Here is a 62,619-nt window from a genome sequence, read left to right on the forward strand (position 1 = left end):
AAGACAAGGGGTGGATATGTCTGTTCTTGCAATACAGTGCTACAGTTTACATACAGAATAAAGCCTGGCAATGAATAATATATAAACTGTTATGCAGAGGTGTTGAACTGACTTGTTCCACCCCAGTGCTGACATCATTTCAGTGAGGGGAAAAGCAATATAGACTGGAAATACAAACAGATACAATAAAGCTCCCTTTAGCTCCCTTCAGCGTGAGAAGCACTATATAAATATGTGATGTTAATGTAGCGTTCTTTTACACTTCAGCTTCAGAGGTGAAAACTGAAACCTAAAAGCTCGAAGGCAAGCTGTAATTTATACACTAAAATTGGCATGATATGCTCAGCACAGCTTATATTTGTGCTGGATATCTTCAAACCGATTGACTTCCATAAACTGAACACCAGCCAAAACATTTTCAGTCATAAAACCAGCAAGAGGGCAAATGCATCCACTTTCCTTTTTACACTGCTTTCCACCACTGCCTTATTGATTTCACAGATTGAGATCTTTCAAACATCCAGTTTCCCTAGTTAGGCTATGCTACCTTTAACCTTTCATTTGCACGTTGCAGTATATAACCACCTGAGGATCTGATCCAAAACCAACTGCAAGCAGTCGACATTTATCCATTGACTTCAGTGGGCTTTAGTACAAATCCTAAAAAAAGAGCACCATATCCTCCACTGGTGTAAATGACATAGTTCCATTGACTATAATTTACAGTAGCTGAAGATGTGCCCTGGAAAGCAGAAGGAACACTTTTCAGATGCTGGTCAATTTCAGTCATTTTACGTTTAGATGAAAATGTTAAATCACAGATATGACATGTTCAAGTACTTGATTCTTTTGTCCTGTCTAGATTGTATAACAGTACCTGATACATGGCACAGCAGTAGGAAGCAGTCAGGAGCATTATCTCATGTAATTTGCAAGGTGAGGGTACGACTGGGTTAATAGGGTCTTTATACATTGATGCCTAGTTGAAAAAAAACCAATTTCTGGGTTTGGTCAAAAGCGAAAGGAAGAAAGTTAGGTTAAGCAAATTTTCAGTCACTTTAATAATGAAAGTTGTTCTCTATTCACATGTAGGAAAATAAGTTGACCATTGCTTTTATAGGCTAGTCTGGCTTCTGCTCAATTCTGCATGAAAAGGTGCCTACAGCACATATAATTTTCGTGTTGTTTCCTAAAAAATAATCAAACAGAATCTGCAGCATCAGAGTGGTATGTGGGAGAACCAAGTAGTAGTGAACTAAGGCAAAACGAGCATGTTAGTTCACAGGTAAACAACACAAAATTGTGCAATTACTAAATGAGTCACAATATGCAAACTGCCATTCTAATAACAGTGAACCTCTGCTTCATAATGAAATTGTAGAAAACAAGTGGCTGCATTTGCACCGTACGTCATACCATTTGTGCAGGGTGGAAACTGCATAATTGCTTTATATTTAGTGAGTGACGTATTTCAGATGGGCAGCAGGGAGCACAACTGAATCAGAGGTGTGGGGAGCCAAAAGTCCAAACATTATGAATTACATTGGATAGGTGTTAACAACATGGCTGTGGAATAGAATTTCTCTGTCAGAATTATTAGGTCTGTTTTGCCCTTCATGCCTATCTCGGTACAATGACTCTGGCATCTCCATTTGGCTGCTCAAGTTCCAATCTATTTTCTTCGCCTTCAGCAAAATTTTGTTTCTCCTTGGCAGCCCAAATCCTTATAATAGAGAAGCTCTGCCCAAGACATTTGCTATCTGGGTTCTGAGGAGTTCATGCTGCCAGCAATGGATTTGTCCTTCCTGGATCCCTCACAGTCCCATTTGGCTTCTGGTTCACAAGACTGGAAGCATGAGATGGTCTCAGAACACACATCAGGATCTTTTCCTGACTCTCCTTGGTTCTTTCCCAAAGATAAAATAAAGGGGGAGGAGTGAATGGGTTGCTACAATACACTAGATTCCTACTCAGAGTATAATAGCTCTAAACTTTTCTGTTAGTCTATAAGGTGCCACAGGACCCTTCGTTGCTGCTAGAGTATAATAGGGACACTGACCCCACCCGTTGGCCAGAGCTTTCAGGAGGTACCCAGGCCCATGAGAGAGATGCTGACTGTGGTTTCCCGCAGAGGTAAGGTACAATTCCCCGTGCAAGCAGAGCAGCCTCTAATAAAAAGGACTGTTAAAAGCCACCCAGCATTTGGTAGATGAGATTGATGAGATAAATAAAAAGCAGAGCAGAGGTACAGTAGGTGGCTTATCACACTATTTGTGTAACACAAAGGAGGTGGGCAAGAGGCCTTGGGGCCTCCAAAACAATTAAACCGCTCTCTGTGTTCGTAAACAAGCTGGCCTGGCTGCGGTGTGAGCTGTATGCAAGCCTGCAGGCATGGCCAGCTCCTCTCTGCAAGCTGGTATAGCTCTTCTTCTGAGGCATTACATGCAAGAGCCACAAAATGTGCAAGTAAAAGACAGAGCTATATGAAACCACAGGGGGAAAAATAAGCTGTGCGTGCAAGGAGGGAGCCGAGCCTAGCATTGCGCCTGTCCATGGCTAAAGACTGGAAGAGTGCATCATTTCTTTCAACTCATCTTGCATTCAGCCAGCTGCATATAAATTTTCCTCTAGCTCATCAAGCTCTCACTGTTTGGCCTCCTCTGACTGATATTGGCTCATCATACTTAATCTAGGGTGAAATTTCCTCGTCTGAGCTAAATTACTCGCAGCCATCAAGGGAAGCGATATTTATTTTTCGTGGGGCTAATGACCTGTCCCCCAGACCCACCCACTGATGGTTATTTACTAGGGCCCAGATGCTTGAGCTCAAAATGAGTGCTAATGTCAGCAGGTGCCATCCCTCATTCAGCTCTCTGATTGAATTGGAGAGATCCCATTGACATTGACTCTGTGACTTTTAAGGCCATTACCCTCAGCAAGAGATGAACCTCTTATCATTGCTCTGATGCTGACAGCTGATTAGCAACAAATTACAAGCTGGAAGAACCTAAGACTTTGTTGGGCATAGGTGGAGGGCAGATAAAAAAAGAAGCCGGAGAAGGTTGGGTAACAAGGAATACAAGAGGAGCAGGAAGGGAGAGAAATGATGAGAAAAGGATGCATCTCTTTGTGGCCTGTATGTGCTTTAATCAAATGCATAGAAAATGCCTGATCCAAAGTCCCTTGAGGTCAACAGAAAACTCTTGTTGACTTCAGTGGGCTTCAGATCAGACCCAGATTTATCAGTCTTTAGCATGGACTGATCAGTAGAAAAGAGCAGAATCCTTCCCTTTTGCTAAGTCAGTATGAAAGGAACACTGGACACAGATCATCAGCTAATGTAAATTGTCAAAGGGCTACAACATAGGGGTAGTGCATCAGCTGGTTCTAAGTATTCAGCAACAAAGATTTCCGTTTAAACTAGTGGAGTCCCATGGGACCTTGAAAATTGATAGCTTTATTTGAGCATAAGCTTTCCTGGGTACCTGAATAAAGCCCAAACAATTCTGTTTAAAGTTTAACAGATTTATGTGGGCAGTATTTGAGTACCCACAAAAGCTTATGCTCAAATAAATCTATTAGTCTTTAAGGCGCCACAGGACTCCTCATTGTTTTGGCGGATACCGACTAACACGGCTACCTCTCTGAGACTTGTCACCTTGAAGCTGGTGGTTTTTTCGTAGGCTCAGCTGGGTGGAACAAAGACTGAGGAAGAAAGTGGAAGCAGTTTGAGAAGAAAAGGCCAGTGTGATGAAGCAGGAGCCACTGTAGTTAGTCCTGGCTCTGACTCTGGCTCTGGCTCCGACTCATGCTGCATAGCTTTGAACATGTTTTTTGCACCTCTCTGCCACAGTTTCCACAGCAGCTAGTGTGATGAGTAAGTGTGGTACTGTTATGACCAGGGGTCTGCAACCAAAATACAGTAGCAAGGAGAGCCATCTTTTCCAATTTGGTAAAAAAAATCAAGAAGTAAAGAGCCGCAATGCATGTGAACACAAGACAGTCCTTAATAAATAACATCAAAACAAACTTTTTGTAACCCCCATTTTAAGAAGAGCGCGCGCACAATGATTTGTAATCTGATACATATTTACTGCAGGATGTTCAGGAACTTTTTACATACTCTATTTCCTTACACTTTAGGTGCGGGTTTTTTACCACCGTCCTCCTGACTTTCACTCCAGAACCTTCTTTCTCTCTGGAGGATGGGGTGGGGGAAAGTTAACCAACATTTGCTATTTAGATAAGAGTTGCTCATTTTTTGGGCTTTTAGACATTCAGCATTTATCAAAAATAATCAGGAGGTTTGTTTTGGTTTTTTACTTTGCAGTTATAGAACCGGGAGCCACAAAGAATTCCCTAAAGAGCCACAGGTTGCAGACCTTTGGTTATAACTGTTATCTGAGCTGCAGGCATATAGAAGCCACTACTACTGTTGTCCTAAGTAGTGTCATGCATCAATGTCTGAAGCACAACACTTAGTTTTTAAGCACAAGTGGAACCATGGTGTCTCAGATATTCCACTGTGTCATAACTGTGGGCAAATATTGGCTTTGTAATGAAGCCCTCTGTCTTTTCCATGTACTTAGCTAATGTAAGCAATGAAGTAATACATAATAATGTACACTTCTGGTCAGAGGTCATCTTTTTTTGCTGTCAGTTGTACAGTGCTGACAACTCTTCAAGACTCATTATTTTCATGCCTATTTTAAGAAAACCTTTTAAAAGTTTTCGAAACAAAGCTACACTTTTGCTACAACCATTTGCTTTCTAAGGCATGGCTTGACATTAGAAGGAAAACCTATTGATCTCAGCCATTTTTGAATGATAGCGCAAAGGTCATACTTATACGTCAGCTCAGGAGACCTCCACTTACATGTGTGTGCATGCTCGCAGGAGCGCAAACACACACTCTCATATCAAGCATCACAGAAGTGTGTCGGCTATTCTACACCACACAGCTACACGGCATACCAGTTGACACCAGAAAGTGTGTGTTTAATTAAAACTGTTGGAGATAATTATGATCCATTTACCCATCGTTGTAATAATTTTACATAGCTTTATTATGAGTTATACTGTATAAGTCAAAGGAAACATTATTGACTCCAATTATATTGTAGAAATGAAGCCAGCAGACTGCACAGTGTAGCGGCTTGCTGCTTAGCATTTCTTTATGAGTGGCTCAAGCCATTGAGCTCCTCACATATTTGAATGCATATTCAAAAGAAGAGTCACTGTGTGAAAATAAACTGGGAAACTACTTGAGAGGCTGAAGAACATGTTGGACTAGTGTCTTGTCTTTTATGAGTGGCAACATGGGTTAAAATCTTACTTAGCTCACATGCATATAAATGGGATGTGTCACCTTGGACCCTGCTGAACTTTTGTTCACATCACAAACTCACTGTGCAATCTAGAGGACCTGATTCTGAACTCAGTTACCCTGTCACATAATCTGGTAACCCTATAAAGATTATTGTAGTTATGCTGGTGTACCTGAGAACCACAGTCTCTGCTCAAGATGGCCCCTGGGGTAAGCACAGGTGGCGCAGGTAAGGGTTGGATGTGTTGGCAAAGCTGTATGGGGAAATTTCATGCAACACCTAACTAACCCTGCACTTCTGTGATTATCAGAGCAAAATTAGGGATGACCCCCATTTCCTGACCCCAACCATTCATCATCATGATGATTCCCTTACTGAGCTCATGAGTTCAAATCAGCAGGGCACTAGAATGGAATGACTTGATAAACCTTTGGGGACATTGCAATAAATAATGTAACAAGCCTCTGAACTGCTCTTCTGCTTAAATACTGAATGCTACAGGTTTGGTATTCAATACAGTCCAGTGTTGAAAACCATTTGAAAATCACTCGCACTGATGTAATTCATGAGTAACTCTGCTTCTATAAGCAGAGTTTTACTGGTATAAAATAGGTGTCATTGTGATCAGACTCAGGGTCCACTGATATACACCATTGTACACCAACCAACCAAATTTCTTAAATCAATTTTTTTTTCCTTTCAGCACAGATTCTGCCTTCACTTACAAGGTGTAATGGCCATTGACTTCAAAAAACCTACACCCATTTAACTGCTTGTAAACCAGGGCCCTGCTAGCATGACTGTGTCCCCCAACCCAAATGGGATAAATATGAAGGAAAGAAAAAATTTCCCAACCAAACCTGATGTTGGAGATAGAGAAGCAAAGTTCTCTTACATACTGAAAGATAATATGAAAATGTTGGGGAAAGGAGGGAGGTCCCAATAGTATTTAGGGTCATAGTAATTACTGGAACGTAGCTGTTGCCAGACTGGATTAGACAACTGTCATACAGACCAATGCCCTGTTCCCAAAAGCAGGCAGTGACCAACCAGCTGCCTCAGAGGGAAGTGCAAGAAACCCTGCACTAGGAAGTTACGGGATAAACCGAAGAGATCTTCATCAACCTCTGTGTGTGTGTGTGTGTGTGTGTGCGCGCGCGCGCGCACGCACACACGCACACAAATCAGCAGTTACAATTATGGCTCTGGCGAGCCTTATTATTCAGATCAAGTTAGGGCCACTCATCCCCCACCTGTGCAGAATTGTTCCCCGCAGTCCATTTCCTGGTGTTTTGGCCAATGTATAAGTTAGAAGTAATGGACCTTTCCCTGGATGACTGTTCTAGTCTACTCCTGATCACAAGATTTTCCTTATACTGACAGCGAATTTCAAAAGCATTAAAGGGTCATAGAAGCACAAGATCCCTCTTCCATCCAATCCAAATTTTCCCTTTCTTAATTTGTTGCCATTGCTACTAATCATGCCAATATTTATTACAGGAAGTCGTTCTTCACTCTGCTTCATGTTTATGCTCTTTAAATATATACAGGTTTATCACACCCTCCCTTAGTTTTCCCTGGATCTTGTATTTCCAACAGTAAATGTTGTATCGGTGAAATTAAAAAAATTCACAGAAACTTGTAAATGTTGACAAAATTTTGTTTTGCAAAAAACTAAAATGGAAGAGTGTTCCAATGGGTCAAAATATTCCATGTCAAGCTTTTTGGAGCATTTATCTTACACTTTAAAATATCCAAATATTTCAGACAATTATCCTGTATTTCCCTTTCTTGAAAATAAAGCAAGAAAAGAGAGAAAAAAAAAAAAAGCTTCCAATATGTCTGGTCTGCAAAACAAGCTGGCCTTTGAGATGCCTCAGATACGCTGACAGCTCAGTGAAACAGCCTCTGATCTCAGGCTGCTAAGCAGCAGCAGGAAAGAAGGAATGATTGAGTGCTTGATTGACTCCAGGAGCTGCACATTTGCTGGGGTGGGCTTGTAAGAATAAGCATCTAAACAGGCTAATGTTCCTCTCATCGTCCTGATTGGTCAATTTGGATGACATATTTTGGGCATCTCTGCTTACTCCGTGACTGCAACTTGTTCACCATCCACAAATCCCCATCTGCATCTACAGATGGTCCACTTTTTTTTTCTTTTCTTCGCTGTGTATAACAGCTCTTTGGGGGTGCCAAGAAGACAGAGAGAGATGTAGTTTTACAGTATCCAACTACACAAACCAGGTAGGTATGAAGATCTATATAAAGTAGGTACAATTACATTTTGCACTTATAATACCACCTTTACTTTACGCTAGCAAAATGTACTTACCCTGTTCAATCTCACACATGCATCAACAGTGACCTGTGGCGTTTAAACCCTCATGTATGGTAGGCCTAGGGGAAAAAAAAGAGACTGCTGAAGTTTTAACTGTCTCATCTCTCTTTTTAGTTCTATTTGTTATGTATAAAACTCTGTAATCAACAAAATATTTTTTGTTCTGTGCTATCCCACTTACCCACAACACTGTATTGACAGCTTCTTGATGAATCACAGGGTTTTTACTTGAGCAGATTACATTCTTTAGGGTCCTGGAGATCTAGAAGCATCACAGCAGAAGCAAGCTGGGGTTTTATTTGAGCTGCAGCATAACACACAGACACACACACACACGCATGCACGCGCGCAATTTGCCTAACTTCTACCTTCGAGCTTGGGTTTTATTTGAGCTGCAGCATAACCCTGTTTTTACACACATGCACACACGATTTGTCTAACTTCTACCTTCTCTGCATTCAAATCTCTATTCACATCTTCTGTGATGTCTGCAGCCAGTGAGACAAACAGGTGTGTGGGGGGTGGGGGTGAGAGAGAGAGAGGCAGAGTGAGGGCCTGACTCAGCACTAGTTTACTACAGTTTTATGCTGGTGCTGATCTGTTGAAATTAATATTTGCACCTCTGTAAAAGCACTGGTGAATCTGGCCCCCTAGCAGTGAAGAGTGGATGAACTGGGAAGCCCAAAGGGAGTTTCCAGAGAAGACTGCAAACTGCAGTCCTGACCAGGGCTAGTCACTGAAAATCTCATAGCACTTGTCATTAGAGTAGGGGGATTAATTCAGTTTATCTGGTCACATGCCACCTTAGTAAGGAACAATTTTACTGTCCTAACCAATTGGATAGCAATGCTGTGTCCTGATAAACAATTTCCAGTTTTCCCCTATAGGTGGTTAAATGTCAGTAGAAGATGAAACCATCTCCGTGTCTAATTTGCATAGCAATTTATTTACATTTTAATGCACTTTTCGATACAAAGTTGCTATTACATATAAATATGAGATGCTGCTATTGTCTTACAACTTTCTTTCCTTTCTCCCCATTGTCGCTTAAATTTTCAGAAGTGACCTGTGACATTGTTGGCCCAACTTGAGATAACCTGATGAGATGCAGTTTGCAAAAACAGCTCACTGTCCAATCTCTGAAAAAGCAAGCCTTTTCAAGGCTCTTCTAGTTGGACCCCAAAAAATGAGGCACTCAAAAATCACAATTGCTTCTCCTTAAAGTAGGATGTATGTCGTGATTCACTGAGTTTTGCAACCTGCCTTTATCCTCGATTTAAGTTTGAGCTGGCAATTTGTATTCCCTGAAATGTGGAGAAGAAATCCCTATACATGAAGAACAATGAAGGATGAACATTTTAGTTCTAAGTTTTATGACAATGGAATAGACAGTTCGGTCATCTTAGTAATTTTGCTTCAAACTACCTGCATAATTATTTTCAGAACTCTCAAGCTCTTTTACTCTCTCAATGACAAAATATAACTTCTCATATTTGTTGAAAGATTATCACCTTTTTCCCCCCAAAAGAATGACGTGCTGGAGGGAAATATTGTTACAAGGCTTGCCCTTAAACAGGCAATATTTACCAAAGGTTATCACATGGTATGATGTGCAGTCTCTGATACAACAGGGTGAAAGCCATTGATAAATGCTGGTTTTTTAATAGCCACTGCTGTACTAGCTGAATGGCTGGAAGACTTCTGTTGCACATTAACTATGTCCAAGATTTTTAAAAATAGGGATCGTCTCATTGAAATCCCTTGATATTAATGCAGCATGTGTTCGAGCTGGGTGTCTAGAGTAGGCTGCTAGCTTCTAAGTGAGTCAATCTGATTTTTAGAAGTTCTGAGTAATCAGCAACTTCCAACAGTTTTTAAGAATGAGGTCATGATGTAAGTGCCTCAATATGGTTTTAGTAGGATGACTTTGGGTGCTCAGATTTAACAGTGCAGGGTGATGTTTTGTATTTCTGACACACATCCTGGTTCACTGAATTTCCTTCATCTTTCGAAGATTTAGACTTTGCTTGTTTTCTTTTCCAGCAAAACTGCACAGTATCATTGTCAGTGATGGCCATGGGAGTTGTGCGTGTTAAAAATATACGGATGTCCTTACGCTTCTGAATCCCTTTGAGCATTATACTACTTACAGCAGTGCTTTTATCCTTTAAAGCTAGGTTACACCACATCTAGCAGGGTACTCAACACTCACTAGTTAGTGGTGTTTTATATTTTATTTTGTTTAATTTTGAAAGGGAATCAGAACTCATCTTTACTTTTTGTTTTAGTATTAAAAACAATTCTTGTTTCTATTTTCATCCAGTCCCACTAAGAACATTAAACATAAAAATATAAACAATTGCTAGGTTAATGGTCCAAATCCTCAGTTAGCATAAACATGGAAAGCTATATACACAACTGGCACAGCTGGTGGTACACTGATTTATGGTTGCTCAGGATCTGGCCCACTATGTTTTAAATACATCTAGTTCTAAAGTGACAAATTGGCAACAAAATCTGCTATTTTAAAATTATGTGATTATAAGAATGATGTAAAAATTGTAGCTTAAATGGTAAATTCATAGTACTGATCCATTTGCTATAAACAATGCTGATTCGCCAAAGACATTTTCCCTTATAATCAGATTCATACTTTATATATGAAAAGGGAACGTGGTATGTTTGCAATGCCCTACATGGAGCTACATCAGTAATGTGACAGGGGTAACTGGCACCTATTAGGACACAGAATCCTGCTGTCCCAAATTGGCTGTCTTCGTTTGATAGCGCTGATGCTCAAAAACACAACCCCAACAGCTTCTGCACTATCACAGGGCCCTGTTCCTATTGTAACATTGCATTATTCAAAAAAATGTAATGAAATCCCAGGAAACATCAGAGGCAGCAGGTACATGAAGATAATTTTGTTTTTATAACCAATTTCAGGCAGATAAATACTAGAATCCTTTCCAATTTTCCCCCCTGAAACTGAAGTGTCACTGAGATTTACAGCACCCTCAAGTTCTCTTTTCAGAGGAACATTCATTTACATAAACAGATAATCCCAGATAAAAATTTCCATTAGACAAAGGTGAAATGGATCAATTTTCTCTGCCAAGACAAATCTTAAATCTTGAACAGATAGGGTCATTATTACACCAGGCCCATTTCAGAAATAATGTATTTAAAAAAAATCAGCCGATAGCAGCCATTTCCAGCTTTCCAATTATCCTTAAGAAAAGCTTCTTCTGTGGACAATAAAGCACATTACTGCACAATATGATACAGTCCATAAAGATCACAATGTTTTATGAAAGGTTAAAGAAAGCTCAGCACATTTAGGGGAATGTCATAACCCACAAAGACTTTCAAGACTTAACTGAATCCATGGGCACACTGTGCAAATACTGTGCTTTGGAACGCAGCGTTCCCTTTCCAGTATCAAAACAGCACACTAGGAGGAATATGCCACATGGCTCTGGCATGAAATCAGGTACTCACGTGAGATAAAAGAGGAGGGAATGAAGGCATCAGCAGACTCTCTTCCTTCTTCAGGGAAGGAGCTGGCTCACCCATACCTGCTTTATGTGCTGGGGGAAAGGGATGGTCTCTTATGAATACCCACCAATCCATGTCTTTCCACTTGCGCTCATTGTCAAAACCAGATTGCTACCCCAAGAATTTACATACACAGCTGTGCTAACATGTACGTGGAGTCAGGGGAAATTCAGGGAAAATTCTTGTCTATTTCCCTTTGTGGTACCCCCGTTGATAAGCCACTAGTTCACATGGCAGGGTGAGAAGTAGGCTCCCCAACACAGGATTGTGCTGCATTTTTCTAGCACAGACTGCTTAGTCCCATGATGTGAAGACAAAACCAGGTTACAGAGTTCTATTTGGACAATTCAGAAGGGCAGGCTGGCAGGAACCAAACTACAGAAATCCACTCTTCACTCATCCAAGACACATCATTCTAAAGTACAGCACAAGGTTCCCAGGGTCTGTAGGAACAGAGTTTATGATGGGTGACAGCAATAGCAGGAATGAGCTGAAAATCACTGTCTAACAGATGCAGACATCAAAGCAAAAACAAGCAGCAACATACTTGACTCATGTTTTCTTTGAAGAGGAAACATTTCTTTGCCAGTTAACTACTACTTACAGACATCACCCTGGGAACAACAGCTCTGAGTGCATGGATAATGCTGGATTGAGTGAAACACACCAATTTTAAGAAGCATCGCTCAGACAGCAATAGATAACAGATTGTATTTATTTTTACACTGATCATTGCTAGGTCCCAACCCTGCAAAGTGAGTGCTCTCAGCACCCAATGAGTAAGCAAGAACTGAGCATATACACAAGATTGAGGCCCACAGAGATCAGTATCAGAGATCAGTTCAAACAAGGACTCGACTTATTTCAATCATTCCTTTGCTGTTGCACTGTAGACTACAGCAAAATGCAAGGCACTTCAGGGAGCGGTGAAAAGGGCACCACAAGGTCTATGCAACACCAAAGACTGACAAACCATGAGGGTTCAGGTGAATTATTTGGTCACTTTGTCTCCCCAGTCCTCCAGCACCACTCTTGTTTGTCTTTTTCAACTGGCACATCTTGTCTTTTAGACAGTACTCTTCAAGGTATAATCAGCAGCAGCAGCACGGCAAAGAGGAACAGCTGCATCTGAAGACTCAGAGAAAAGTAAGTGGCTAAAATAAGTGCTGAATAAATGTCTATAAATTCACATAGGGAACAAAGCCCAGTGCACACACATCTTCCCCTTTCCAGAGGCTCACCTTTTATCCCACCCCACCTGAAACAGATCTCTGTGTATGTGGAGTTTCACTGAGTACAAGGGACAAGGAAGGTAAAGGGGTGGGGATGCTACTCTTCCCTGTGCCATTCGCTTCCACAGCCTGGGGATTTCAACATAGTAACCCAGATCAGAAATAGTATGATTCAGAGATGTATTAACTCTCTTTTGGAGCCATTTTTGCAGCTACAGGACAAAAGCTGTTACCCGGGCAGAGGCAGTCAAAAGAAAAGCAACCACTCCTGCAGCATGCCCAAGGTATTTCTGCCCCTGGGATCATCCACATTTGAGTTTAAGGAGGGCATGGCATCCAAAATACGTAACCACTCCAACCACGGGATAAGGTTCAAGAAATCCTCATTGACTAACTGCCCTAAGCTCAGTGTGCGCGCGCGCACACACACACTGTGGGTTCTTTCATGTAACAGTCCATTAGGAAGTTGACTAAGCAGCACAGGTTTATTTCCTTTAAGACTATCAACAGTCATCAAATGGTAACAATTTACAGTCACTACTGACCTGGTCTGACTTTGACACCACAGCCTAAAGATGACAGGCTTTCTGTTTGTATACAGCTATGGCCTGTTCTCTCTCCTACAAGTATAAATGTAGAGTAGTTCCATTGACTTTGGGTTGGATTTGTCCAGATTTTCATCATCATAACTGAAAACAAAATATGACTTAGTATGTGGTTAGCAGAGAGGTCAGATTGATTTTGTTTCTAGTTCAGTTTATCCTGAATGATGAGATAGCCTGGCACTTTATCATTTTGAAAAAGAGTAACATTTCTGAAATTAGAGCTAGTCAAAAGAAAAAAAATTCTTAGAAATTGGCCTTTAAAAACAAAACACTTTGTGAAAAAAGTGTCTTTTTCTATCTTTTTCAATTTTCAAAACACTGTGAATTTTTCATCAAAATTAATAGCAAAATTTTTACCAAAACTCTGGTGTTCGGTAGATGAAAAACTAATAAAATATTGGGAAGAAATGAAAATTAGTCCATTTTGATCTCTGCAACTTAAAAATTTCCGTTTGTTTCAATTTTATTTATTGTCAAGTAGATTGATTAGAATCACTCTTGGAAATCTCTGTGAGCAAATCCACACACTGAGGGAGCATTATACTGGAAAACCAGCCAACAAGAGTGGGTGAGGAAGTGGAAGATACACCAGACCTCTCTTGTGTGTCTTATACATTCCTGTTAGTTGCTTTCCCTGCAGTAAGTTCTTCCTTCTTTCTGGCTGGTCAGCACTCACTCTCATTCATTCATGTTGGCTTAGTAACAAGGCAAGGCAGGGGGCAAGTCTACCAACACACAGCCACAGTCAAGATCAGTAGGACAGAGAATGTATTTATCTTCACAGCACCTTTATGCTGAAAAGTGCTGTTATCCTAAATTTACAAACAAGGAATTGAGGCGCAGAGAGACTACAGCCCAGATCTTCTATAGCCAGGGTGTCCGACACCTTCGCTCCTCACCACATGTGAGCTGCGTCTACACGTGCACGCTACTTCGAAGTAGCGGCAGTAACTTCGAAATAGCGCCTGTCGCGGCTACACGTGTTGGGCGCTATTTCGAAGTTGAAATCGACGTTAGGTGGCGAGACGTCGAAGTCGCTAACCCCATGAGGGGATGGGAATAGCGCCCTACTTCGACGTTCAACATCGAAGTAGGGACGTGTAGACGATCCGCGTCCCGCAACATCGAAATAGCAAGGTCCTCCATGGCGGCCATCAGCTGGGGGGTTGAGAATACTCTCTCTCCAGCCCTTACGGGGCTCTGTGGTCACCGTGTGCAGCAGCCCTTAGCCCAGGGCTTCTGGCTGCTGCTGCTGCAGCTGGGGGTCCGTGCTGCATATACAGGGTCTGCAACTAGTTGTTGGCTCTGTTTATCTTGCACTGTTTAATGAAAGTGTGTCTGGGAGGGGCCCTTTAAGGGAGCGACTTGCTGTTGAGTCCGCCCCGTGACCCTGTCTGCAGCTGTGCCTGGCTCCCTTATTTCGATGTGTGCTACTTTGGCGTGTAGACGTTCCCTCGCAGCGCCTATTTCGATGTTGGGCTGAGCAACGTCGAAGTTGAACATCGACGTTGCCGGCCCCGGAGGACGTGTAGACGTTATTCATCGAAATAGGCTATTTCGATGTTGCTACTTCGAAATTAGCTATTTCGATGTAGCGTGCACGTGTAGACGTAGCCATGGTGAATAGGACACTGTGTTGTGGCAAATGCCTGCACACCTAAATCATAAGAAATAATTCTTTGAATTCATCACACATGCTCAAGAAAATTAGCACAAGCGCAACACGGCGGGTGCTGCAATTCATGAGTGCAACGCTATTGTGACTGACGTGAGTTGCAACGTGATCAGTCATTAATAGCTAAGAAATACGATATTTCAGCTTTGGAAAAGTGCATATGTTGTGTATATTAGGGACACAAATACACGCACACAGAAACAACACGCACACACACACCTTTTCCATTCAAGCACACCTCTCTCTTCTTTACTTGGAACTAACAGGGTGAAAGCTTTGTAGTGGAAACATAGCAATATGGAGTGACTCCAGTGTCTGGACGCTCTTACGCCACCTGGAGCCATCCAGCCACAGGCAGACAGTCCCAGCTCCCAACTCTTAGATGTGCTCCTGCCAAAGTGAAACACTCGGGCATGCTCCTGCACAAAGCTGTGTGAATTTACAGACTGCCCCACACTCTTGCCTTTCCCCACTCCGGAAGCAGCCTGTTTCATCCCTGAGCTCACCCATGTGAGACAGCCTGCCAGCCGGTGAGGAACCCCTGCAGGTACTGACGCTGCCTGCACTGACAGGGAGCACTGCAGTGCATGGCAAGGATGTGGGTTTGGTATCATGCCCTCTAACGCTAGGGCAGAGCTGCCATCTACACACTACTCCCAGGGAACAGCTGGAGCTGTGCCACTCCCATACGGGGAGCAGAGGGTTGTTACAGGCTAAGTAGGGTTCAAAGCCTTTCTGTAGTTAGCTTTCTTTTACTGCAACGTCATGTTGCCATACTAGTGTCTGTGATTATTTTGTCATCTCACAGTTTCGTGCAAATTCAAAGGCCAGAAGGTATTTATTTTTCTAATATTATTTCATAACATTTTGTATAATGTCCTGAATATGGAAAGATGACAATCACAAGTGTGGCGAGCTTTCAATTCCTATTGGACACTGCTGCACTAAAGTATTTGGACTCCGAACTTCCCTTGATTTCCATGGAAATCGTGACCCTAAATACCTTGGAGGATCTGCGCCTGGCTTGCCCACAGTCACACAGGGGCAGGGATTTGAACCCAAGTCTCCAAAAGGCTATGCTAGTGCTCTAACAATGGGAATATTCTTCTGCTACGAATGCACCCCCTCTAAACTCAGTCTTTGAATCATATTGGCTTACTTTATTGACATACATCCACCCCAAATCAAGTTTGACTAGTAGAACCACATCGGCAATGCAGCTACAGAAGAGTGAGCTGGATTCTATTCTGCAACTTCAATACAAATTTCAGATGAGTTTGGGTTATAGGGTCTTTGTCAAAGAATGTAAAAGCCACATCAAAAAGCCCTGCTTGATTTTCAAGTCCCCAGACTGAATGTGCAGAGCTGGCAGGTATAAACTTCATTTTTTGATGTGTAAACTAAGCACATTTGATCTGAAACCGAGGGAAGGAAAATATGGGGTGTCACTCTTTTTATTTTTAAACATGCACTTTTCAGTATTGAGAGGCACTTCAGTTAGCTGTAATTCAAAACTTTTTGTGTGTAAATAGATTCTATTTCAGAAGCTGAAATATCAGTCATAACATCTAACGATGTGGAGATTGTTGCCTTATAAAATTCACAGCTGGGTAGCTACATGGCTCAAGGCAAAGCCTACTTTAAAACCCAGTATTTTAGGAGGGGGTGTTTATTAAAGAATTCTATTAAAAATATATGATGCAACATTGGTCATTCCATGTGATGTGATGCCAGTCCTTTTCTTAGGCAGTCCACTTGGGATGATAGCTGTAAACCCGGCAAGCCTTTTTGACAAGCTCACATCCTAATAATTTACTAGTCCATCAAAAAAGAAATACATTCCAAAATCACAAAGAAAATCACTAGCACCCCTCCCACAGTGACGCTCTAAACCTGTGTTCATATGCAGTGGCCACCATTGGTCTCTCTTCCACTGTCACAGACTGATATTCAAAAAGGTGATACCTACTTGATCTCCTCATGTCAGAAGTGATATGAAATAATAATGCAGCCATGACTTTTTCTAGAGCAGGGGGCACAGGAAACACAATGCTAAATAATTATTTTAGGCATTCGATAGGTATTTTGCATCATTTACAGGATGCAGTGCACAGAGCTTAGGGAATGTAAAAGGTAGACTGTGTGGCCAAACAAATCAAAATCACCACCTTTTCTTTTATCCCATGCCCACCATCTGGTATCTCTGCATGTCCCTTTGGCATCCCTTATTAAACATAAATATACAACGGTAATGAATCAAACCACCGTGGGACGTTTTGTGCCCCTCTTACACTGATGAGCAATTATATTCATATGAATAACTACTCATCAACATCAGGGTGTTCACAATCTGGCCCTGGTGTGGTGACTTTGATTTGAACTATAATGATAGGGCAACTGCTTTAGAAAATGACCACATTCTGTTTTATAAGAGATACACAGTAGAAGTCATCTTTCCTGTCATGGCCCAGCATGGGCAGGGATTGTCCATTCTCATCCAAAGAATTCAAGATAACATGCTGCTATTCAAAGTTCTAGCCAGGCTGTAGTCCACTCCCTTCCCTTCACCCTGATCCCCTTTCTTTTTAGAGAACTAGAAATGTCAAGAAAAAATATCAATTTTCTTTTGTATTTAAATGCAAGTTCCTAGCTCTTCTTTGTGAAATGATCTTTGAGATTGTGTACTTGTTATTGGAAGAAGCTGAGGTACCATTTGCTGGGATCGTCTGGGGTTAGTTCACTAAATCAATGCCTTATGCATTCCAGGGGCCTTAGGCTGTGGTGCACCTCATTCCCTGCTATCCTTTGACCCATAACACACAATACTTCAGTTTTTCAAGGCCTGTAATTCTACATTTTGATCTAATTTTTATTTTTGGGTTTGGTGTGGAGGTATCCAGGTAGGGCTGATGGCCTGTAATATACAGGAGCTCAGGCTAATAATCTGATGGTCCCTTCTAACCTTTAATTCTACGACTCTACAAAAGTTGTCACTAAAGAATATTTCAATAGAGCACAGATTATTCGGTCCCCCTGTCAGTCACCCAAGACTGGCCTTTGGGATTCATAAAACTCATGACCACAAGTCTCTCTATTTTGTAGGAAACCTTAGAGCAGCTCACACTTATGAACAGCAGTGCCATCGGGGTTACTATGTTTCCCACCCTGATCCACAAAAACTCCCTTCCCAGTGAACAGCCTTGCACTGAATGACTCATTTGCTGAACATCCAGCACTGCCTGTGAAGAATAAAAGAGGACATGTCAACAGTGAGAAAGGTAATGTGTTCTAGTAAACTAAGGATGGGTTAATAGTAATGAGACTGCTGTGTTCTGATACCAGTTCAGACAATGACCTGCTCTGCAGCCTTCGACAAATCATGAATAGCCAGATTTGCAGAAGTGCTGAGCACTCACAAATCCCACAGGAGTGGCAGGTGCTCAGCAGACCTGAAAATAAGACGACTGAGTGCTAAACTCCACATTTGAATTGTCTTCGCTACCTTGAATTCAAGGGAAAATAGTGTGTTTGAACAGGTGGCTGCATTTTACAAAATACCTGCCAAAATGGCTTTGGAAAGGTTTATATAAAAATGACTTTCCAAATTTGTTAGGTTGATACACAATGTAATTAGACTGGATTTGTTTTTCAGATGCTGGACCTGGAGCATGGTGTGGCATTAAAAGACAACAAAGTTGTTGAGATTTTGGTGGGATGTTGTATATCCAACTTGTGCTTGTGAACAGCAGCTGTGGAATCGGAAATATTCTCAAAGTGCAGCACCAGAAGCAGTGATGTCCATTCTTGACAGCCCACAAATATCCTTCAACTCTTGAACTGCAGGGGACCACCTGTGAGAATTAGAGATTGTTCAATCTCTGGACCAGTTCATTCGTTGGTCTTTTTATTGAGATTGCCACCAGCAGTGTCAACTCTTCTGGTAATTTTCGTAATGAAGACCCTTCTGTGGTGGGAAGTGGACTGAGACTCTGTTCATACCAGGATACTCAACAGCCTTGTGATGATGATGGCTTGTAATCACTAGTGACCGCAGCCCTTCTTCAGCACCTTCATTACTGCAGCTGTGTCCTGAGATATGCATGGAGTTCTTGCAGTTTACAGGTTTGCGTTTTAAGCGTCACATTCTTTTGCACCGAATGGCCACTACCTCCCATTACTTTGCAAGAGACTTAAGTCACAGACTTCCCTAAAGCACGGATGGTCACTGTTGCCCAACAATCTTCGTCTATGGATATGAGAATTCCCTTAGTCAAGGTGCCCACTATCTGCCACGAGTTTCAGTGGTAATGAAGCCAGGACAACCTGTGGGAGATGGATGACCTGTGAACTCTAAGTTAGGAAACTGAACTGTAAACTGTGAAGAGGCATAGAAATGTTAAAAAGAGGTGAGAGAGAGACTGAAGGCACATTGGAATAGATGGAGAGAAGGCCAGATACATTTTCACATGCCAATGCAGGCACTGCTGCCTACTAGCAGTTTATCAGCATTAATCACCCAAAATGGCAATCGGTGTCGATGGGGTCATAGCTTTGTCCCCTTGTACCTCCACAACTTAGAGCTGTGCTGGTCAAGCACATAATGGAGAGCACACATACTAAACTGGATAACATGGTGACAAAGAAGCCACAAATGACCTTTCCGGAGTAACTCTAGCTATGTCCAACAAAGTGTCTTCTGTGATACCCACACCAGCACAGCCCCTCTGCTTACAAAAGCCTGATCTAGCCTACCTACTGAATATCCCAGGAACATACTTTTTTCTCAAAAGAACACGAGTAATACTTCACAAACAAAGACCTCAGTGTAATGTTCAGCAAAATAAATCTGATCCCTCTGTAATCCCAGTATGCCACCAAAGCATGGGTAAAATGAGTCATTAACACAGGACAAATGTTCTCAAAATGTCACCCTTCCATAATTATTTAAAATTGAAGTGCAATTCTGGGCAGAAAAGCTACTCTATGAGAGACCATGCACATGGCTGTTCCCTATTTATCTTCCAAGTTCTATATATTTACTTTGCTTATGTACAAAAACAATTTTTTAAACTACTGTCAGCACGGCAAAGTCAATACAGCAGCAACAAAGCAAGCTGTTCTGCCTCATGCCTCATCAACATTTCTCACATTCTGTACCAAAACACAGCACACTAGCAAATTCAGCTTCCCTTCAAAATTTCAGCTCTGTTCAGGAGAAAGCATCTGTGCCTCTTCTGCTCCCCATGCAGCCGACCCAGAAAAGGAGTTTGGCTTGCCAGGGATGCCCACATACCCAAATCTAACTGCTCTCTCTGGCTTATAGCTGCAGAGCTGACAGTGAGGGACTGAGCTGTGCTCTTTCCATCTTTCCACAGTATCTATTCACCCACTCCAAATCCAGAGCAGAACGGTTCTAAGGAGCTTACTTTTCACTCTACAATGCACCAGTTAATTTGTACCACTAGACTATGAGAATCAAAGATGTTAGAAATGGAAAAGACACACCTGAATTTTTGTATGCTTGCTTTTGGAATGTCAGTAAGAAGCAAGTCAATGAACAAGAATAGTAATTTCTTCCTCTGGGATTCCCAGTGCATTCTGTTTGCACTATGCCATTTATCTAAGAGTCTGCAATTTCTTCAAGACAGTGCCTGCTTGTATTTTGAATCACTCAAACCCATTATAGGAACTTAAGGAATAAATTAATGTTAAATTAATAAGTAAAATCCCTTCTATATATGCCAAACCACAGCAGAACACAAGCTTTGAGAACACAAGATAAAATGTACTATTTCACCCAAACAAATTTAAAATGCAGAGATGCCACAATGGAAAATTTCTGATTTCAATAATTCCTTTGATCTTGAACTTTTAATACAGATTAACATAAGCCTCCATCATTACTACCTCACACAACAATCTCAGAATAAATTAGAAATGTCACAAATTAATAAACAATTCCACAGTAATTCACAAATTCATAATACATGCTTATTCATCACCAGTGTAAACATTTTCCTAAGGCCTCAGCATAAGGATGACTTAAATTGAGGGCCATATATAAAGTTAGGTTGTAGATCAGGATTTCCCCATAGATTAAGGGTGGAATTAAAATTTTGGCTCTGCATTTTATATAAAGGACAGCTACATCTGGATCTGAATCTTCAGTCTGGGGGTGTTAGAGCCAGAGACATTTGGATCAGGCCCATCTCTAGAATCTCTGGCATGAACTGCTAATTTATGAATGAGCACTCCATGCTACAGAATCCTTTCTAGATAAAATCATTAAATAATTGTAGGATAGCTATTATTCAACACCAGTTGCATTGTGAGGATCTCAGATGTAGGAATTACCGAACTGCAAAGTGCAAAACAGTCCATTAAATAGGTACACAACATAGGGATCTGAAGCTCTAAATTTCTGTCTGTATTATTAACCTGCCTCCAACACCTGAGAACTGTTAGACATGCTGCAGTAAAGTAGCACACTTGTTTCAGTGCACTCTTGCAAGCAACTACTGCAGGACTTTCCCTGTTTGATATTCTCTCCAGTATATCACTGCTTGCTCCAGGAGGAGTCCTGCAAGTATATTCCATATCTAAAGATGCACAGCAAATGGAATTAAAGAAAGAACCGTTGGATGGTCCTGGTCGTCTCTCTTTAAGTGCAGGATGCACTCCTCTGATAAAGGACATATCAGATATTAAACAGGTCAAGCTTGAGCAAGTCAGCATTAAATGAATACAAATGTCAGCTAATCAGGACTTAAATCAGAATCTTGCGGATCAGAAGTAGGGGCCTATAGTGCACATGACAAATCGGGTGCTAGTTTCAGGAGCCGAAAGGAGTTAGGCACTCAACTTCTCTTCAGGGTCAATGAGAATTAGGCACCCAGAGATAGAGTTTCAAAACTATTTGGACACCTAAAGATGCTAAGGTACCTAGTGACATTTTTCAGAAGCACTGAAAGAGGTTAGGTACCTAACCTGTTTAGAGGCTATGGAAACCTCACTGGACACTAATCTGCATTTTTAAACACCTAAATATCTTTGAAAATCTTGCCCTCATTTCCATGAGCCGCCACTGAAAATCCCAGCCTGACTTGTCATGTATAGGACTGTTTTTGACAAGCTTATTTCCCACAGTTATGATGTCTTAGTAACACAGATCCTCCCTACAACACTTTTTTATTAAACTTTGGACTGAATGAAGAAAGACTTGGGCGGGGCTGCAAGAATGATCAGGTTTGCAGATTAGGAAACTGAAAAAATTGAAGGTATCTCACACCAAAATTATGCGATCAACCAAAGCCAAGTATTGAGTCATTCCCTGAGCCCTACAGTTTTGACCTCACTGTAAATAACTAAAGCCACTAACCTGAAGAGATTATTTATGGTCAACATATTTTATCTCGGAATGCTTCCTACGGTGTTCCAATGTCCTGTTATATTTTCTTAAACAAAAGGCTTTTAAATAGGAACATCACACCCCCAGAATTCAAGGCACACAGAAAACACCTAGACAAAACAGGCCTAAACCTTTTTCCATTTAATTCACAGTGATTTTTGGCATTCAGCGGGAGCAGGCGCAAGCTCACTGTTGGGTTCCAAAATGTGAGTTAGTATTAGGCAGATTTTCAAACTATCCTTTTCTCAAAAAGTATCTGGTTAACATGAATAATGCAACTCCTTTATTTTTACATACAGCATGTAATCTGGTTCACCCTTGTCAATAAATTCCAGTCCTGTTAGCATTAGATGGATCCTGCTATGTGCATTATCTGTCAGACTAGTAAAGATGAAAAAGATGCTGCTAGGTGGGAGGAAAATAGTAAACTGTGGAGAAAAGATGGCTTTTTATTGTGTGTGCAGTGCTTTTTTGCTGACTGTAATCTCTCACACCATAGGACAGAGCCAAAATTCCATCTTTACTCTTGCTATTAGCAGCTGTCCTCTTATCACCACAGAGAATTTATCGCACCACTGACAGATGCTGAGATTCAGAAGCTTGAGCTGGAAGCCAAAAACTGAGATTCAGTGTGTCAAAGAAAGATATGTCAGAGGAAGCAAGTGGCACCCACCAAGTAAAGATCTTAAAAGTCCTAAGTCTTCCTAAAAATTAGGTGATTGTGTTAAGCAGAGACATTAAGAGAGACAGGAAATGCTCTTGCGAAGTGTTTCCCCATTAACAAAATTTGCAGGTGATAAGTGACACCAATGTTTCCAAGTATTCCCATTGCTTTTTTTTTTTTACCCTTAAGCCTCTCCCCTCTTGCAAAGCTCTAAATCCTCATTTCATATAGCAACTACATTGCATTCTGGCATATCCAAATATGAAAAAGAACATTAAGCAAATTCAGATAATAAGTGTTTTGGCTAATCAAGAGAAGATGTCAAAGGATGTAACACTGTTTCAGACAACTTTGTTTCAGATAGTCAAGTTTCCACTGCATGTATTTTTGCACAATCACATACACTTGCATGTCTTCTTTCCATCCACATTATACATACAGAATACATATAAAGTATACACTTGTATATCACCTACATTCTGTATACAAGCATAAATTCAGTACACACATACATGAGCCCTGTACATAAATGTCTTAATTCCCTACAAACAGCTGCACGTATTTACATACAGACAAAAAGAAACAGGAATTTTGACACGTGACAGAAAAACGTCTCTTTCCTATAAGAATTCAGATTCAGAAAACTAAACACCCATATTTTCAGCCAAACTGCTATTTTTATATTCACAAACAAGGATGGCCCAATTATAGATTTCATTTCTATGCACTGAAAGATTCTTGTGTGAACTCTGAAGCAAAGCAGAAGTCTCCACTAAGGTTAAGAAGATTCCATGAATAGGTAAAAACAATCCAATGGTCCTTGCCTATTTACACACTATTTACTAAGACCCTGATGCTGCACCCACTGAAATTAACAGGTGTTTTGCCCCTGAGTTCAAGGGTAACAAAATAAAGCACCAAATCAAGACTACTGTGTACCTAGGAGAATTTGTGCAGAACCTTTTCTTTTTAAACATGCTGGATAAATCCTGACATCAATTACACCAACGTAAATTGCAGGGAATGGTGCTACTGAGATCAGATTCAGCCTCACTGATAATACCTTGTGCCATTAATTGCAAACCCACTGGTCTGGTCCCAACAGAGCTTGTGAATACTCAGTTGTTAAAGACAAATGTTAAGCCTGATTCTACAGTGACAGAGTGACATCTGCAGGAAGCTTTTGAAAGGAGCAGTTATATGGCTCTTTGTGTACATACACATTTTGTACACTTGAATCTTCTACTAAATAAATACAGTATTAAATAAACATCTTGGACTTAATTTATTATCTCTTATAACGAGATTTCTGTTTTACAACTTATTTGGCCATGAAATCAAAATGCTGCTAAAAACTCATTCCAATGTGTTAAAATGCAACATAAAGAAATAAAATGAAAAATACTATGCCTTAAACAATTATAAAACGTGGAGGAAGAATAGTAACAATTTCAGTTACTTTCATTCAAGATTTCAAGAGTGAATGGTTTGTTTATTCTATTATTTTCCCTAAACAATTTAACAAGAGGTTTCCTGTGTTCAATGTTTTATCATTTTTTCTACCGGAAATGGGTTATTTCATTAACCAAATACCACACTATGTTCTGCACTGTTCTGTAGATCTGTTCCTTAGGACTGAAGTATTAGCCACAATAGCACAAATTACATAAAATATTACAAGAAAAACCCAAAATATGAATTCTTAGATTATGTTTTCAATCTAAAAACTAAACAATATGGGAAATTATGATCTCAACAGACAATAAATTAGTTCAAATAATTAAAGATTTTATCACAATCTTGTTACAAACTTCCATACTTCTGTAATAGTTTGTGCAAGTGATTTTGGTATCACAATGGACCTAGAGTTCCTTGAATTCCTTACCTAGAATCAATTTTATTTGCCAATGGAATTATGGGACTGCACATGGGAGTTTAAACAAACAAGTCCACAAAATTCATACAAATTAACTTACCAAGGAATGTCAAGGCATTTCAAAGTTATCGTGCCCAGATGATACAGCAATTTTGTCATTGATGAACACAAGACAATGACACATTAAACCCAAAACAAAATATGCGGAAAATGATTTTGAAGGTATTCTAATTTCTCTGGAATTTTATTAGTATTATAGGCTTTTATACCTCTTTACCCAAAGACTCAAATAATGGTAATATCTTTAGCTTACAAACAAATTCAAAGATTCTTTCTTTTCTTGTCTAAGAAGCTTCTAACACTCTTGACCACCAAACATATGTGCATTTTTGCCTGCCTTCTTTGAAACAGAGGCCTTCCTTTGGCAACTTGCAGCTCTAAATTATGTGATGAGTTTCTTCAGTCTCAGCACTCTCAACTGTTAGTGATTCAGTGTAATTTATAAACATCTAAGACTAAACTTGTTAATGAAATGCAAATACACATCACAAATTTTAGTTATTCAGTGGTACATATTTTCTGAGACGCATTTAACTTAAGATAAGTAAGATGTAAAAGAGCCCCTATAATGAGCTAGAAAATTGCCATCCTGGTTCAAACCACATGTTAATGTGTTGAATTCGGTTATGCTTTATCTAATTCTTGATTTCTTGACTTCCCCCTGCCCGCCCCTCTGCTCTCTGATTTGCTCACTTTGATAATAATTTTCTGATTTGTCAACCTTGATTACTATTTTTGGTTCTCTGCGCCTTAAATATTGAGTCTGTTCTGGTATGGCTATGATCTGAAGAAGTGGATCTGTCCCACGAAAGCTCATCACCTAATAAATTATTTTGTTAGTCTTTAAAGTGCTACTGGACTGCTTTTTTGTTTTGATAGTGTTTAGACTAGCACGGCTATCTCTCTGTTACTATTCAATATGATAGGTGTGTTTTATTTTTCTCTCCAGATTTTGCAGCAGGCTTCCTAATCAGCAATTTAAAAGATTGAGTTAATAGGGTGCTTATCAGCTACATGCCTATTTGCTACACAGCAGAGGGCACACTGCTGGACTGCTTACAGCTCTCTTGACTACATGGTTTAACTGTACTGAGAAAGATGTGGAAAAACATTTTATATAATCTTTTGCTTGCCCAGTTCCTCTTCTTGGCAAAGCTGATATAGACCAAAACAGAGTAACCCATGCTTCAGAGGAAGATTTGAAAGACCTAATGAGGCTGCGAGTTATGATCCTTTTCATCATCCTCTGATGCAATGAGCCATGTGTTTTATGCCTTTTTAATAATTTGTGCCTGGTAAATTCCAGTCTTTTTGCCAAACATCTTGTACTGTACCAATTTGTGTACAAAATGTTGGGCTGGTTGTAAGTTGAACCCCAAGTGGTTTAGCTCTGGAGAGCAATTTACTTCCATAAGTAGTATCATCAGCTGTCTACTCCCTGGCACTAAGTTTTCCACCCTAAAAATGACTGGTTAGCATGATAAAGCTCTTGGCTCTATACTCAGAACTGCCTGTTTAAATCCAGTTCAAGACTGAAGTCTGTGTGCATGCATCTTCCAAAAATCTTCAAAACTGAACTTGCAATTCCTGTTGGCAAAATGATATCCATGCTGCAGAGCCTTAAATGTGAGAAAACCAGGTGATCAAACTGAAGATCAAGACAAAACAGGAGACACCCCTCAGGTGAGAATCAAAGAAGCAGAAAAACATGGTTTTGGAAGGCAAAGCACATTTACAGATTTAAACACAAGGTCTTCACAACTTTACTATCTAGGTTGAACGAACTAGCAAATAGTGGAATAATAATAGTGGAATAAAATACAGGATTATTTATAAAGTGACCGCTTTTTTCTCAATTCACTTCATTAGGTTATTGGCCTTGACTTTTTCTGAAACATCTCTGCTCTTAGCTAACTGATCAACGGCTGCTGAAGTAGGGATCTATTAGTGGTGAGAGAAGAAAACTGACAGGGAAAGAAGCAAAGAAAAGCAAAGCAGCAAAACATTTAAGCACATGCTTAGTTTTAAGTGCCACTAAGACTCAGTTCACTTTATTGGAACTTAAGTTCATGCTTAAATGCCTTGCATAAAAAGAGAGGATTATTCAGGTGTTTAAACGTATGCTCAAGGTCTTTGCTGAATTGGGGAATCTATGACCAGTTCTTATTGGTGAGTTGCTTATTACGGCCTAAGATACACTAAAGAAAATATGGATCCAAAACAGTTGGTAGCAAAAGAATCACAATCTGGTGAAACAACTGCTGTTTTTGGTGGCATGATGAAGCGGTAGCCATGTCATTGGAAGCAGGAGAAACACTCATGTAAAAGATTTTGTTCGTGATTTGTTACTTGAAATATATGGGAGAGTTGTTGTGTAACTGGAGCTGATTAACTAGTGGAACCAAATGATATAACATGGAAAAGTACAACATTTGGGGGTTATACGGTGCAGCTGACTATCATACTTAGTAATTTATAAGGCTAAAGCTTTGGTTCCTTGCTGTCATTGTACTTCAAGTTTCCAGAATCCTGATTTTTTTTTTAATTTCACAGTGCAAATGTTTGTGCCATGGGAAAAATCTTTAACATTTCCAAAGACATTTTGGTGAAGTATTGTTCATATATTTACTTGGAAAGACCAAAATGAGACAAGAAAACAATAGCACAAATTACCAATTACCAAATTTCCAATATTTTAATTTTAAAGTTGCAGTTATGGGACCAGATCCTCAGAGGCATTAAGTCAGCATAATTGTTTTGAAATTAGTGGAGCTATGCTAATGTACAGCAGCTCATAATCTGACACATGATATTTTAAAAAATGAGACAAAGTGACCCTTTAGAAGACTGATATTTATTGCAAAATATTTGCCATGGTCATTGTCCACTTAATTCACTGTATACTGGACCATAGGAATATGAACCCTACAAAACATTTTCAATATTCACTCTAAGCAACCAATACAAAAAGCACCAGTATGAAGGGCTTCATTCTGAAATGTGCTGACACCTTCTATTAAGTACTTTACAACATCAACTCTCATTGACTTCAGTGGGAGCTGAAGACAACTTCCCGCTGCTTTCGGCTCATTATTTGGACAGACAGGTAGATTGGTGCCCAGTGCAACTTGATCTGTACTGAAATCTCACTATTCATGTTCATAAAACCACTACAGAGCTTACATGCTTTAGTGTATGCAAGAGCATAAGTCATTTTCTCTCAGTTTAATAAAATATTTTTTCATCCAATTATCACCATAGGCTAAATGCCTACAGTAAATGTTCTATATGAACACAAGGGAATGAGTATTGTCATTTTTAAAATAAGCATCTTTTCAATGGCTACTTAAGAAACTTAACCCCATTTTGACAAAATCCCTTATTTGACAAAATAAAATCAACTCCTTTCATGTATCTGAAAAGTGAAAATACAACTATTTTCATGCACTGCAAGAAAGTTGCATGTAAGCAGAGGATTCACAGGGAACTATGCACCACACAAATCCAATTTTGAAGACTTCAGTAATGCACAGACCTGGTACTGGTGAATTTCACACTCCAAGAATGGTTCTAATCTAGCAAATTTCTTTTTGAAACATACTGGAAATTTTTTACTTTCTTTACCTTATAAAAATTCACTAAATGCCATCATTAGTATTGGTCAATAGAGCATATTCTTACTAATAAAATGTGTGCAGGTGAATTAAAAGTCTAATACCCTGAAATAATTAGACATCTGTATCTTTATGTGAGTAGTTCCACTGACTTCAATGGAACTACTGATGCAAGTGAAGTTACATACATTTGAAGGACTGAGGCCCATATTATTTGAAAACTGGCATAATCTCTCCACATGCTTACACATAGATCTTTTCCTCTGCCTTTGTTGGCTTCTTCCAAATCCACTACATGCATGACCAACACTCTCTGCTGACTGTCTGCCCCCCTTTTCCTAATATTACAACCAGCTCTCAATGGCCACCCAATGACACTAATTCCTGCCGGAGAAATGGAAAGGGAAAAACTTACTGAAGAAGTGAAATGGACAGCAGAGCTTGAACTGTAATTCCCCAACTGATGCACCTTTTGTACCTTCCAAAGCTGCAAATTTCTCCCCTATAGGAGCACAAATAGCTTCTTTTCACTGAACTAAGAGAGTCAACACAAATGTGCAAGGAGAGCTGAATGCAACCGCACAGAGAATGGCACTGAGAGGTGAAGGAGACAAAGGAAAAGGCAACAAGTCACTGGCAGGCTGGAACATTATCTTCTATTAGATCCCAATTCTAGTCATAAGAACATAAGAACATAAGAATGGCCATACTGGGTCAGACCAAAGGTCCATCCAGCCCAGCATCCCATCTGCCGACGGTGGCCAATGCCAGGTGCCCCAGAGAAGGAGAACAGAAGACAATGATCAAGTGATTTATCTCCTGCTATCCATCTCCTGCCCTTGTTCTGATGGCTAGGGCACCATACTTTATCCCTGGCTAATAGCCATTTATGGACCTAACCTGCAAAAATTTATCAAGCTCTTTTTTAAACCCTAATAGAGTCCTGGCCTTCACAGCCTCCTCGGGCAAGGAGTTCCACAGGTTGACTGTGCGCTGTGTGAAGAAAAATTTCCTTTTATTAGTTTTGAACCTACTACCCACCAATTTCATTTGGTGTCCCCTAGTTCTTGTATTATGGGAAAAGGTAAATAATTTTTCTATATTCACTTTCTCCACACCATTCATGATTTTATATACCTCTATCATATCGCCCCTCAATCGCCTCTTTTCCAAACTGAAAAGTCCCAGTCTCTCTAGCCAACTAAAATCAAGGGCAAAACTATTCACAGCAACAGAGTACAAAACGTCCTAAATGCCTAAGAATCTATACATACTGATCATGCAAGAGAACTCAGTACTGACTTATGTGCTGCTGGTACTTGTTAACCACACAAGTACAGAATACATTATTTGGCAGACTACTGACAAAGTCATAGCAAGTGATGCAACATGCCTGGTAAGAGGAAATACTTGGTTTAGTTTTAATGGAATCAGGTAATCTTGTTTTTTATACATATATTGGGTTTTTTTATCTACTAGAATATTTAATTTCTAACATTGCTTGAATTTCACCAGAAGAGTTTGCATTTGCATTTTTGATTTCCCTTATTTGCATACCTCTTTTGAAAGAGGAATGCAAGTGTAGATGCACCCCAAGTGATTCCCTCTCCTGTCATCCATTTCTGGCCTCTAATCAGCAGAGGCTAGGGATCCCATGCCTACGAGTCCTGGCTAACAGCCATTGATGGACCTATCCTCCAGGAACTTAAGCTCTTTTTTGAGCCCTGTTAAAAGTCCTGGTCTTCACAACATCCTCTAGGTCAAGGAGGTCCACAGGCCTAACATGCTGCATGATGAAAAATTTCCTTTTATTTGTTCTAAACTGGCTACCTATTAATTTCCATCTAGTGATCCCTAATTCTTATGTTATGGAAACAAGTAAATAACCTTCCCTTATATCATTTTTTCCACACCAGTCATGATTATACAGCCTTCTACTACAGCTGGCTTGGTCTCCTCTTTTCTCAGCTGAGAAGTCCCAGTCATTTTAATCTATCTTCATATGGCAGCTGATCCAAACCCCCTAGCCCACGAGTGTTCAATACGCTCCCCATACACAGGTGGTGAACAGGGCAGTGAAATATGGCAAAGTGCAATGCCCCTCCCACCGCTCCATACCCCACCCCACAGTGGGACAAGCACATTGGACTCCTGTTGCGCAGCTCAGGGGGCGCTCCAGGGCAGCTCACATGGTGCTCTGGAGCAGCTCCTGTAAGTAATCTGGGTTAGGCGGGGGGCAGCACCTGGCCATGAGAGAGGGGGCGGAGCTGCCTGGCTGAGAAGTTGCTTTTGGGCACCATTGCCCCAATCATCTTGTTGCCTTTTTCTGGACCTTTCCCAATGCCCATATATCCCGGTTCTAGGCAATTTAGTGCCAAGTCTTAAACACTGCACCTCATCCACAAAAAGCTTCATCTCGGCAGGTTGGGTGCTGCTGGCTCCTCACACAAATGGAAACATTCAAGCGCGGCTCCCCACGCCCCAATGAGTGGTGCACTCAACAGGTAAACGCCCTGTCACGTCAGTTTCCCGGTACCCCTCCCTGCACCCGGGCTGGCTTTTCCGCCCCTCTCGCACAGCGCAGGGCGGGAGGGGGTCGACAGCTGCTCCTCCTCCCCCACCCACAGGGCGGGATCCCGGACACCACAAAGGAGGCAGCAGGTGAGCACGGGCCCCAGGCACCCGCCTGGGTCTCAGCCGTCCGGCGGCGGCTCCTCCGCAGACTGGTTGCCTCGGGCCAGCTGAGGAGGAGGCCGGGGGCAGAGGGGACGGCGGCGGTTAGGGCGCCGGGGAGGAGACGAGGGGGACCAAGCTCCCCGCGGCTCGCACTGCCCCGCCCTGGGCCCAGAGGAGGGGGGCGGGAAGCGGAGCTCTACCCGCTCCGCTCTGAGGGGCCGGCGGGGGTTGGCTGCGCCCGCGCGCATGCGTCCGTTTGAGCCAGCTACGTCACAAGCTGGCGACTCTCCCCTCCGGAGGTGGGCACCGGCGGGCGGGGGGGTCCTTCCATGTGGGGCGTCGCGCGCTGAGGGCGCCATCCGCGCGGCCTGGTTAGGTGGCGCCCCGGCCCCAGCAGCGGGACCGGAGCCGGCCGGGGAGACCCCGGCAGCGTCCTCTCTGTCAGCGAGGAGCCGCCGTCGCCCTCCTCCCCGGGATGCGCGGGGGGCCTGGTCCCGGCCGGTGAGCGGCGGGCGTGGGCTAGGCTGGAGGGGGGCACCTGAGGCTGCCCGCGGGGGTGGGCGAGGCAAAAGCGGCGACGCAGCCAGGGCTGCTGAGTGTCCCGGTCCAACCTGTCAGCCCTGTGTATAATGGACAGCGGGTCGAGTCCGCGGGCGCTGCAGCGCACCCCCCGCCCGCCCCCCGGGTGCAGGCGTACAGGCCTGAGCCCCGGGGGCCCCAAACCTCACTGGTGTCAGTGAAAATAAAGCGAAAGGGGGGTCCCGCTCCCCGTGCTGGGCTGTGCAGCTCCGCTCCCCGAGGCGCCCTGTGCGCTGCAGCCAACACAGGGCCTGAGGGGGTAGGATCAGCACCTGGGCGTCGGCTGAGTGATCCCTGCCGGGGCGCTGCACTAGCTGCACGTCACCACCCTTCTCGTCTCCAGCTTGTACGATGTCACCACCCCGGCCTAGTCAGAGATGTGATTCTGTGCTCCCTTCCCCCTCCTTGTGTAAACGCGGTTGGTAAGAAAGTTGTGTCTGGCAGTATCGCAGGGAGGGGAGCTGCTTGGAAGAGGGTGATGCTTGGCTACCTAAAAGTGTCGTCGTAGCTGCCAAATGTTGGGTCACTGGACACGTTTCTACCTATGAAATAAGTTGTATAAGTGATCCAGAAAATTTTATTTTGTTTTTCAGGCATGGTGTCACAGAGATCAGATGCCTTGAGTATACTTCGGTATTCCGTTCTGTCTTGCCTTAGCTGCTGGCTGGGACGTTACCACCATGCATCAGAAGCTTCTGAAGAGTGCCCATTACATCGAGCTCGGAAGCTACCAGTACTGGCCTGTACTGGTACCTCGGGGAATCCGCTTGTATACCTATGAGCAGATTCCTGTGTTCCTTAAGGACAATCCATATATTACAGATGGCTACAGGGCTTATCTCCCTTCTAGGCTGTGTTTAAAAAGGTAACAAATCAGTTGGGATGTTAAAAGCAAGAGTCATGTTTTTTCTACACCTTAGAATGTTTGCTTAGAACCAAGATCATCAGTTCTACACACCATTTTTTGAATATCTGATATTGTTTTTCTTTTTCCTTTTAGTTTGTTTATTTTGTCCAATGAGACAGTAAACATCTGGAGTCACTTACTGGGCTTTTTCCTTTTCTTCACTCTGGGCATATATGACATGACTTCTGTATTACCTTCAGCCAGCGCCTCTAGAGAAGATTTTGTTATCTGTTCTATTTGCCTCTTCTGTTTTCAAGTAAGTCTTTTCACAAACTAGTTTTGAAATGTGTAGGAGTTTTTAAAAAATACTAATAAAATGTTAAAGTAGCATTCCAGTGCTGTATACTCCATGTTTCTCAATAGTGGGTCTTCCTGATTATGTATAAGCTAGATTGGTGAGCCTTGCTTGTATCCCATTCTTTATTCCTTCAGTAACTTTTTAAAAGAAGGAACATTTGAAATATAGAAAACTCCTTGGGAGAGATGAATTTTTCCACACAATCTGTGCTCCTCAAGAAAATAATTATCCATACTACAGAAAACTGATTCCTAGTAGGTACATCAAGTTGTATCATCACCTGCATTTACTGACAAAAATACTGTAATTGTAATTTTTGTGCATTTTGATTCATACAGAACCCCTTGTAGGTTAAAATTCAGATACCACATATTCATTATTCTTTTCTGTGGCGGTCTAATTAGGATTAAAATGTGGTGACGACATTGGCAATTTAAAAAAATAGGACGAGAGTACTATTTTCTGAAATGGCTCAGACATGTATTTGGAAGCTGCTGTGTTTAAGCTGAACATCTGAATTCAGTTTGGCACAGAGATTAACCTGTAATATTTTCCTTAAAAGTCAAGTTACAGTGAAAAATACATAGATTTTGAATAATTTTTCATGTGTGCTGTTAACTCAAGATTGAAACTCAGAACTGTCACTTCAATCTTTAATGTGTCCATCCTGGTTTGAAGCATGTGTGACGTGCAACATTGCAGACCCTTGGAACCCCTACAATGGTTGGGCATAGTGCTATGAGCAGAAGATAGAAATTGAAATCTATTCAAGCCTCAGGCTATTTGTGGTGGTGGTCAAGCTTGAGGAATTTAATATGAAGTCTCTGCACTGATGAATAACTGATAATGTGTGAGGAGGAGCAAGCATCTGTGAAGTTGCTGTAGTAATATACAGAAATTGTGGACAGTTGCTGAAATGAGATCCTTCCATGGATTCCTGATCCTTCACTACTTCGTTGTCAGTGATTTGTGCTTCAGGTTACATGGAAGGGTCACAGACTACAGATGTTACATGCAGCTGTCATTATACGTATCATAGAACTGGAAGGGACCTCCAGAGGTCATGTAGTCTAGTCTCTTGCACTCACAGCAGGGCTTGTCACCATCCCTGACACCTTTTTTTCAGTTTTTGGTTTGGCAACCACTTCTGTGCAATCAGCAGCAGTAAAACCAGCTGGATTCCAGTTCGTTTCATTCTGCTCTATCAGATTGGCATAGACACAGACTCTGTCCTCCTAGAGATGGAAGAAAGATATTTTTCCTCACTAGCCTAAAGAAGAGGCGTGTGAACTGAAATGTGTCAGAGGGACACATCCCACCCTTTTTTCTAGCAGGTTCAAATGTATCAGTTGCTTATTTGCCAAAATCCTTATAAAATATGGGCTCCCCAAATGAGCAAAGACAAGCCAACAGTTGCTCTTCCCATCAGCTCAGATTTGAATAAAGTGATTAGGAAGGGTGTTGTCCATTTACCCTGTTAGTGATTCCCTCATTGTAGACATTTCTATGTAGTAGATGTCTGGTAAATGTTTAAAACCATGGCTGTTGAAGACCACTTGGGGAATACCTTTGTCCAGGTGTGTGTGTATGTGTGTCTCTCCCCCTTCACACAAAATCTTTTAAAAAGAAAAAATGAGGAAGGGTGAAATTGTGTTCCCAACATACAGCATAAGTGAACTGCATGTTGACTGTGTGTGGTATGGTGGAGTCTTCTCTCTCTCCCATTTGCAGAATGGCTTTAAAAGCTGGATACTATAGCTGCATCTGTGGTCCCATATCTTTTCCCTCATCCCTGTATGGTGTGGTTTGGCCAGCGGATTCAGTAGGTGCTCACCCAAACCACCTGTCTGCCCTGAAGCACAAGTAGCTCCTGCAGAACCATGCTCTTCTCTGTGGAGACTTGCCCTGTTGATTTGCATATCTTCCTACTCCCCAGCTTCACATTGATTGATTGACCTGCCAATTAAGCCTTTTGTACCCAAGGCTGGGCAGGACTTGTAATTTTTTTTTCCTTAACTTCTCTTGACTCTTTTCTGAGTAGCTTGGTTTGGCTTCACCTGGCTATTTCGGTATTCGTAGGAAGCATTTCCTGACATCTGAAGTAGTGTGAAATACGTAAAAGTACCAAGGGTTAATTGTGCTGGCAAATTCATAGATTGACCCCAATGCTTTTTCTGCTTTGCTTTTTATGTAGCCATACACAGGCTTTGAAGAAGTTAACATGGATTTGTTTGAATATTTTGTAGGTCTGTATGCTTTGCTCAGTAGGATATCATCTTTTCTGCTGTCATCGCTCAGAGAAGACTAGCCGTAGATGGATGGCATTAGATTATGCAGGAATTTCCATTGGGATCTTGGGCTGCTACGTATCAGGAGTGTTTTATGCATTTTACTGTAATAATGTAAGGTTTTTTTTAATATGTGTGTGTGTGTATATATTTATATATAATATATGCTTTGTATGCAGCAAGTGAACACTTCACTCTGACTTGTATGGCCTCACTCATACTCCCAGCAAGAAGTTAGTGGCACAACATACGAGCAGCGCACAATGAACTGAGTAGCAATCGAAACTGGATCTTTCAAATTTTAGTATAGCTTTCCCATGACAAATGACTGATTGCATGATCTGTTATGGGAGATCCTTAAAACCTGGGTTTTATTGCTTCCAGAATTGAACACCTCAAGTTGTCTCTGACATGACCACATGATTTGGAATAATTCAGCCTTACTGATCTACTGGCTGACGCATGTTATTTGAATTGGCAAAAACAAGGTTGGTTTCCTACCTAACCCAAATTGCTGGTTATTACTGTAAATAAATGAGATTTTGGAAGGCCTGATGGAATGCAAGGATCCAGGAGCCTGGAAGTGCCTGAGGACTGGGAAAGGACAGGAAATGGAATTAGGCAAGAAAGGAGAATGGTTGAGAAGTTAGGCCAACAACTGCTTTTTTTCTAGTTTATATTAATTTTATACAGGCAGAAGTTTAGGGAAAATTACTGCTTTCCAATGGACCTTCCAGAATAGTGGTGGTGAGGATGGCCTAGACTCTGCCTTCTCTGACTGGGTGTGTACAGGGTGGGGGAATGTAGTTTCCCACCAAAATCTGATTTTTTCCTTATCCAAGGTAGGCTTGTACAACTTGATAGTTTGCTAAACTAGATAATACCATATCTACTGTATGTGAATCTGGCAGTAGAACCAGTCAGATCAGTGCAGGAGCAAACTTAAGACTCATTTTAGGCAATGCAGTAGCTTATGCAATTTTGTATGCAGGGAAAAGTGTGTGGAAGAAACAGACTTCACTGCATTTGATTTCTGTTTATCTTTGTACATTTTCTACCAATATTGTTACCTTCACCAAAGCAGGAAAAAAAATACATCAGCTTTTCTCTTTTCCCTTTCCCAGTACTGGCGTCAGGTATACTTGATCACTGTGCTTGCTATGATCCTTGCAGTGTTCTTTGCTCAGATTCATCCCAGCTACCTCACTCAGCAGTGGCACAGACTGCGCTCCATCATCTTTTGCTCCGTGTCTGGATATGGCGTCATCCCTACTATCCACTGGGTTTGGCTCAATGGGGGAGTTGGTGCATCTATTGTGCAGGTAAGCTAAGAAGCAGACAAGTTTCCTCTGGCTTTCTCCCCATTTTTGTCGTAGAAGCGTGAAATCAATGGCTATTAAGTGGCTTTACCTAATTCTGGGTTTAATATTCAAAGTTCTTGATGTGAAACTTAAAACAAAATGTATCAATTAAAGCTGACTTACAACAAAACATACTATTGACACCTGCCTAGTCAGAAGAAAAAAGTATATAATAGGGCACACCCCATGTTCCCTTTAATTTTTCCAATCCATGTGCAGAGTAATTTTTTTGTGCACTGAAGCTTGTGTGGCTTTGCACCACCAGTAGAAATACCTGCTGCAGGAGCTCTGCTAATCAACTGGGTGGCATTTAAATTTATCCTAGGTGGCCACCCAAGTGCTCAGCCTACGGGGAACCCTGTGCAGAACTGTGACCCTAGATACACATCAATAGGACACAACCACCTGTGTTATTGCCTCACTCTAGATGAGTGGGGTGTGCCCAGTCAACACAGCCTAATGCGAAATAGTAGCCTGGATCAGGTAGTACTGGTACAGATTACATCTCTTGCTTTCACTCCCCACCGTGGCCAACCCCCCCACCACCAAAAGAAAAAGTGGCATAGGTAGGGGCCAGATTCTGACTGTAGCCTTTTCCCAGGGCAGAGCCCCTTACTTGGTGTTTGTAGCAAAGCCAGAGGTGAGCCTTATATAGACACGCACCTTTAAGTTACCTACAGAAGAGTAACTTCATACAATAGGAATGTTAGCAGTTATAGAATGGCTAGGAATGTTGTCTGTCATTGTTACCCAACCCTGAAAAGAAAGGAATATGGCAGGGTGAATGAGGGAAATACTTATCTTAAAGTAAAACAAGGAGGTATAGGGTTTATATAATGAACTAGACACAGATCAGAATCTACTAGGATACTAATCTATGCAGGTTCTTGTTCTGGCCCCTTAATAGACTTTAGAATAGGTCCATACTTACAGTTGGGAAGTAGACAAATATTTTGAAGCATTATTGCCTGGATATTCAAAATACTTCAGTGCATATGTCCATTTTATGAAGTTTGTTCCCATATGTCTAAAATGAGAGTGTTGCTTTTGGCAGCAAGAGACTGTGGTAACAGGGACTTTAAGAAAAGAATGTACTATTAACGTATAAATTGCTTTCCACTGAAGTGTCTTGCTTTTAATGTCTGGCGTTTAATAGCCTTGTAAGATTATGTCTCACACGATCAGCGATTCTAAGATGATTTAGTAATGTTTTTTTTTCCCACACTACCCTTTACTGTGTTACTATCTCCAAAAGGAACTTCCATTTTTACCACATTCTTACTAAGGGAAATTCTCCACTGTAAAGTTATGGTGACAAACCTACAGAAATCTGTTCTTAGGTAGCCTGTGACTATATTAAAAAAAAATACATATGTATGTATTTAAAAGGACATCTCTTGTGGAATTTCACCTTTGCACAGAGAAGATGGAGGGTGGGGTTATTTTCAAGCACAAAGGTGGGACTAAGCTTGAACATATTAGTCTCAGGTTTTGATACTTCCTCTAGGTCTGAAGTCTGTTCAGCATTAACGGAAATAAAGTAATAAGATTTTGTCCATGCAAGGTATGCGTTATACTTGCTAGCTGGATAACTTCTGCCTCATAACATTTAATGCTAAGCATTGAAGCTTCATTTTCTTTTACAGGAGTTTGCTCCCCGGGTAATTGTGATGTACTTGATTGCTGCTGTAGCTTTTCTCTTTTACATTTCCAAAGTCCCAGAAAGATATTTTCCAGGTATGATGATCTTTTGCATTGTACTTAAGTGGTTCTGCTTTCTTTAGATGCCTTTCACGAATCCTTTGTGTGTTCTGAATTTTCATTAACAAATCATTAATGCGTGTATAAAATTGGAAGAATACAAATAAATAAAATCCTATAAAGGAGAGTCAGTAGCCAAACAATCTCGATTTAACCTGTACAATACGATTACTTGGTATTGTACATGCTTAACAGTTCATCCACTTGTGGCTGGTGATTGAGGATTATTCTCATAACAAACCACAGCAGGTTTGGGAGGCTAACTCACTTCTCCGTATAAAGTCCTAGCTCCAGAGCTTGTTTTTTCCCTTAGAGTGATGATCACCTTCACCTCTCACTGATGGCTATCACTTTCCCAGTTCTAAATGAGGAATAATTACCTGTGTCCGTTAAATGTTTGGAGATCCTTTGATACTTAGTGTAAGGAGCTGTTGGGTTACAGTGTTTTCCAGCTAGTATGTGTGTTTGTACTAGACTAGGACATTGTCAAAGGATTGATGTGCACTGGCTGCTCTGCTCTTTAAGGGAAAAATGTCAAATTACACCTATAGCTAAACTACTTGTGTAATTGTTTTATATGATAAAAGCACGTCCCATAAACTACTGCTGTAACATCTAAATGCCAGCTGGAGAGGAAACTCATCACCAGTGCATTCCTTTTGGGGCTCGGTGTGGTACAGCAGACTCTCCTGAGCTAGCACCTCCTGCTGACAGCTGCTCTAGCCCTGGGGTGATCTCCCCCTGGGCTCTCATCTGGTTACCTTCGGTCTCACCTCTTCCAGGTTAAATGAAGAATCCAGTAAACTCGGACATAACTCTGAACCCCTTCCCTGGCTCTGCAAGGTTATCCTCCTGCTCTTGTGCAGAGCAGCGAGTCCCAGGACTTTTCACAGTGGCTTGGCTCCAGATAAGTCCTTTCCATATCAGGGTGTGTTCATACCAACTTTCCTATTGGACTGATAGAGGAACCTAAGTCTTCCTCCTGCTCTGGGCTCCTGTCCAGAGATCTTGTGGCAAGCAGCTGTGGTCTACTCCCTGTGCTGCCTCAATAGATTTGTCCATTGGCCTTCCCTCAGGCCCCTACTTACAGCCCCCAGCCTACTGTATGTCTGCTCTTCCAGCTCTTTCCTCCACTCTCCAACAGCCAGAGAAGAACTGTAGCGTGTCTTCCCTTCTCTCACTGCAGCATCTTTCTCATCTTGACTTCCTCTCTTTATGCTTACGACCCCCCTGTGGTTCATCTTCATGTGGGCCTGGCCCAGCTTCCAGGTGCAGCCAAGTGCCCTAATTGTGGTCGGTCTCCGGTTAGCTGCCATGACGTGTGAGACACCTACACTGTCACAATCAGAACTGGGGTTCAGTTGTTACTGCTGTACATAAACAATGGAAAATGGATCTTTATCCCAAAGAGCATGCTACAAGTGAGGAAGGTGGTATCGCTGACAGAAGGGAGAATACCATAAGACAACAATTACGGCTAGCATACCGAGCAGCAGTCACAGCACCTCAGCTGTCTACTCACCTGTGTTCTGTAGGCACCACAGGAAGAGAGTGATTAAAGGAAGTGGGGTTGTGGATTTTTATGCAGAGAGGCACACTCACAATGAAAAGAGCTTGGCTGTTGCAAATGGCACATCCTTTCATTAAGGGGAGTATGAATGTGGGGATGTTGCAGAGAATACCAACACCATAATAGAAATAAAGTTGTACATGTATTGAAACTTGCAAGAAATTCCTGGGAAAAGGTTCAACATTTTATTGTAACAATGATAGCGTTCCTAATGTCGTATTCCATTGTGGTGGGTACTAAGAGCCACTCGTACTTTTTAATTAACATTAGAAAAAGGACCTTGTTAACTTCCATGGGAGTGGAATGGGGTCTTCGAGGAGGCTTGTGAGCATCCAATCTTTTGCTACTTCTCTAGTCCTTGGGCTAAATCATTGGGCTTCCATTTACTAACTCTAGTAGGTCTGGATATTAAATGCCAGTTAGGTCCATATTTTCCAATTAAATGTGCTCATGTACTTCATGCCTGCTTAAATACCCAGTGTGCCCCTGCCTATGGTGTATCTGTACACTTTGGAGAATTGCTTGTGGGCACCTGGATTTATAGCCACCCGCACATCTGCATTGATACAAACCCCGGCTGTAAATTTGGGTACCAGTATAAACTAGGAGTTTGCACTGGTTGCTGAAAACCCTATTTTAGATGAGCCCTTGTATGATGAAGTGGCCAGGGGACTTGCAGTTATGTAATCTGAGCATACACTTCAAGCCTTTGAATTTATTTTTCACTTAAAGCTGGCCCAGAGGTATGCTATATTTTCTCTTCAGTGCATGCATGTTTATCAGAAGTCATTCACATGTATGAAAGCTTCAGCCCTCAGAGGAGAGCTGCCCTTGCACAGTAGTTATATTGATTGTTGTAATATAGACAATCTCTTTGCTTTTTCCAACAGGACAATTAAACTACCTCGGCTCTAGTCACCAAGTTTGGCATATCCTTGCCGTGCTAATGTTGTATTGGTGGCATCAATCTACAGTGTATATCATGCAATACAGACACAGCAAGCCCTGTCCTGACTACATTACACATTTATGAATGAAGGTATAGTGGCCCTATATGCATGGAAACTGGAAGATATGTGGGGGTGTGAGGTCTGATCATCTTGCTTTAACTGAGCTGGTCACAAGATTCCGTTCTCATTCTTTCCTTATTTGCACTAATGCTCCAGGACAGAATCGCAGAGTAGCACTTTGTATACGTGAAGTAGATCACTTGAAGAGTTATGGAATATTCTACACACAGCTGAAGTGTCAGATGCGATGCTTCAGAAGAGCTGGTGTGTGTGTTTTCTCCATCACTTTTACATAGGCATAGGGGAAGCGGCCACTAAAATTAAATTTGACAGCTGAAATTATACATATATTTTGTCCAAATTATCTGCTTGCATGTACCACTGTAAATTGGGTCAAACTCCATTGTAGCTAGGAGAGTTACTCAGTTGTAAAACAAGGATAAGACAGAGGAGACTCAGATCTGTTTATGACATCCTAGTTAGAGGGATGCTAACTACTGTTTAGACCCAAACTTTAATTTACAATCTGCTAGGAAAAATCCTGCATGATCTCATTAGTGAAAAGTCTGTCTATAATTTTTTCCAGAACTCATAATAACATACCTATACTTTCTCCCCTAAAAATAAAAGCAAATGTGTAATGGTACTGGTAAATGTAAAAGGAAAGGGACCAGACCACTCAAGGTACAGATGTGCTCTGGCATGATGCAGTGCTGTCTTGCAAGTAAGCAAAGACAGATAGGTTAAATGTAGCTCCATTCAAAGCAGAGAAGGACTTTGTGTACTTTCCGCATTTGAAAACCGCTATTGGCAAAGGCACTAAGTGCTGAAAGGATAAAGCACACTGGTAAAAATTATAAATAGAAAACATTTTAGTGCTATCTGGGACATGAGTATATTGTCTTACCTGTATTCTATCTCTAAGTGCACTTTTAAGTTAGTAAGAGTGGGAAAGGACAGGACAGTTGTCTGCATTGTTATACAGCTTGAAACGCTCTCATCCAACAACATCCCTCATTCGGCAGGACCACCACAGATGTTGCTGGACCAGAGAGCTACAACAGTGCAGCTGAAGCAGAGCCCTGCTGGTGGCAGGGAGCCCCGCTGGCAGCTTGCTCTGGGGAGCCTCAAGGCAGGAAGTCAGGTCAGGGAGGCTCACTAGAGGGAGACCAGCTGGAGTTGGGGAGCCCCACTGTGGGAAGCCCAGCCCGAGCTGGGGAGCTCTGCAAGGAGGCCTCCCTGGCAGGAGCTGAGGGGGAGCCCTGCAGTTGCAGGGGTCTTTAGCCAGTACCAGGGGAAGAGCCTGGCATCAGTGGAGCCCCCCGCCCCCACCCCTTCCCCAATGAAGCTTGAGGGCAGGTAACAGCCAGGAGAGGGGCCTGGCCCGTGGGCTGGCTGACCACCCTCCCCTCCCGAAGGGTGCTGTACAAGGGAGATTCAGCCTGTATTAGAGCTCTTTCTAGACTACTTGCTCACCCATGACTCTAATGCTAAGTATGGCCATGAGAACATTGCATTCCTCTGTCTTTGCAGTCTGATATGACATTTCTCTTCCTGAAGAAATCCCAGCTGTCTGTCCAACATGACATTTCTCTACCTTAGAAAACAGTACTTTTATTAAACTGGGCATTGAGATAAATTATGACACACTTACTCTTGCTGAGTAACAACTGACTCCTTCCATAATCACTCTGAAATCAGTGGCAACATGCACAGATTACAGTGCTGCCCTGTGAGAGAGAGGGTGACGGCATGGGCCCATCGTACATCTGAGAACAGATGATCAGTTTTGTGCTGTCACTGACACCCTTCTTTTCACTCCCTTTTGTTACTTCTCCCATATTTGTCCATCTTTGTGTGTAAAAAAAGAAAAAAAGGTAGACTTGATGGCTTAGGCTGATTAAACTTGTCTCACTTTCTTTTTCAGAGTTCTCTTACTGCAACAGAAGTTGGCTAGGAATGTCTAGTCCTTAGTTGGCTGCTGAATTTCAAAGCCATGCACTGAGGCAACTGCTCTCTTATTTTCTGGACTGTTTCCACTTGTTGGGATGACAACCAACAGAACATTATTTTGAGACAACCACTGCATGGGTCTATACATGACTCATATTCACCTCAACCACTGTACATTCTGCTGCAAAGCTGAGAACAACTGTACAGGTCTTTCTGCAGTGAGGTGATGTAATACGACCACGTAAAAACAGTACATGAATCATTACATTCCTTCTTCTGACTGGTAAAACAGGAAAAGTAGCAATGTGTATTCTTGGTTGAATATCAAATGACTGTCTCCTTGATTTGAACTTCACACCCAAACCTCATTAAAAAGCGTAAACTGAAGAAACTTGGCCTAAACAGCATGCTTTGAAAGCTCTTGTCAAAAATGGTTTTATGGGACCTGATCTTAGACCCTTTCAAATCCATATGGTGTGATGTACCTTATAGACTGACTATCTGATTGTTGTGTTCATGCTATGCTATTGTTATATTTAAAGCTGAATTCATGGAATTTTTTGTTTAGACTGTTTTGAGCTTTCAATCTCCGTCCACTGTGTTTCGTTATCAGGAACTTAAAATTAATTACTAATTTGTGTCATTGAGCTTTTGAGTTTCACTCAAGCATTTAGGTGACTTCGTGCTTGTGAAAATTTTACTCTTGAAATACTATGTCAAGACTATCCAACAATGGTTGGCTTAAGATTTTTAACCAGTTGTGGTCAATAGACTGTAGTATTACACTTAATGTACATTGCAGCAGTTTACACTAATAATTGGTCCTGTATTAGTCTAATATAAATAATCCAAATTAACTGTCCACAAAAATAATCCAGATCTAAAGAGCAAATATGGCCTTCTGGTGAAGCTAAACAAATGCATCACCGTGTGCTTTTACCACCGTCTAGCCTATCTTAAACACGTCTGTTGCCATAAGTTTTTAGTAGCTATTAATAAAAGGAGACTCAGTATTTGCTTCTAAATTTGTCTCCCCCAGTTTGAATCTTGGTTTTAAAAAGTGCAGTTTATTTTAAATTTTGCCTTGAAAAACTTCAAAAGAATGTTGCTTGTAAATACAGAAAGCATCTGGATTTCTGCATTCCAACAAGATACCTTAAAGTCCTGAACAGTTGTGCTGGCCTGGTGCCAGGATTGGAAGGTTTTCATTTATGATACAGAGATATCCATGTATACAGTCTCTGAAACTGGGATGGAAACTCTTGTGCTTGTATGGAAGTAAAAATCTTAAATAGCTGCTGGGGGATAATTACTTGTGTTTACATTCATGTTAACAGTTGCATTAAATGCTGCTGGCTAACGTGATAAATGTTAGAATCAGTGTTTCTCTTTTAAGTTTCTTTTCTAGCAGTTACCAGTAGGTTGGTAGATCTGATTACGCTACAGTAACAGTCCAATGTGAGCCTGACATGTTTGCTGATTGTCAGGGAAGCACTGTTGTAATTATGTCCTTCAGTGCTTTAGTTGCTTCAGCGTGGATGGGATGATTTTACAAAGGACATGGCCCTGTGAAAGGAACCAGTTTTCTCTACAGTTAAGTTGAAATCTCTGTTTGGGGAAGGACTATCCGGAGTCATGTTTAGAATTAATAGAAACATTCAGCCTAATGCTGACACATGGTCTCTGAAAACGTCAGCCACATGTTTGGCTACAAGTGGGGTGGAGTGAAGGGGAGCCATGCAGAAGAAACAAGTTCTCAGGATTTTTTCCCATCTTATTATATTTTGCTCTTAGCTTGGTAACAGAGACAGAAGGAAAATACTATGAATTTCAAAGAAGGTCTTTGACAGTGGCCATGTTGTGGATCGAGATGGTGATTTCTTACAGTAGGTACAGCTACTGTAAAGCCTTTGAACACTTACTTATGCCTGTGACTGAGAATATGACACTGGAAGTTTTGTACTAGTATGTTTGAGTATGTATTTATTGTAAAATTATAGATTGAGTCTAACCATGCAGAGTTCCTTGGCGTTTTAAACAAAATTAGCTTCAAAATGACTTTTGTTAGCATTTAATACCACTTTTTGGACCGCTGCCCAAACCTCTGAGCCTTTCAGTGCAAACATCTCACCTTATTTATTTTTTTTAACTTGTCTGCAAAACAAGTTTAAAGTGCACTAATGATTACTACTGACGCCTGACTAGAGATGTGTATGCTCTCTCAGATGTCATGTACAAAATTTAAACATGCAATTATCTGTGGTTGGTGGCTGCGTTTTGATTTCTTTCGTTTGCTAGTTCATTTTTAAGCACTTTTTCTATAAATACTGTACCATTTTTTCAACCACTGGCTAAGGAAATTCCAAGTCATGTTGTGTTTCAATTACATGGAGTGCGATTTATCAAGCTGCATGACTAAATGTGTAAATATCTAAGCTGTAAATAAATTTGAGTTTACTGAATGTGTATGTAAGAACTCAATATTTCCCACAAGAGTAAAGTAAAGGGGATGCTACTCTCCCACGCCACAACCTCCAGTTTCTCCACTGCTACTTTCTACAATACAGTTGGGCAACTTGAAAACTGAATATTTGAGGATAATGTAAAATGTAATATCAACATGAATGACATGGATACTGTTCTAGGGGTCTCATTTATTCTACCACATCCTTTAAACAGTCACAATTTCCAGGCTAGTGCATGAAAATACAGATGTACTCAATGTTCTTACCTGCAACATTGAGATGCAGTGTGCTCCAGAGTAGACAGGGCTTTGTTTGCGTCATACAAGTGCTGATCTTTGCACTTTATGGAAATTTTGATTCTTGGCACCTGCGTAACTTGTAACATTTGCCTTCCCTTTCCGAGCCTCGTGGACCAAGCAAAAGATGTTATCACACCCTATAACAAAACAAAAAGCAGTCGAGTAGCACTTTAAAGACTAGCAAAATAGTTTATTAGGTGAGCTTTCATGGGACAGACCCACTTCTTCAGACCATAGCCAGACCAGAACAGACCTCAATCCTACTGATCGCTATACTTATCTACACCCTTCTAGTTTCCATCCTGCACATGTGACTAGATCCATTGTTTACAGTCAAGCTCTTAGGTACAATCGCATTTGCTCTGATCCAACTGACAGAGACCAAAAACTACAAGAACTTTACCAAATATTCATAAACCTGAATTACCCACCAGGAGAAGTAAAAAAACAAATCAACAGGGCCAGATGAATACCCAGAGCCCAGCTACTCCAAGATCGGCCCAAAAAAGCCAAGAACAGAACACCCCTGGTCATCACCTACAGCTCCCAACTCAGACCACTGCAACGAATTATTAAAGACCTACAACCTATGCTTAATCAGGATGCTACACTCCAGAAGGCCCTGGGTGACATGCCTGTTCTCTCGTACAGACAACCTCCCAACCTCATGAGGATCCTCACTAAACAACCACAGTCTATACCCCAGGAACACCAGTCCTGGAACCTTTCTCCGCAACAAAGCTCGGTGCCAGCTTTGTCCACATATCTTCTCTGGAAATACCATCACTGGACCTAACCAGGTTACTCACAGAATCATGGGCACTTTCTCATGCTCCTCGACTAACATCATATATGCCATCATGTGCCAACAATGCCCAGATGCTTTGTATATTGGACAGACTTCTAACTCCCTTAGACAAAGGGTCAACGGGTACAAAACAGACATCAAAACACTCCAGATCCACGAACCAGTTAGTCAACATTTTAATGGAATGAGGCATTCTGTCAATGACCTAAAGGTATGTGTGTTACTGAAGAAGAATTATCGCACCATTCTGGAAAGAGAAGCAGCCGAGCGGGCTTTTATATTCAAATTCGGCACGTTAACATATGGTTTAAATCGTGATGGGAACTTTCTGAGTCACTATAGGGGCTCGTCTGCATACTTGGCTCAATCTAATTCTTGACCTACCCCTCCACTCTCTGATTTGCTCACCTTGATTATCTTTTTCTGATTTGTCCTCCTTGCTTACTGTTTTTGGTTCTCTGTGCCTTAAATATTGAGTCTGTTCTGCTCTGGCTATGGTCTGAAGAAGTGGGTCTGTCCCACAAAAGCTCACCTAATAAACTATTTTGCTAGTCTTTAAGTGCTACTTGACTGCTTTTTGTTTTGATAGTGTATAGACTAGCATGGCTTCCTCTCTGTTACCCTATAACAAGAACTCCAGTGATTCAGGAAGCAGGTGGAGTGGGGAAGGAATCTGATTGTGTCAGATACTGAAAAAGAGGTGCAGTTTAGCCACTTCCAATCCCAGCTATCAACTACTTCCAACAAGACAAAAGTATCTGAATGTTCTGCATTATTATCAGAGAGAGAAATTATATGAGCGTACAGACTGTACCTCTCTCATCCAGCACTCCCAGGACCTGACCAGTGCCAGACGAGAGAATTTGCAGGACCATGGAAGGTCAATATTGTCTAGCAGCAAGTGCCAACACTTCCACTGCTCACGGGGCTCTTAAACATTTAGTGGTAAATAACAGTAAAAGAACAGCATAGAACCCTGAGAGCCAGGACTGGTGGCTGGAAACAAACTTTATGGGACCACAGGAAAGCTGGCCAAATCCATACGTGGTTGTCCGGCTAACTAAAATCATGCTGGATTACAGATATTGCTGGACAAGAGAGTTCCTGATTAGAGAAGGTCAACCTGTACTACCACTAAGCAGTCTGAGCCACTATTTATTGTGGGTGGAATTGGCACCTCAGTTGGAAGATGAGTGGGCAACAAAGGAATGGAAAGTTTCTTACCTATAACCTCCTTTCTGCCAGCAGCGTCTCCCACAATTCTGAATGCTGCTGCTGCTGCTGCTGGTCTCTGAAGCTTCAGGGAGGCCATTCAGCATTGTGGCTCTACCTGCTTTGGTCATGCTTGTTCTGCCGCTGCTTGCTGCCAGATGAATTATTCTGAGGCTCTTCCTAGAGTATATGTAGTCTTCATGGAAGCTGGAGGGTGGAGAGGGGATTACAGTTTCAGCCCTCTCAGATTTGAGAATCTAGGTCTCCTTGAACAATGATGAGTTAAACAAATTACCATCACCTATTCTCATGTTATTTTCTGAACCACCTTCCCCCAATATTGAAAAGTGGGAAAATTCAAAAAGTAGATCCTGTGGCCAGTTGTCTGATAGGGTATCTGTCTCCATGGCTCTGGGCTCCATCTTCCACGTGAAGGGTAGGGAAGTAACTTCATAGGTTATGAGCTGCAAAAGCCATTTACAATATGCCTGGCATTGCTCACCTGTTTAATGAAACATGAGTAAACGTTGACTAATTGAAGGAGACAATATGAAGGCAAGGAAAAAACTAAGTGGGTAATGAAATAATTTGTACTGCTCATGGGAGTTACATGGTAATTAACATAACCATTTTAGCACCATTCATAATTGGAGGTCAGCGGCCTGGCGTCCTAATTGAAGTACATTATTCAAAACAATCTTGTACAGTGTCAGATTTCATGGACTTTTTTTTTTACTATATTTGTCAATGTTGGATCCTTACTTGGATTAGATAACTAGATTATGAGATTAGCTAACTAGGGGAGAGTGTATTTAATAGGTTACTTGGGAGACATCAGCTACAATACCCAAGATCTGTGTTACCTACTGGTATCACACAACACCACTAACCTGTAGAGCATTGCACACTGCTTGTTGTTTCTGCGATGTTTTTCACATCACTGTTCCCATGTGTGGTCACAATAGTTCAGCCCACTTCAGTGTAACAGAGAGGGTAGCCGCTTTCCACCTGGTGTAGTTTACCAGCTGGTGACAGCCATCAGTAAGGCTAACGTATAATATGAATGGGCGGTATTTTGTCGAACAAGTTACAAGAACTTTAGATCTGAAGGCCTCGCTTCTAAAGTCAGTATTCCAAAACTAATAACTCATGTAGCAGCACATGCCTATCAGACTAAAAGGGCTAAACTGCAACAGCAGACGGGAAGAGAGTTAGTAGTGGCCAGTAATAAAACCGGCTGTGCGGGAAATTTAAAACCATACAGTAACAGCATTAGTAATATGCATTCATTAGTCCAATTAGCCTTATATAACGCATGTCGTCCTTATATCTGTGGGTATTATACGTTACAGTAAGCCCTGGATTTAATGGACTAATGTGGGGGAGGGGTGTCCGTTGAACATGAGGGTTTACTGCCCCCCCATGTTCTCCCAGCCCCCCCCCCCCAAAAAAAAAAAAAAAAAAGCCTGCAACTCAGCAGAACCACCGCTGCTGGAGCCCACCACTGCGGCTGGAGCTGCTGGACCTGCCGTGCAGCGGGACGGTCCCTGCTCCGTGGCTGGAGCTGCCCAGAGCGGAGCCACTGCCGGCGTTGCCACGCACGCCTCCCACAGGGGTGGGCCGTGTATGAGTGCCATCTGCCCACCTACACGCCCCCACCTCTGGTGGGAGGAGCACGTGACGGCTCTGGCAGTGGCGCTCCAGGTCGTGCTGGAGGGTTTGGCAGCTGCAAGTGGTGGCCCTTTTTGCAGGGGGTGCAGGGCAGGATTTAGGATTTTATAGGCACTGTTAAGCAGACTTCAGGAACAACTGGGGCGGGGTGGTGGTGGATGTCTGTTGTGCCCAAACTCCACTAAATCAGGGTCCATATAATTGTGGGGTTACTGTATAGCCATTGTATTTCACTGTATCTATTCTGTACTCACACTGGGGCTCAGTAATACTACACCTCTCAACTAAAGTCCTGGCTCCAACATTGCCAGGCCCACTGCTTGGGACTAAAAAGGAAAAAGGAAATTATTCACAGATCGGAACCGTGCAGGCCAATGGGTGGGGGAGGGTATGAACACATGGATACTCAAGTAAAATGGCCAAGAAACAGTTCAGCTGACTGGGTCATTTTCATTCATGCACTATGCTTTGCCAGGGTGATAGATGAAACACCCTCCCCAGAAAGAGGCACAGAGGAGAGGAATGTAGGCCCTGCTGGATCCCCAGACTCAGCAGAGACAATATGAGCCAAAACGGACCATCAGCTAACAAATCACCCACTTCCTAACATAAGACGATGGCACAGGAACACAGAGCTCTGCTAACACTCAGGAGGGGATGACAGGCTAGCGGATGAGGATGTTCTGTTTGACCTAATAGGTACAAGCTGTAAAGGGAGTAGCTAACAGCTGGTGTCTGATAGACAGCTTGTAGCCATGCATAAAAGGAGAAGCCGCAGGCAGGGCTAATTTGTACCGGCCTAGAGGAGGACGCTGTCAAGTGAGCCACTACGTTATCTCAGGCGTACATGACTTTGCATACCTGTAACCATTGAACCAGGGCGCCAAGAGCTTGCCTTGACACTAAACTTGGCTCAGTGCCTTTGCCACTGAACCAAGCCAGTGTCTTTCTTACTGATTAATATCAAGGTCTGCTAAATTAAGAAGCCGCACTTCCAAGACCAGCAGCATTAATATCACCAGGCAGTACCTGGAGGTGTTGTCCATTCACCTGCTAAGCCATCTGCCTTGGTTCTGATCTCCTGTCATGTGGAACTCAGAGAGAAAGGAAGAACTGTTCCACCCTCCTCATTATTTCCATTGTGTCCACATGTTGCCCCGTCTATTCTGCATTAGTTATATGCACACTTAAAAAAAAATCCCAGGTAACATTTTGAGGTTTGATAGAGTCTCGTCCCAAGACCAGTCCCAGAATTACTAGAATTCCTATTTAACTGGGAACCCCCATTTCACCACTCACATTTTAATTTACACAATTAACAAAGTTACAAATACTTCAACCCAACAAGGGAGGTAGACAGAGTATGGCCTGAACTGAGCATCCACATACTCACACACTCCCTTGCAGAACAACCGAAGCGTTAGCTACCATCTTCAACTTCCCTATCATCACCATCACCAGTGGTAATTATGGCATCTCCTAAGAAGAACAGCCTGTGATACACAGAATATATTGACAAGTAGCAGAGAGGTCGCTGAGTTAGCCTGTATCTTCAAAAACAACAAGAAGTCCTGTGGCACCTTATGGACTAACAGATATTTTGGAGCATAAGCTCTCATGGGCACATACCCGCTTCGTCAGACGTCTGACAAAATGGGTCTTTGCCCACGAAAGCTTGTGCTCCAAAATATCTCTTAGTCTATAAGGTGCCACAGAACTTCTTGTTGTTACACAATATATTTATGCCAGTATGCCTAATGCATATTCAGTAGATTTTTCAGACCCTTTTCCTTATTTGTAGTTCCTTACCCAACTAATGTTTGGATGCTCCTCTCTGATAGGTTATTACCTTTTAACCTCAAAATTTTAACATATATGTCAATTAGTTACTATGGCATTCTTGTGGCAAGACATCTGCTGATGTCCCTAATTTAAAAATACCACAAGTCCGTACAAACTAGCATTTTGTGGTTACCTGTCAGTAGTTCAATCATTCCATCTTGTGATGCCTTATGATTTAGGGTTAGTTTCGGTTAGCTACGTCTGCTAAAGTTTTTCAGGCCTGCCTTATGCCTTCACTGGTTCCAGTAAGATGCAGGTGTTGGGGCCTCTAGGTTCACTGCATTAGCTATGGCCCTAGACCTACAGACTGCACACAGGTAGCATCAGATTTCTTGTTCCTCATGGCTGTTTTAAATAGGTTACCACAGGGTTATTGTCTGACTGAAGACAATGGATTGACCAAAACTGTAAGGAGTTGAACATCTGTATTGGAACCAGTACTTGTGTGAATCATGTACCTAAGGGTTGTATGTATTTTTAAGGTACTGGAGAAGGGCAATGAATTGTCTACCCAAGGTTACACTTGGTATTTCCGTGCATTCCCAGGAATGATCCCACACCTTCAGAAAAGCTGATCTGGAACGGGGGTAAAATTCCTGGAACTTCTGAAATTTCTCTGACAAAAGGTAGATCTTTGCTGCCAAGGCGTCTATCCTCCTCCCTCCACTGGAGTTTATTCTCATGGACAGGAACAAGGAACTTTTCTTGGCATTGATGATGAAACCATGCACCTGAAGGCATCTTAAGATTGAAAATGTTGAAACCTCTGTGAGCATGAGAAGCAAAAGGAGCACCCATGTCTGAAAACTGGTCTGGACTCATTGCTGGGGACACTTGGTGAGGCAGGGAAAGACTGTTTGGATTTTGATGCAGCCAGCCACCCCTTGCCTTCTCCAGTTTTTCTCCAAAAAAGAGGAAGCCTGTAAATTTGGCAAAGACTTGGACTTGCTGTGAGTACGCGTGCAACTTCCAGGGAAGATGATATGAACCGTGCCTGGCTAGTAAGCTGAAAGTCATGGCTTAGGCCAAGAACTGCACTCTGAGGTGTCTGCTACACACACACTGGCAAAGGAAGGGCTTTCTTTAAAATGGAGCCAGGGTCAGGGTGATCTCTGTCTCCATGAACTTTGAGATCTTCCAGTCAGGAGAGAGATGCTCCTGCAAAGCAGGTATCTATCAGAAATACTTTGGTGCTGGAGGTGGCTTTAAAGGCCTTTTTGAAAGTGGCCTCCAGCTTTCTGGTGTCCTTAAGGTTGAACTTTCCCTCTCAAGGAACCACCACCACTGTTGGTGAGGGACCCTACAATGTTGTCTACCTTCAGTACCTCAGCAACAGGGCCCTCCAGCTCTTGAACATCTCAGAGGCTGAGGTTGTTGGTGTTGCTGCATTTGCCCTGATCAGGCTTGTTCCATTCACCTCTACTCACTTCCTCAAAGGAGTGCAGGGGTATTGCAGCCTCAGGAGAGCAGGGAGGGGTGAAATTTACCATGAGTGTTATTTGCAGAAGACTGTTCCAGTAGAATTTGAATCACAGAAAACCTTGTTCAGCTTGAAGTTTCTTGGGCGGGGAGGAACCTTTGCTGCATTCCCTTTCCACCCAACCCTCTGCTCATTTGGCTTCAGAGCTACATAACTCACCTTCCTCGACGGAGCAGGCTGCATCTCCTCAGTCTTATGAGCTTTTCTCCTCCCCCTCCTCAATTTTTCAACCTGTGTGTGTGTGTGTTGGGAATAAAGAAACTGCTGTGGCTTTGGTGAGGTGTTTTGCAGTTTGCCTTCCTCAGAGTCTAAAGCCCTCCTGCAAGGTCTGCCTCTGAAACCTCCCCAGGAGGTCCCATTCTTCTCCCCACCTCCTCAGGGTACTGACAGCAGACAACGCCAGGTGCTTGGGAGAGAGTGAGAGGAGAAGGCATTCACTGAGTGATCCATCCTCTGTTGTTCACCCCAGCTTCTGGCGATCAAACGTTAGGAATGCCCAGATCATGGGTTACCATCCCTGACCATCTTGGCCACTGATGGACCTGTCCTTCTTAAATTTAGCTAACTAATTTCACTGAACTTACACTCTCTGGCAAGGCTAAAGCCTAAACTATGTCAATTCATGTTGCTTTTGAATTCTTGGTCATTGCGTCCCTACCTGGAAATATGATCAAAATTAATTTGCCTGTTTTCCCTTAAAGGCGATCGATCAGAGATGAGTCTTACCCATGAACGCTCATTACCTCAAACACGTGTTAGTCTTTAAGGAGCTAGAGGACTGCTTGATATTGGTGAAGCTGCAGACTAAGACAGTGACCCTCAGAGTCAATTAAACTTTAATTTGAGCTTTGGGTCCATCAGTCTTGGCTGTTAGGTGTACAGCAGGGTCTCAACATTCACGAACCTAAGGTTTGCAAATTCAAGCACTTGTGAGCGGCTGCGAGCAGCCACTTCCATAGAGCTCTGGTGCGGAGAGTGCCGGCAGCTGCCACTTCCCCAGGGCTCTGGGCAGGAGAGCCAGCAGCCCCCACTACCCCCAGACTCCAGTTAGAAGCCCTGGCTGCTGGACTCCAGGGGGGAGCAGCTGCCATATAGTATTCGTGAAATTCAACATTCGTGAGTTCTCAACACAGAACCCTTGTGAATGTTGAGACCCTACTGTATTTAAGGCAGATGGACAGTGGGAAGTCATAAGATCCATTACCATATTCACAGAACGTCTTCATCATTCAAGCTGTCAAGTTCCCCTCCATCCCCATCTACACAACTCTAATGGTGGGTCTTAGAGAGCTGTCTTTAGAGAGAGGTCTTCCCATTTGGTTCAAAGGCTAAGAAAACCTTTATTGCTAACAAATGGTTGTTAAAGTCAAATCTAGCTTGTGCAATATTAAAAGAATCCCCATTTCTTTGCTATATGCAATTGCACTCAAAGGCCAAGGCTACACCATGAGGGAAAAATAATCAATTTAAGATACACAACTCCAACTGCGGGAATTGCATAGTTAAGTTGAATAGTAACAGAGAGGAAGCCGTGCTAGTCTATACACTATCAAAACAAGAAGCAGTCAAGTAGCACTGTAAAGACTAGCAAAATAGTTTCTTAGGTGAGCTTTTGTGGGACAGACCCACTTCTTATCCTAAATTGATTTTTCCTGCTGTCCTCACAGTAGAAACTGATAGGAGAAACTGCAGGGTCAATGGTGGAGCCCTGATCATTCGATTTAAAGTGGCCCCATTAGGCGTGCTAGATCAAACCCTGGAAGATCAAGCACCACCACATCAATCTTCCAGAAAGTGTAGTTGTACCCTAAATGCAGTCCAAGGTCTGAGAGTAATCCTTGGCATTTTTTCATTCTCAGAACAAGAAAAAAGAGAACTTACTCACCTGTAGTAACGATGGTTCTTCGAGATGTGTCCCCATGGGTGCTCCACAATAGGTGTTGGGCTCGCCCGGCGCCGCAGATCGGAATTCTTCCAGCAGTTTCTCCTGGATCGTGCATGCGCTGGCGCGCGCCGCTCCCCTACACACTCCCGGCCGCGTGCACGATCCGGTCCCCGACAGTTCCTTGACCAACCGCCTCAGCTGCTCCTGAAAAACACTAGACAGAGATCCGAAGCGGGGAGGATGGGAGGGTGGTGGAGCACCCACGGGGACACATCTCGAAGAACCATCGTTACTACAGGCGAGTAACTTCTCTTTCTTCTTCGAGTGGTTCCCGTGGGTGCTCCACAATAGGTGACTACCCAGCAGTAACCCAAGTAAGGAGGTGGGTAATCAGTTTATGTGCAGCTTGCCTCCGATAGGACTGCTGTCAACAGACAGGTATCCTCTCAGAATACCCGAGGCAGGGCATAATGCTTGGCGAAGGTGTCATAGGATGACCAGGTCGCCGCTCTACAGATGTCTGTTAACGCGATGCCCTTGAAGAAGGCTGTTGACGCCGCCACCGCCCTGGTGGAGTGAGCCCTGGGCAGGGCCACCAACGGAGTCTTTTGAAGTTCGAAGCACATTTTTATACACGCCACAATGTGCTTTGAGATTCTCCGGGAAGAGAGAGACCTTCTCCTTTTGACCCAGGAGCGAGAGAGACTAGAAGCCTGTCCGTTTTCCAGAAGGACTTAGTTCTGTCTGTGTAGAAGGCCAACGCCCTCCTCACATCTAGGAGATGCAGGCGTGCCTGCTTGCCAGAGCTGTGAGGCTTTGGGTAAAAACGAGGGTAAAACTATTGGCTCGTTAAGATTGGACTCCGGAGAGACTTTTGGAACAAAGGCTGGGTGCAGCCTTAAGGTTACCGCCTCCTTTGAGAATACTGTGCAGTGCGGCATTGCCATCACTGCCGTGAGCTCACTCACCCTGCGGGCTGACGTAGTTGCAAGGAGGAAGGTTGTTTTTATTGTAAGGAGACATATGGGAACTGTGGCTAATGGTTAAAAAGGTGGACCCGATAGCGTGCTGAGCACCAAGTCCAAATTCCACGATGGTGGAAGCGGTTTCCGAGGGGGGGTACAGGTTTACCAACCCCTTCAAGAACCTGGTAATGATAGGATGGGTGAATACCGTGGGCCCTTCCTCTGTACACTGAAAAGGCTGATATAGCAGCAAGGTGGACCTTTAGCGAGGATAGAGAAAGCCCGCCTCTCGAGGTCCAATAAGTATTCTAGTATTACAGGTATAGGAACGTCAAGGGGAGCTAACTGCTTGGCGGAACACCAGGCTGTGAAACGAGTCCATTTGTGCTTGTAAGTCCTCCTGGTGGAGGTCCTTCGGCTACATTCCAGGACTTGTTGTGCTCCCTCCGTACATGTGCTCTTTAAGGAGCTGAGCCATGGATTAGCCATGCTTGTGGGTGTAGACTTTAAGGGTGCGGGTGCACTATGGACCCTTGAGCCCGCAGGAGTAAGGCCGGCGCCACCGGTAGAGGGAGCAGTGGGCGGTCCGACATGCGCAGAAGCAAGGGAAACCATTGCTGCCGATCCCAAGCGGGACTATGAGTATCATGCGAGCTCTCTCCCTTCTGGCTTTGTGCAAGACCTTGCGGATAAGCACTGCGGGGGAAACGCGTAAAGTAGGGAGCCCTTCCATGAAAAACATGAATGAGTCCCCCAGGGACCCCCGCCCCACTCCTGCCCTGGAGCAGTGCTGGGGACACTTTTTTTTTTTTGTACTGGGTGGCAAACATATTGATCTGGGGAAACCCCCATGTACGAAAAATGCACTGTAGCAGATCGGAGCGGATCTGCCATTCGTGCGTGATTGTGAAGCGCCTGCTTAGCTGATCTGCATTCACGTTGTGAGCGCCCGGCAAGTACGAGGCTTTCAACGTTATGTTGTTGGCGATGCACCGATTCCACAATCGGAGTGCTTCCGCACATAGGGCATAGGATTGTGCTCCTCCTTATCGATTGATGTAGAACATAGTGGAGGTATTGTCGGTATTGAATCCCGACTACTTTGCCATGTAGGTAATCTCGAAAATGTTTGCAGGCGTTGAACGCTGCTCTGAGCTCCAGTATGGATATGTGCAGTGTCTGTTCCGCAGGGGACCAGAGCCCTTGCGCTACCTTGTCGCCGATGTGCGCTCCCCATCCCATGTGGGAGGCGTTGGTAGTAAGAAAAATAGAAATTTGTGGTTGGTGAAAAGGCACCCCCACTAGCAGATTCTCGGAGTTTTCCCACCACGCCAGGGATCTGCGCACCTCTGTTGTGGGCGACACCACCCTGTGGACAGTGCAGGATGGCGGTTTGTAAACGCTCGCCAGCCAATGCTACAGGCTTGACATGTGCAAGCTGGCATTCTGTACCACAAACGTCGCTGCCGCCATATGGCCCAGCAGCTGTAGACACGGTAAGATCGGCACCGTGGGGCTGTATGTAATGACTTGCACCAGCGAACTGATTGCGCGGAAGTGGGCGTCGGGTAGGTACACCCTTGCTGTCATAGAGTTTATGCGTGCCCCTATGAACTCTATATGTTGTGTGGGTTCGGACTTTGACTTTGCGAGGTTGATGACTAGGCCCAGCGAAGAAACATGTCCGCAGTGACGCGTATCATGCGTGAGACCTCTGCCTTCGAGGTCCCTTTTAGCAGGCAGTCACCCAGATATGGGAGAAATAAACACCCCCCGTCTGTGCAGGTGGGCTGACACCACTGCCAGGGTTTTGGTAAAGACTCTGGGGGCCGAGGAGAGGCCAAACGGAAGAACCCTGTGCTGGAAGCGCTCCTAGCCGACCGTGAAGCGGAGGAAGCATCTGTGTGCCGGGTGGATTGTTGTATGAAAGTAAGCATCTCGTAAGTCGAGTGCTGCAACCCAGTCTCCATCGTCCAGTGCCATGAGTATCAAGGCAACTGTGACCATCCGAAAACGCTGCTTGCGCAAGTAACGGTTGAGGCCCCGAAGATCTAAGATGGGCCTCCAGTCTCCTGTTTTCTTCTCCAATAGGAAGTAGCATGAATAAAAACCTTCCCCTGGAATTATTCCGGCACTCTTTCCACCGCCCTTGTGAACATAAGGTGAGTCACCTTCTGCTTGAGCCTCGCCTCGTGGCAGCGCCCCTGAGGTGAGGCCTGGTGAGAGGCTTCGTCGGTGGAAGCGACTGGGAGGGGATCGCGTAACCGTGGCTATGATCTCCAGCACCCATGTGTCTGTGGTGATCTTTTGCCATTGGGAGTGGAACGGTCTGAGGCGATGATGGAACATGAGATGAGAGTGGCATTGAGCGAGGGTATAGATAGTGCAGCCCCCGACATACCCATCAAACTTGTTGCCTTTGAGGCCTGACCCGAGGGCATACGGCTTTGTTGAGAACGTCGCCTAGGGTTCTGTACTGTTGCCGCTATTGATCGCGCCCGTGGCCGTAGCCCCGTTGATATTGAGCACGCTGTGGTTGTAAACGTAGCGTCTTTGCTGAGGATAAAATTTTTCCTTCCTGTGTGGGGGAGTATAAATGCCCAAGGTTCTAAGTGTAGCTCTCGAGTCCTTACTGGAGTGAGGGACCGAGTCGGTTGAGTCTGCAAAACAGCTTGTGTGTATCAAAAGGAAGGTCCATGATCTTCACCTGTAGGTCCCTCGATATACCCGACGTCTAGGGCCAGGATTCTCTATGCATGACCACTGCTGTAGCCGTTGAACGTGCTGCCGTGTCCGCCACGTCCAGGGCAATCTGGACTCCCGTCTGTGATGCTGCGTAGCCCTCTTGAACAATCGCCTTTAACACTGGCTTTGTGTCTTCCGGGAGTGAATCCATGAGGGGAGTAAGCCCAGAGTAATTATCAAAATTATGGTTTGCTAGGTGTGCCCATAATTTGCCATTCTCAATAGAGGGGCCCATCGGAGAGGAATATACCTTCCTGCCAAACAGCTCTAGCTTCTTAGCATCTGTGTCCGATCCCCCGATTTGTACTGAGAAGCCTTTGACCTCTGATGGGACGACCCGACCACCAAAGAATTTGGTTGTGGGTGACTGAAGAGGAACTCCATGCCCTTAGCCAGGACGAAGTATTTGTTATCCGCTCTCTTGTTCGTAGACGGAACAGAGGCCGGAGTCTGCCATATAGTAGTGGCTGACTCCAGAATGGCCTCGTCCAGCGGAATAGCAATTTTGGATGAAGCCGGGGGTCTCAAATTTTTCAGGAGTTTGTGATGTTTCTCCTGCCCCTCTGCCATTTGAATGTCTTGCGTGAAGCCACCCTTCTAAACGGCTCCTGAAAGTGTTTCAGGTCATCGGGGGGAGAGACATCCCCGGGGGCCATGGCCTCATCTGGGGAGGATGAGGAGGAACCACTAGGGTAAACCTCCCTCGAACCCTCGGGCTCCTGCGGTCGATGATACACTTGCTCGCCGGAGGATTGTGAAGTAAAGTCTTGGGGTTCAAAAATTAACTCCCCTTGAGACAACTGTGTTTCCGTCCCCGATCGGGAGTGCCCGCAGGGGTATTGAGCGGCCGGGGGTGGGGAAGGGGGGACCTGCCCCTGGGTGTAGGCCTGTGGTTTGTCTGCGTCCAGCATGATAAGGACGACCATGGCAGCATGGGCAAAGGTCCGGGGATGGAGACCTGGACCACTCACGGGGTGTGTACCCCCGATGTCTGGGAGAGCGAGACCTCCGCGACGACACAGATAGAGGTGAAACTGGCTTGTGATAGTACGCCAGGGGATCCAATCCCAGAAATGGTGAGGGTGGCCCAAGCCATGGTGACATTGGTTGGAGGAACGGAGAAGGAGGTTGTTTTTTTTTTTTTTCCCCTTCCCCCCCCGGATGGGCTGGTGGAGACACAGGCCTTCAGTGCAGCGTGTGAATCTCAGGGGGAGGGCTTGGTGCTAACAGCAGCGCAGCCCTGTCCAGAGATGGACTGCGGTGCCGGGTTTTTGATGTTGCCTTGCCCCTCTGCTGTGGGGCCGGCACCGTCCCCTCCCATGCCGGGGATCTTGGCCCCGCTGTCGGTGCCGCGTGGGTATCCCCCTCCGGTGCCTGCAGGCTCCGTGCCTGGCAGCCCTGCACCGCTGGTGCCGCGGGGGTCTGTGCTGCCGGTTCCAGCGCTTTCCTGGCTCACGCTCTAGGCGCCACGCGTGCCAGCTGTTGTCTTACCAGAGGCTCAGCCTCTGCCACGTGCGCTGCCGCTTACCCGAGTATGCGGCCGGTGGCTGTGTGCTCCGTTCGTCCTGCTTGCTGCAAACGCACAGCAAGGATCGAGCCAGGGAGTTTCCTCCATTTTTGCACTGAGGGGGTCAGAGAGCATTTTATGCCTCATTGCTCTGTCCTTCCTGGCCCTGGCTGTGAGCCTAGCACAGTGAGAACGCGTCTGGGTAAGCTGTAATTCCCCCAGGCGTCGGATGCATTCGCTATGCCCCACGGAGGCCAGCATAGCTTCACGGCATGACTCATGCTTTTTAAAACCTGAAGAGGCCATTGCGGTGAGTCCTTTATTGTTAATAGGGTACTTAGCCTTAATCTGTGCCTTTCCACCCCAAATAGTGATCACCGGCCTGCGGCAGCGGGCAACCTAAGTGGCCTTCATGTCCGCTCTTCTCTGCTCCTCTCTTTCCCTTTTTTTTTTTTTTTTGCTGATATTCTCTTTGTCTTCTCTCTTTTTTTTTTTTTTTTTTTAAATAACCAAAAACAACAAATTGCACGTGGAACAAAACCACTAAGTAATCTGACTCTGGCCTTAGCCTGAGTGGATTCTGTCTGCAGCCGACGGCGGTTGAGAAGGAACTGGCGGGGACCGGACCGTGCACGCGGCCGGGGGCGCGCAGGGGGGTGGCGCGCACCAGAGCATGCGCGATCCAGGAGAAACTGCTGGAAGAATTCCGATCTGTGGCGCCGGGCGAGCCCGACACCTATTGTGGAGCACCCACGGGGACCACTCGAAGAAGAACCTTCAGCCCTCTCTTGATCAAATTCTGAGAAACACTTGCATGGCATCTTTGCTTACTAATAGTTATTCCCTCTCCTTTGCAGCATTGGTTTCGGTCAGATAGGTGGGTCTTGATCATATTTCAATGTGAAATAATTGCAAGAGCTTTTTGGTTCCGGACTTGTGTTGGACAAGGATTACTGCCAACACAAGGTTCTAGTCAATGCAAAGGGCCCAAGTATGTATTTCACACTTAATCCCAGAGACAGCAGGACCTGGCCTACGTCCCAACCAGAATCGAACCAATCCAGCACTAGTAAAGTGAGTTCTGCTGTGATGTTTCTCTTACCTTCCTCAATGAGACACTCCGCTTTCTCTGCTAAACACAGTTCATGTCAGAACAGGGTCAACGTTTTCCCCTCATCTTGGATGCATTGTCACAAGAAATGAAACTACCTTAGGCTCAGCAAGACCATAAAAGTGAAACGCCACCTAAGAGTTTATCATCATATAATCTTGCTGTAAGTGTAGACTACATCCAGTCCTGAGGGAATTCTGCAACTGTTGCATTTGGAGCAGTTTTACAACATACAGGATAATAGGAGGTTTTTGTGCTAAAGCAGAAAAATTGCCCACATATATTCCTCTACTCGATTCTTTCATAAATCCTAAGAAACTTTGGCCATAATACTATCTCCCTGTCTGCTGCATGCCCAGGCCGTGTGCTTCTGTGCTTTCAACATTTGCAAATGACGTCCGATAGTCCTGGAGATTTACATACTGTAATTAGCTGTTGCACAGGCATTAGCATAAGCTGCCCCAACCACACTCCCCATAGAAAGTCTTTCCACTCTGCTTATATCTTTAACTCAGAAAGACTACTGCTATCGCTATCAGCACCGCCAAAGTAGCCCCGTCAAGCAAGGACGATTGTTGCAACAATCCCAGCCCATTCCTTGCTAAATCTGACTCAGTTCTGTCCATTTCGGGGGCTGCAAACCAAGTGCAGCAAAACAATCTTTGTATCCAACATGAGCCAAAAAATAGTCTCTTGCCTCTCTTGGGCTCAATGCTCAGCCCTTGTCTCTTTTCTCAGAAGGCTGGCTCTCGGGTTTCTTCCCCTAAGAGTGCAAACGGAGCCACCATACAATGGAGAGCCACTGCTTCCCCCCTCAGACACAGCCATCGTGTTTTGTCCTCTTCCGCTAGCTCAGTTCCAACCTTCCTACAGGAGCCAACCAGCCTCTCTTAGCTCCCTGTCCTGTCTGCTGTTTCTCCTGGGATCCTGACATCTCTTCACTCAAGCCCTGCTTTATGTGCAATCCTGGCAGCTTACTCCCAGCTGAGCCTACTCATTACCCCATCTAAACCTCAACTAATCAATATCACTGGGGGACAAGCGTGGCAGGTCTGACACCTGGCAAGGGACAGCCAACTTGTAACAACCACCTAAGAAGAACAAGAGCTTTTCCAGGCCTTTTCAGCCACTGGGTCCTGTGCTGAGACTGCTAAAGACAGTGCCAACTGTTTCACATAAGACCATGACCTGCCAACCATTTGTTTGTAACTTGCACTCTAAAGCAATCTGAGCTCGACTTGGAAAGGGACCTAAAAATGAAAAAAAATATCATTAGCCACCTCTTTAACAAAGATTAGTTCATAAATACACATCACTTTTTGACACTAAAACTGAATCAAGTGATGGACACAGACTGGCTAGCCTACTAAGGAGGGCTTTAAACTAGGTTCGACGGGGGCAGGGGAGCAAATCCCACAGGTAAGTGGAGAACATGGAAACCTGGGTGATGGGTCAGAAATGGGAGGCACCATGGGCAACAACGTCAGGGCAAAAAGAGGGTCAGGGCAAAACAGAGAGGCAAGATCAAATCAATATCTTAAATGCCTATACACAAATGCAAGAAGTATGGGTAATAAGAAGGAAGAACTGGAAGTGCTAACAAATAAATATAACTATGACATCGTTGGCATCACAGAAACTTGGCGGGATAATACACGATTGGAATGTTGGTATTGAAGGGTACAGCCTGCTTAGGAAGGACAGACAGGGAAGACAGTGGGGAGGTGTTGCCTTATATATTAAAAATGTACACACTTGGACTGAGGTGGAGATGGACGTGTTAAGAGTCTCTGGGTTAGACTAAGAGAGGTAAAAAACAAGGGTGATGTCCTGCTAGGTGTCTACTACAGGCCACGTAGCCAGGTGGAA

At 43.4% G+C, this 62,619-nt stretch overlaps 1 protein-coding gene and 1 long non-coding RNA gene across 3 annotated transcripts; one reads left to right on the top strand and one right to left on the bottom strand.

Moving 5' to 3' along the window:
• The first annotated feature begins 31,377 nt into the window (after positions 1–31,377).
• On the top strand, positions 31,378–45,492 carry PAQR3 (progestin and adipoQ receptor family member 3). 2 transcript variants are annotated; one of them, XM_074993749.1, is made up of 8 exons: positions 31,378–31,534; positions 32,206–32,477; positions 32,613–32,775; positions 35,064–35,219; positions 36,230–36,427; positions 38,113–38,203; positions 40,688–40,836; positions 42,735–45,492. In XM_074993749.1, the coding sequence occupies exons 2-7, from the start codon at positions 32,293–32,295 to the stop codon at positions 40,828–40,830; spliced, it is 936 nt and encodes a 311-aa protein (XP_074849850.1). In that variant the 5' UTR covers positions 31,378–31,534; positions 32,206–32,292; the 3' UTR covers positions 40,831–40,836; positions 42,735–45,492. The 2 variants fall into 2 exon arrangements, with proteins under 2 accessions (XP_074849850.1, XP_074849851.1); XM_074993750.1 differs by lacking the exon at positions 35,064–35,219.
• On the bottom strand, positions 40,851–47,626 carry LOC142012832 (uncharacterized). The gene is made up of 3 exons (XR_012645483.1): positions 47,557–47,626; positions 45,492–45,661; positions 40,851–41,121 (listed from the first exon to the last, which is right to left on the bottom strand). It is a non-coding gene; the product is annotated as an uncharacterized LOC142012832 (long non-coding RNA).
• Between the last annotated feature and the right edge of the window lie 14,993 nt (positions 47,627–62,619).

This window comes from Carettochelys insculpta, chromosome 4, assembly GCF_033958435.1.
Source record: "Carettochelys insculpta isolate YL-2023 chromosome 4, ASM3395843v1, whole genome shotgun sequence".
Taxonomy (NCBI): domain Eukaryota; kingdom Metazoa; phylum Chordata; order Testudines; family Carettochelyidae; genus Carettochelys; species Carettochelys insculpta.

Coding starts and splice junctions, on each gene's coding strand:
- PAQR3 (XM_074993749.1), top strand. CDS start 32,293: ATGCATCAGAAGCTTCTGAAGAGTGCCCATTACATCGAGCTCGGAAGC. Junction 32,478..32,612: donor TCTAGGCTGTGTTTAAAAAG/GTAACAAATCAG, acceptor TTTTCCTTTTAG/TTTGTTTATTTTGTCCAATG. Junction 32,776..35,063: donor TTTGCCTCTTCTGTTTTCAA/GTAAGTCTTTTC, acceptor AATATTTTGTAG/GTCTGTATGCTTTGCTCAGT.